This window comes from Felis catus, chromosome E3 (genome assembly GCF_018350175.1).
Source record: "Felis catus isolate Fca126 chromosome E3, F.catus_Fca126_mat1.0, whole genome shotgun sequence".
Lineage (NCBI taxonomy): Eukaryota > Metazoa > Chordata > Mammalia > Carnivora > Felidae > Felis > Felis catus.
The window spans coordinates 16902497-16971410 of NC_058383.1; the positions used below are offsets into that span (position 1 = coordinate 16902497).

Below are 68914 nucleotides of genomic sequence, written 5' to 3' on the forward strand. Positions count from 1 at the left end.
AAAAATAAATAAACGTTGAAAAAAAAATAAATTAAATAAAATCATTAGCCTCAAATACGAGTCCTGCCTCAGTGCCTAGAAGAGTAGCAGCTGCTCACTAAATATTTGTTAAATGAATAAATGAATGATTTTGTCACTTTTCAGCTCTGTAACCTCAGTGAAGTCACTCCACATATATCTTAGTTTCCTTGTTTGTGAAGAAGGAATAAAATAATAACTACTTTACAAGGGCTACTGAGAGAATAAATTCATTCATTCTACTATTTGGTATTTGGCACCCACCCACCTTGTGCCAGGCACTGGATATATATTCAGTGCCAAAGACAAAGTTCCTGTCCTCCTGGAGTTTATGTTCTAGTGGCATGAATAGAGGATGAATTAATTATAAGGAAAACATTTGAGAAATAGGGCAGGACCCAATCTACGGAGCTTTGTGGGTCAAGACAAGAAGTTTGTGTTTTTATTTCCAACTGTGAAGAAAAACCACTGAAAGATTTGAAGGAGAGTGTTTCTTCCATAAAAGTAATTGGAAGTCACTAAGAGGTTTTAAGCAGAGGAACTTTAAACTTCGTGGACAGTGGACTGTAAGGAGGCAGCAGTGGAGGTGTGGGGATCAATGAGGGTAAAGTCAAGGAGATAAGCAGTTTGTGACATTCTGCTCAGTGTTTGGTATACTGTTGAATGCAGGCTGCCAAGAGGTTTCATGGGGTCGGAAAAGGGGAACAATCACTCATCTCTTTGTTAAGTCACTGATCTGGACACTTCTCAAAGAAGTGTATGAGTCCTTGTCTTCAGACACTTACAGTCCATTTGGAAAGACAAGACATAGATACCTAACAAATGCAAACACAAACTGGCTCCAGAAAGCACATGCTGAGAGTTAAATAAGTGCTACAGTTAAATAAGGGCTGCCATGGTATCTGAGCAGAGGGAGGTTAATGTGGACAATAGCGGTCAGTAAAGCTGAGAGGCCCATAATTACTGTGATACTATATAGCAATTTGCCCAGAACAACTCCAGTCTGTTTTCCAAATTAATAAATGCAATTATTAATGGTGCCTCCTTTAATGACACTCTCAAAAATTCTGATTTGGATAATGAATTATATGGTGATGCTAATCATGAGGGCCATTTGAACTGCCTCATATGGAGGAAAAAGCCCTACATTTGAATACTTGACATTAACTCCAAATAATGGTCAACACGTAAATAGCATATTCTGTGTGCCAAACGTAGTTTGAAAAGCTTTACATATATAACGCATTTGATATTCATCCCAACCCTATTGTCCCATTTTACAGATGAAGAAACTGAAAAACAGTGAGTTAAGAAACTTGCCCAAGGGGCGCCTGGGTGGCGCAGTCGGTTAAGCGTCCGACTTCAGCCAGGTCACGATCTCGCGGTCCGTGAGTTCGAGTCCCGCGTCGGGCTCTGGGCTGATGGCTCAGAGCCTGGAGCCTGTTTCCGATTCTGTGTCTCCCTCTCTCTCTGCCCCTCCCCCGTTCATGCTCTGTCTCTCTCTGTCCCAAAAATAAATAAACGTTGAAAAAAAATTAAAAAAAAAAAAAAAGAAAGAAACTTGCCCAAGATCTCATAGATACTAAGTTACAGAACCTAGACTCAAACTAAGGCCCTCTGAGGGAATTCACTCATAGCAGTTGGCTTCAGAGTTCAGTGCACTCACAGAGGCTAACACTTAAAATATTACACATTTGTCAGTGTGGAGGTTCCTCAAAAAGTTAAAAATAGAACTACCCTATGATCCAGCAATTGCACTACTAGGTATTTACCCAAAGAATACAAAAATACTAATTCAAAGGGATGCGTGCACCCCAATGTTTATAGCAGCAATATATATAGTAGTTTATAACAGCCACACTGTGGAAACAGCCCAAGTGTCCATTGACTGATGAATGGATAAAGAAGATATTACACACACACACACACACACACACACACACACACACACACACACACAATGGAATATTACTCAACCATTAAAAAGAATGAAATTTTGCCATCTGCAATGACACGAATGGAGCTAGAGAGGATTAGGCTAAGCAAAATAAATCAGTCAGAGAAAGACAAATACCATACGATGTCACTCGTGGAATTTCAGAAACAAAACAAATGAGCATAGAGGAAAAAAGAGAGAGAAAGGCAAACCAACAAAATGGACCCAACTATAGAGAACAAACATGGTTACCAGAGTGGAGGTGGGTGGAGAGATGGGTTAAATAGGTGATGGGCATTAAGCAGAACACTTGTGATGAGCACCGGGTATTGTATGGAAGTGTTGAATCACCGAATTGTACACCTGAAACCAATATGACACTTTGTTAACTAACTGGAATTAAAATAAAAACATAAATAGATACATACATACATATGTAAAATATTATATGTTTGTAACCCTTCAATTTTTCACTCTACCAAGAAACTAAAATTTAAGAAAAAATAATGATAATAATGAAGTGCCCCAGGTCTATCTTAGCAGCAAGGAGACTCTGTGTAGGTCTCAGATAAGGTGAAGCGGGGTAGAAGGGCTTCCAGGTTGAGGTCCAAGAGGATAGTCTGATGTGGTTTTGGAGTGGTGGTGGATCCAAACTAATGGCCAAGAAAGAATTCTTGAGACATCTTTGGTGCAAAAAGGTGATTTTATTAAAGCACAGGGACAGGACCTGTGAGCAGAAAGAGCTGCACTAGGGCTGTGATGAGTGACCAATTATATACTATGGATTTGGGGGAGGTAAAGGCAAAAGGGAGACCTCCAAAAGACTTTCATATGCTAAAGAGGACTCCTACCATACTGGAGGCATTGCTATTGTCAAGTTAAAGTTGTTTTCCCTCTAGTAAGATATTAACATTATGACAAGACAGTTGGGAGTTTATTGGAGGAATGTTTTACTCTGCCTATCTCAAATATTTGTCAATGGGCTGCAGGTTATAAATTTAATTTTATTTGTATTTTCATCTTGCCTTTATTCTCCACATCACCATGGAGGGGAGGGTAGTGTTAGGGCTCCAGGAAATTGAGTCTATGGGTTTCTGGAGGTTAGGCTATTGATAAGATGGCCTTTTTCTTATAATTTACTAAGACATTTATAAACTTATGGAGACTCATGTCCTGAATGACTGTGCTCTGTATCAATTATCCATTGGTTTTCCCCTTTCCTTTGTTCTTGGGCAACTGTGAGTGCCTGAGGAAGGTCACATATATCCCACCTGGGGTGGGTGTAGGGGGTTGCTGGCTTGTGCTTTGCCCTCACTTGCCTTATGCTTCCTTATCAGTTCGGAAAAATCAGAAGTTTCAACCAGGGAGTCAGACTATGGGAGTCCAAGAATGCCAGACTAAGAAACCCAGATGTTTTATTTTCTGCTTTCAAAAAAAAAAAAAAAAAAAAGAGAGAGAGAGAGAGAGAGGGCACTTTTAGCAAATTTCAACTTTGGAATCAGTACATTGCACTAGATGGAAGGAGAAAGGGAGAGAGGGAAAGAGAAAAAGGGGTGAGTTGGGAGACAGAAACACTGTCTTTAGACTCTCCCCTCAATTTCTTGGATAAGCACAATAAACACACAAACACCCCAGTAAACACACAAGAACTTCTTGCCTATTTCTCATTTTCTGAGACTATTAATTAGAACCCCTTGATTTTCTCATTCCTCGGATGTCCTAAAGATCCTTTCAGAAATAATACTCTTCCAGTCATGAGTAAGGCCCAGGATCTCAGGGATCATTTGCTCCAACTTCTCATGCATTAGTTCATTCTTTCATCCATGCATGCATTCATAGTATCTTTTAAGCACCTACTGTGTGTTAGGTTCTGGGGATAAAATAAGGAGTAATATATAGTCCCTGTCTTCACAACAACAACAACAAAAGTACCTGAGGCCCAGAGAGGGACACTGACTTTCCCAAAATCACACAACTAAAAATTCTGTGGCCGCACTGGTTCTCAAACACAACGGTTCCCCAGGGATGCCCTCTTTCCTTCTCCCCAAAATTGAGAGTTGCGGGTTACAGGAAAGCAGGTATCTCCAGGACTTGGCAGGCTAAACCGTTCCCACTGTTCGGGCGGCCCAGCTACAAAAGGGCGGGGACCAGCCCTGGGGTGTCCTCAGAGAAGCCAGGAGGTAAGAGAGGAAATGTGGGTTCCCAGGCTGCACAAAGCAGGACGCGAATGCCCGCGACCTTTTGGCGAGGAAAGATTGCACCTCTACAGCCGCCGTAGCCAAGACGGAAATGTAGTCCCGCCACGTTTCCTGTCTAGCGGGCCTGAAGGAAGAGCTGCGAGATGGCTGACGCCACGAATCTTAATCGCCCACTGTGCTGTGAACAGTTCGGTTCCGGGGCGGCGCGGGGCTGTTTCGCCGCCGCGGACGGGAGTCTGCAGTGGGAAGCTTGGGGGTGGCGCTGGTGGGATTTCTCCGGGGCCTTTACAGTGAAACCCCAAAGACTGGCTGGCGGCGCAGGGGGTGCTCTCGGCACTGCTTCACCACCTCTCTCCAGCCTCATAGCCGTGTTCCTGCCGCAGGGCTTCCCCGATAGCGTCAGCCCGGACTATCTGCCCTACCAGTTATGGGATTCCGTGCAGGTCAGCCCGGCCGACTGGGGTCGGGGGGAGCCTATATCCACGGGTGAGGGAGGCAATTCGGGCCACCTCTGTCTCCCCATTTAGAAATTGGAGACTGAGGCCGAGAGCGGGACTGTGACAAGTTCCAGTTCACACATCTGGAAGAGCTGATGATAAATAGAATTTAGGCCATCGTGCTCCTGCGCACACTTCTCACCACACCTTTTTTTCTTCTCCAGGCCTTTGCTTCCAGCCTCTCAGGCTCCCTCGCCACCCACGCAGTCTTGCTGGGCATAGGGGTGGGGAACGCAAAAGCTTCTGTTTCAGCTGCCACTGCCACCTGGTTGGTGAAAGGTGAGCTGGGCCCCTGGGGCCTCGCCTGTCACTGCTGTCAGCCTTGCCACCTCTCTGGCCTCTTTTTGCCCTGACTGGGAAGCCCAGCCCCTCCCTTCCCCCACTCCAGTGGTCTGGCCTCTAGTACTGGGCTGTGATGTGTATATTTCCGGACTCGTGCCTGATTGGATCTGGGAGCCAACTCTCCCGGTTCCTAGAACAGTGCCTTGTGCCCTGTTAAAAAACAAAATTCAGCTGGGTTAATTATAAATATTTTTATTGCTTTATTCAACGATAACTAGTCGCCCACCACCAGAATGCTCTCATCCTGAGCACCGGCTTTGCAGCCACACTCAGTTCCCTATACATACTGTTCAGAGTCCGTAAATCACCTGGAGCTTGAATCGCTAAATTAATCTTTCCCCTCCTTTACCTCTAGTCTTTGTGTAGAGCTGCATAAGACTATGGTTATTGAATAAAAGCAACAGCTTCCAGAAGTGTGGGAAATTTGTTCTAGAAAAAAAACAATTTTGTAATAGTCCTGAGTAGGAAAGAGGAGGTTATGGGAAGAATGAAAGGCATTTTGGAAACTCTTGGAATACTAGATGATGGTATAATTATTATAACTATCTGTTGGATGTGTACAGCATTTTTAAAAACCATTAATGAAAAGTAAAGCATATGGTTTGGTACCATGCCACCTAGAGAGCGAAGTAGAGAAGAAAAGGATTTGTGGCTGTCTCCACTGTCCCTTGTCTTTTATTACTATTTCCAGTGGGCACTTAAATCAGACCCAAGGGAAGGCCCTTTTTCAGCATGAGCCTGGCCACATCTCTGGTGAGCCTCCATGGATCTTTTAGAGGATCAGGAAGCCCATGCTTGCATCCTTACCATTAAGACTGAGCAAACTGGCCAAATGTGAGTCACCTCTTGAAAGAAGCCCTTTCTCTGATAGTGGAGAAGTGGTGATCTGTGGCTTCTTGTAGTTACCTCTTCTTTTAATAATAATAGTTGACACAGTGTTTATTATTTGCCAGTCATTAAGTGTACTGACTTTGCAGTAGCTCTGAGATAGGTATTGTCATTATCCCCATTTTACAGATAAACTAAGGCACGAAAAAAGTAACTTGGCTAGGGTCACAGCCAGTAACTTATAGGACGTGGATTTGAACCAGAGTGTGTCCTTAATTTGGACCTTTTCTGTTGCTCTGCTATAGGCTGGGTGTTTGGAATTCAGTAGTTGATGTTTTCATGTCATTTCTAAGTACCCTACTCTTTTCGCCAACATGTTGCCTATGTATGTCTTAAAGTTACTAAAAAAAAAAAAATGAGATCACTTTAAGATATGCAGAAATATCCACTTTTTAAAGCCTGCTGTTGGTATCAAAACAAGCTTTCATTAAACTGAAGCACAGAGAGGTTTAGCCACTTGGCCTAAGTTAATGTAGGGCCAGGATTTGGACCCACACCAATGGACTCCTGTGTCCCACTCTTAACTACCACTGACTTTTGCCAGTGGGATTGAGAGTGGAGCCTTGTACAATTTGTAGACAGCTGATCCCTTACTGCTGCTCAAAAATTTCTAGATCATACAGCTCAACTAATTGTAACTGAGGCAAGTAGGAATTAAGTTTCCTAGTCTAGTGGACAGTGTTGACTTTGAGATAATAGGAAGGTATGTGTCATTATTACATCCTAGTGCCAACTTCCAGATTCTGACAAGGGCCTTGCAGACTGTTGATGAAAGGTAGAATACGCCCCCTTTCTACCTAGTGGCCCTTGTATGCAGGACATACACCTTATTGGGATGTGAGTGTGCAGTCAGAAGGAAGAAAAAGAGTCTGGCCCAGTGAGCTCCCTCAACAAGTAAAAATAATCTGAGCATGTTCAAAGTCACTAAGTTGATCCAATACAAGAATCTTAAGTAGAACAATAAAAATTTTGTGGAGAATAAAATATACTTGAAAGGAAGAGGGTAAGATAAGTGATAGAGGGAGGAAGCCTGTAAAGCCACCTGGTGGGTATTATTTCCAGGGACACACAGGGGACAGAAATGTAGCAGCAGAGCAGGCCTGATGAGAAATGTGTTGTACACATGCCTCCTCTGAGGTAGCCACTGCTTAGCCCCAGCCAGTTGCAGTAGTAAGGGAAGGCAGGCTCAGTATTGCCACGTCTTCAGGTTCTTCCAAAAAAAGCAGGAAATGCAGATTTTCTTGTAAAATGTCCCGTTTTTATTGACTGTCTTCCTGGAGCTTCAGTTGCTTCATCTGTGAAAGGGAGTGCTCTCTTGGAAGCTCATAGGATTGTTGTGAAGGTTGAAAGCAGTAGGGATTTCAGGTGCCCACCAGAGTGTTTAGTGGTGTTCCTCAAGCCCAGGGTTGGAGAAAGATGTCTAGATAGAAGGCCTCACTGCCGAAGGATAGAGGTTGTGGCAAGAGGTGAGTACGTCTTTTCCAGTGGAGAATGGGGAAGGCCATCTTATAGTCCCCACCTTTATATGTTGTAGGAGACTTCCAACCCTCCTCACAGCTTAGTTTCTCTTCTCCTTGCATTTGCCACTTAAGGGTCCATGCCTTCAATTTCAAACAAGGTAAGAGTCCTCTGTCCACTGTATGAGGCCTTCCCAATTGTTTGGTTCTAAAACAGTCCTTTGTGATCCCCCTCCTGAACTTACTGAGTGCTACTCTCAGTATAAAGGGTGTAAATTAGGGGTTGGCAAACGCTGTAAAGGATGCGATGATAAATATTTTACACATTGTAAGCTCTATAGTTTCAGTCACAGCAAATCTGCTACATGTCACAAAAACAGCCATAGACGGTCTGTAAATGAGTGGTCACAGCTATGTTCCAATAAAACTTTATTTATAAAACAGGGAGTAGAAGACTACAGACCACAGTTAACTGATCCTTGGTCTAAATCAATGTTTTTCATACTGATTGTTTTCCTTTTACACTGGATTTTGAGTCCAGAACCATGACCTTCTGAGTCACTGGTATTCCCCTTACCTCACATAGTGTCTGGCAGCAAGTAAGTAGCCAGTAAGCATTTATTGTTCAAATGAAGGTCTGGCTGATTCTAGAGACTTCTCTGACTCTCTTTAGCCTGAGGAAGCCTCTCCCTCTACCCCATGCCCCCAGCTCTTTGTCATCAACCTGCAGATCAAGTCCCTTTTTTAAAATTTATACTCTAATGAGTATCAATTAAAATTTAAATTAAAACTCACCTGTGAACCTATTGTCCAACCTAAGAACTAGAATATCAACAATAACCTTTCAACTTTCCACACAGGATTTCTTGCTTTTCCTTTTTTTTTTTTTTTAATAGGTGTTCCATATAGATATATATACCAGAATACTGTATTGCTCAGTTTTAAAGCCTTATGAAAAGTGTATTTTGTTCTATGTAGTTTTCATGGCTTACTTTTTCATTCAAGATTATATTACTAGGATTCCTCCATTTTGATATGAGTAGTTGTGCATTAGATTTTCCCTGCTGTCTACTGTGCCACTGAGGGAATGTACTAGAATCTGTGTATTCTGCTGTCAGTGAGCATTTGTGTTATTCCCAGTTTTTTGCCGTTTATGCAAAGAATGTTTCTGGTCCGTGTCTTGGCATGCATGGGTGCATAGTTCTCTTGGGTACATACTCAGGAACTACTAAGTCTAGACACTTCTGACCCCATCATACAGCTCTGTCTATCCAATATTTATTGTACCAAACTGAGCTCCTAGAGCAGTGACCCAAGGTGAATCATCTGTTTCAGTGCCAGGGTCTGCCAGGCTCAACAGCCCCCAAGGCTCTCCCTTGTTCCTTACCAGTGCTTCTCTCCCCCAGATTCAACTGGCATGTTGGGCCGCATCATCTTTGCCTGGTGGAAAGGGTGAGTTTGTCTTCCTTTGGCCACTCTCCCCAGGCAGGGGTCATGTCTGTCTCATCCCTGGCTGTATTTTCAGCTCCGCCTTTCTCCTGCCAGTCTCAAGGGGAGGGGAAATTTAGGAATTACTTTATCAGAGCAAAGGAGTCCTTCATGAGTATCCAGTCCAGGGGAATCACCCTAGCAGTGAAGCCACAGAGCCATTGCTATGATCAGATCTGCCTTCATGAGCACTGATATGCCACTCTGCTGCCCATCATGGAAAAATACAGCCACAAGGCTCTAAATGTCCTCTGCTTGTTGAAAGAGAAGCCTGAACAGGATAGTGCTTAATTCAAAAGGAATGATTTTACTCCAGAAGCTACTTTGGTGGCTCAGATACCTGATTGGATTTTGTTGAGCCTGGTAGGGAGTGGACTTGGGCAAGTAATCAAGATCCTTGTCCCACATCGAGTCAGACTTCCCATTTATCTAGAAGAGTTTAAGGATCTTATGCTGCCTGCTTCCTCCTCAAGCCAGTATTGGGCAACCTTAGGAGTGATTTATTATCTGCCAATAATCATAGGCAGACAGTACCTACAATTTGTTCAGTGAGATAACTTATCCAAAGTGCATACCATATTGTGGCACATAGTAAGTGCTCAGAAAACACTAGCTGCTGTTAACAGCTCCATGCCTCACAAGCTCTGTATATATCATCTCTAGTCCTTAGAACAGCTTTGTAGAGAGGATTGAATATGTACATTTTACAGATGCAAAGCAGACCTAAAAAGGGAAGTCACTTGCCCAAGTCGCACAGCTTATAACTAATAGCATCAAGCTGCTTTACTGGGCAGAGCCATAGACCAGGCCCACTGTTTTAGTCCTGCCTTTGCCATTGATTCCCTCAGGAGTTCCTCTTGTGTGTCCCATACCCCACCTAGGAGTGTTCCCTTTCCTTCCAGATTTCAAAGTAAGAACAGGGCTAAATTCTGAGCTGGTCTGAGGGCTGCAACATCCCGTGCCACTGGACTCTTGGAGAAGAGTGTTTGTGCACGGGCCAGGAGTCCCTCTGCCTGGCAGAAGAGGTATCCATCCTCTCATGTGATAGAAATGTCCTAGGCCTGGATATCAGAGCCTGCCTCTTTCTCTTGGCCTTTTTCTTTTTTTTTTTTCTCTTGGATCCCGCTTTCCATGTGATCTGAGGGAAGTCATGTCCCTTCTCTGAGCAGAAGTTACACTAAATGTAGTTGTTTACCAGTCCAAACTATGTGGACTTCTTGCTGGGTACCCTTGACCATGTGGGAAGAAGATGGGGTGGGGGGGGGGGGCGGGGAGATGGAAGAGGGACCCAGGGATGACCTCTTACAGGAGGGGCAGAGGGTGAGGAGCAACCACAAGACAAATCAGTTTTTTTCCTAGATGTATCATGTGTTAGTAAAGGGGCAACACTAAGTGACCACTGAAGGTCCTCCCAGCTAATGGTATTTCAGGCAGCAGTGATAGGGTGTTGGGATAGATGTCTGCCTGGGGTATGGATTTTGCTGAGCCTTCAGACCTTACCTCAGACTAAGGATGGCCTGCATTGCCCACAGGATGTGTTTTCTCCTTATATCCAAATTGCAAACCAACCTCTCCTCCCCAACAGGAGTAAACTGGACTGCAATGCCAAGCAATGGAGGTAAGGAGGGGCTGAGACCGAAGGGAGGGAAGTCTTCTATTGTGAAGGTCTCTTACCTCTGATCTCTAACCTCTGATCCCTTCCCCCAGGCTTTTTGCTGATATCCTCAACGATGTAGCTATGTTCCTCGAGATTATGGCTCCCATTTATCCAATCTTTTTCACCATTACCATCTGTACCAGCAACCTGGCCAAGGTACCCACTTCTGGGGCACCCGCATACCTCCCTTGGTGGTGATGTGTGGGCTTACTGTGGGCCCACAGGTGAGCCCAGCCTGGGCCCTGTGTTCAAAACACTTGTGGAAAAGTGGAAAAGTTCAGAGTTTTCTACTCAGACTCAACCACATTTTCTGATACTCCAGCCAGGTAGCTTCTAGTGCCTCACATATTCTAAGACAGTGTCTGAAGTCACAGGATTGGTGAGGGAGCTCTGAGCTGAAAGATAGAAAGTGTGGTCCAGTGTCAACATCTTGGGATCAGCTCCCAGGCTCTTTCATTCTTTCAGTAAAATATTTATTGAGTATGTACTGCATGTTTGGCATGGAATATAGGACCTCCCCCCCCCTTTTTTTTTAAATTTTTATTTATTTTTGAGAGAGACAGCCCGAACAGGGGAGGGGAAGCAGACTCCAGGCTCCGCGCTGTCAGCACAGAGCCCAGCCTGGGGCTTGAACTCACAAACTGCAAGATCATGACCTGAGCCGAAGTCAGACGCTTAACTGACTGAGCCACCCTAGCGCCCCAGGGCCCTCCCATATCTTCTTTGAAGAAAGCTGCACATAATTAAACAACTATTTATAGAATTATAGCTACAGGTATTCCAGATGAGAAGTGTAGGGGGCTGCAAGAGGGTTGAGCAGAAGTTCTGGCCTAGTCAAGAGATGCAGGAAGACCTTTCCTGGGCCTGGGTCCTGAAGAATGGGTTTAAGGTAAACAGTGGATGTTTTTGAGCAGAAGGAATAGTGTGGGTCATGGTTCAGTGGCAAGACAAAACACAAAGTGAATGGTAAGGCTGGAGGGTGACATGGGGTGAATGTGAGCTCTTCCTCTGCCAATTCCTTCAGGTTGGCTGCATCCAAATGAGAAAACTGGAGCATAGCAAAGTTCAGTAAGAGCTTAGCGTGTCTTCACCAAAGGTTAAGTACCTGGCACAGAGCAGTGACTCAAGAAGACATGTTAAGATCCATCTCAAAATCGTACCTATCTGTTTACAATCACTTTAGAGCAGTGCTTCTCCATGGTGATATTTCAGATACAACAGTTCTTTGTGTGGAGTACATTTAGCCCAGGTACCAGTAACTGGCCCAGGCATGCTGCCCTGAGCACCCCCTCCAACCCCAGAACAGGAAACACCAGAGAAAACCATTGCTTGCAGCTGTGAACCAACGATTGCAAGCTCTGCCATCTGTTTCAAGTTAGGTATTATATTCTGCCCTTAGGGCCTCAGTCTCTTCATCTGTCAAATAAAGGAGTAGAATAGGGCCATGAACTTTCCCTGACCACCCCCACCCTTTCTAGAGTTCTGGTCTCCGTGACTAATACCTCTGTCCCCCAGGTACACCATCCAGAAGGCTGGTTGTCATCCATGCCTGTCTTCCTGGCCCACTATCCCCCTCAGCTAAACCTCTATTTAGTTCTGTTATTTTTCCTTCCTAAATCTCTCTAACCCATTCACTCCACCTGTGCATCACCTGGTGGTTCCTTATTGCTGGAAAAGCATGGTTGCTTCCTAGGTAGTCTCCCTGCTTCCATTCTGCCTCTCTTCAGTTACTTCTCAGAGCAGCCCATAATCCTTTTAAGAATGGAAATCCAATAAGTTCACTTCCCTGACTGGTGGGTCCTAGGATAAAGACTTTAACAAGGTTTGCAAGATTCCACGTGATCAGGTCACTCCAGCCTCAATTTGTACCACATTCCTCTTACCTTTGAACATTTCTTCTGCCTGCACGACAACTTGTTTATTTATTGTCTATTGATTTGTAGATTTATCTAAGTTATGTCACAGCACTAAATCTGTGTCTGGCATCTAAAAGAGATTTGATAAATAATGAGATGGATGACAGTGATCAGTGACCCTCATTGATGAGTTCTACCATCTTAGATCTCAGGGATTGAGGTCCAGGTACACTGGGAGGTCAGGACCATCATTGTGGGTTTTGAACTGGCCTGGAAGACTTGACTAGTCCTCTGGGACAGGAGGAGAGGAATTTGTTATAGGCAGAATGTAAGCACAAAGTTGGAAACCAGACTGGGCCTGGGAGCTTAGCAGAGGGGTGGGTGCAGCCAAAGTAGGAGTTGCAGGCTGGGGAAGTTCTGAGCTAAGAATAGTCTGTGGGCCTCCACCTTGGGGAACGAAATGGAGTTCCTTGGGACTGGGTCATAGGGAGATATGGCAGGCAGAGCTTTAGTTTTCTCCAGGAATAAGAGGGGAGGGGGACCTAGTGGAAGTATGGGGATGAGAACAAGACACTAAGGACAGCATTCAGAATTTTGCTGTTTGGTCACCTGGTGCCTGGTTTTCTCAAACTGGTTTGGGTCATTTACTCAGCTCAGCCATAGAGGTGCCTATGTTGCCATAACACATGGCCATTCTGACCTTCACTCTCTCTTTTCCCACCTAGTGCATTGTGAGTGTGGCTGGTGGGGCCACTCGGGCTGCCCTGACCATGCACCAGGCCCGGAGAAACAACATGGCTGATGTGTCAGCCAAGGATAGCAGTCAGGTGAGCAGCTGGAATTGGGGTTGGGGGGAGTTGGAGCAGGGAGGCAGGTTAGGCCATTATTTGGGAATATGGAGAGATGTACCTAAGCGCTCCTGAGGGTAGATAGGGGAGACACAGGAAGAAGTCCCTGCTCTTGACTCAAATTGATAGCATGAGTTCTAGTGGCAAAAAGCCCAAGCTGATCATCTCAGCCCCTCCTTTCTCCCTGTGTGGCCAAGAGTGGGCCCTTGCCCTGACCTTCACCCTCTCTAGGCCATAGTCCCAAACTAAGAGGAGGATGTCTGGTCATGTGTCCCATATGTTAAAGCACTTGGCAAGTCAAAAAGTGCTCAGCATATGAGATGGCTGGGGTCATTGGCCAGGGGTCTCCACTTGACAGTATTGTAGGCCTTTCTGGTCCAGCCCCTCATCAGACCAGAGCACCCTCAAGTAGAGGTGGGGACACCCCTAAGGCTGAATTCAACAGGTATTGGATCCCCCCAAGCCCCTGTGCTAAGTGCTTATGTGCATTGTACTGTTTAATTCTCACACAACCCCATGAGGCAGATACTATTATTATCTCTGTTTTACAGAAGAGGAAAGTGAGGCCCAGGTTAGAAGTGTGACACAGTTTTCTTTGACAGTGAAGCAATTTAGAAATCTCTGTTCTGTCCAGTACTACTTTCTGTCCTTCTCTTAAATTGTTTTGCTCAGTTTCTAAATAGAAAATTTTTAAATTTAAAACTAACTCCTTTCAATAATATTAACACAACTAAAAATACTAACACGAGCTAATATTTATTAAGCACTAACCATGTGCCAAGTATGTCATTTATATGAATTCATTAAATACTTACGGTGGCCTCATACAGGAGGTACTCAGTGGCTTCTAAAGAGGAAATAAGCCAGAGGTTCAGTGACCCTGGGTACCTTTGGGCACATCCCTTCTCTCAGGAAATGGTTGAACCAATTCTTCCCTGCTGTCTCTTCCATAGGTTGTTAGGAAGAGAGAAATAAGTATAACCCGTGTTCTGCACTTTAGGATCTCCCAGCTTCATGTCTGCTGTCTCTCACCTGCTCTCTTTCTAACCCCCAGCTCTCCCCATGTCCCCAAGCTGTATTTTCCAAGTCCCAGGGCTTCCTCAGTCTGCAGAGGCAGGAACACATCTCAGGGGCAACTCAGGACATGTGCTCAGCCCTGTAGCAGGCCCCTGCTTTCTGCTGATGTTGCTTTATTGCCACTTGATGTGGCCACTGGAAATGACTGTTCCCACCTGATGGAGAAGAGGTCTTCCTGCTCCTGTGCAACCAAGGTCTCATCTCTTATTTACCATGACAACCACTGCCTTATTTCCACAGCCTGCCCCCTTGCCAGGAGACCTGAGTAAGAAGAGCTCTCCCAGCTTCAAGACCAACTCTCCCTTGGACCCCACTAGTCAGGGCCACCAAACCAGACTCTTCCTCCCTCATGATGACTGAAGGGCAGATGTTTGTCACCCTTGGGTGAGCTCAGTCAGACTATCTCAAGCCAGCAGAGGGTTCTAGTAACATTGATTCTCAAGAGAAGAGGTTTGGATCTTGAGCCTTCCTGGATGGTTCCTTGACCCTTTTGCAGATGTGCCTCCCAGTTTTTGCATACCAAAGGTCTGAGGGGGATCAGTCTTTTTAAGCCACCAAATAAAAGTACTTCCCTATTCTGTGGACATTCAGTTGCCTAAGCGTAGGACTACTCTGGTGACTCTTGCAAAACAAAGAAGACATGTTCCAAGGATATTGTATGTACCTGGACAGAGAAGCATCTCGTATCTTAAATGACAACCCACTCAACAAAAACATTAAAAACTTACTAAGGCACCCTCATCAGTGTAGGGAGCCCTGGGATGTTCTGGAGCAGGGAGGAATGTGATGAAAGGCACTCAAGGATATGCAGCCTGGCCTGGAAGGAAGACCTCTAATTTCCAACCCCTCTGCCTTTTTCTAGGAGACACTGGTAAACCTGGCAGGGCTCCTGGTCAGTCTCTTGATGCTTCCCCTCGTGTCAGATTGCCCTGGGTAAGCCGGGATCAAGGGCAGGGAAGAGGTGCCCAGCTGGATCTCTGCCCCTGTTGACCACCTCACTCTCTCACCCCAGCTTCAGCCTTGGTTGTTTCTTCTTCCTCACTGCCCTTCACATCTACGCCAATTACCGGGCAGTCCGAGCCCTTGTCATAGAGACCTTGAATGAAGGCCGACTCCGGCTGGTCCTGAAGCACTTCCTTCAGAGGGGAGAGGTACTTGGCCCCACTTCAGCTAATCAGATGGAGCCACTGTGGACAGGTGATCCACCCGCTTAGTCTCAAGTACTGTCTCCCAGTCTCTCCCCCTGTCTGGGCATCCTGACTCCTGACATCCAGCTTCCCACAGGTTTTTGGCCATCTCAGTCTCTATCCCTGGGGGTCCCCCTACACCGCTTGACCTCCAGGTAAGTGGCTCAGTGTCTCCCACCCATCAGTACTGCCCTCCCACCCTCCCCGCAATGCTCTTTATTACAGTTACACTCTGGCCTCCCCTGATTGGGCCTCACCTCTCTATTCTAGTTTCTTTATTTCTACTGAGTAGACTTGGGGTCAGCATGGATGCTTGAGGGGAGCAGGGTTGTAACAGCAAATACAAGGGATATATTTGTTAGATGCAGGAAGAAAAAGATAGATATGGGGTACGTGGGTAACGGCTGAGAGATGGGAAGTAGGTGAAGGACAGATGAGGTAAGGACAGTTCAGTTGACTGGATGGTTACTCCTGCTTTTCTTTTTCCTCCTCCCACCCTTCACTCTCTTCTTTCCCTCAGTGTTTTTGACCTGCAACAGCTGGTTGAGGGACACCAAGAGCCCTACCTCCTTCGCTGGGACCTGTCACAAAGTAAGTGTGCCGTGCTCTTCCAGAATTAGATTCACCCTTCTGAGGTCAACTTCTCATTCCACCAGCTCCAGAGCCTCAAGCCGTGAACAGTTTAGAGGCTGCCTGGTATCCTGGAGGGAGCTCTAGACTAAAACTTAGTGAATTCAAACTATAGCTGCAAGCCTCAATGAAATGCACTTTGTCCCTGTGTACTTGCCTTACTTGCCTGTGTGTTTTTATGAGAAAGGCAATTAAGTAAAGCACTTTGTAGATTGCAGCATACTCAAATAAGATTATGACCTTTGGTTACCCCTGGAGAACTATTCTCTCCCATCCGGAGTCACCTATTGAGGAAACAAGTATTGGAGTTTACTGGTCAGCTGGTTGTGTGCTAAAAGATGCTTCTACTTGTTGGACATGCAAAATAAACCCACCTCGTGAGCTGCTATAAAGTTGTATTTGGAAATTGGGCATTTCAGTTTGGCCAGACATTGGGAACAACAGGAGAGAAGTTGGAAGAGAAAAGGGTGAAAGATAGCCTCCATCCATGCAGGCCAAGGCCTCAGGGCAGACAAGGATGAAGTAAGGTGGTTAGTTTGAGAATGTTTTGGGAGGTGGCCCTTCCCTAGCACCAGTCTGTCTTGGGTTTCTCCAGACCAGGTGCAAGTCGTTTTGAGCCAGATGGCAGGCCCTGAAACCATCCTAAGGGCTGCTACACACGGGCTGGTGCTTGAAGCCCTGCAGGGAGATGGGCCCCTCCCAAGAGGGCTGGAGGAACTGAGGAACCAAGTACGGGCAGGTAAGCACCTCACAGTGTAGACTGTTGATGGCTCAAAGAGGCATAGAGAGAGGAAGGACTCTTCCACTTGGGGACCTGAGAACTTCTGGGTCTGCACCCCCCTCCAGGTCCTGAGAAAGACAACTGGGTCATCGTCAGGGACACACACCAAGTGTTGGACAAGCTATTCCCAAAGTTCTTGAAAGGTAACATTTTTAAGCCCCATGGCTCCTTGGCTTTTGAGGCCTCCTCCCCAGAGGCTCTGCCTAACGCTATCCCCACACCTCTAGCTTTGAGGTGGAGGACCTGGATTCTCTCTGTGATCTTAAGTCTGGACCTCATTTCCCCGTCAATAGGATAGGGAGGTAGAATGGTCCCAGAGGCTGTGTCATGTTAGCAATTTGTGTAATCCCAATTGGCATTGAAGAACTGGGGGGAGGCTCACAAATGATGATGATCTTTCATTTAGCACCTACTCCATTCCAGCATTTTTCCATATACTAACTCAGTGACTTCATGCTGCAGCCAGATGAGGTTTTAGCCCCGTTTTGTGCCAGAAACTACCCCGCAGAGGCTGGTAGAGCCTGGGCAGTGCACAGAGCATGTACCTGGCTTGTGCCACTCCTTACCACTCTCCCCCGGGTCAGCCTGGAGTCTTCTCTCCAGCAGTCCCAGCAGCACCCTTATGACCTCTCCCCAGGACTGCAGGATGCAGGCTGGAAGACTGAGAAGCACCAGCTAGAGGTGGATGAGTGGAGAGCCACATGGCTTCTGTCTCCAGAAAAGAAGGTCTTGTGAGGTGGAGGCCCACCCAGGTCTCAGGACAGGAGCCTGAAGCAAGCACACTTTGGCCACAGCACAATGTGGGAACAGCAGCTTTATTTTTGCTTAGGGGAACTGCTGTGGCAGTTTGGCCAAGGCCTCATGGGCTATGACTGCCAGTCAGGTAGACTGGGCCCCTGGCAGTGGAGAGAAAGGGAACCAGGGCCTTCCCCCTCCCTCTCCCTGCCCTACTCCCTTCTCACCACTGCAGGCTCCCCACTCCCATTCATTGTGAAACTGAGCCCTGCCCTGGCAGTGGCTCATGGTGTCCAACACGGTTGGCCTCAGGCATAAAAGCCCCAGAGGAACGTGGCCACGGCCATCATTAGCAGGGCATTGAAGTTGACCACACGGGCCCAACTCGAGTCCTCACTGATGTCCTCCAGCCGCCTGGCTGCTGCAGCCACTTCCTCCTGGGTAGGGGCTGGGGGACTACCTGCCCCACTCCCGCTCATTCCACAGAACCAGAGCAGGCACCGGCGGAACATGCCCGGTGTTGGGGACTGGGGCTCTAGGGAAAATTGACACCCTACAGTTAGTTTGAGGAAACCTGGCTCCCCTAGTCCTTAGCCCCGCCTCCTGAAGCAGTGCCTTACCCTCCATCTCCACTGCATGTTCAGGACACCCATTCTGTACAGGGGGTGAAGTTGAACCTTCTAGCTCATCGGCATCCAGGTCCTCCCGCTGCTCCTTGCTGTGCCGTAAACTGAAAACCAGGCGGTGGAGCTGGGGAAGGGAGTGGGGACCAAGTGAAAGTGCTGTTCCCCCACCCCAGACCCTGAAGTCTCTTGTCCACCTGGTACCCCCTTAGCACCCTCGGTCCAGCCTGTATACTTAATCCAGACTCCGTTCACTCAAACCCAACTTTCCATGGCTGCCCTTTGCCCTCATACTAAACCTAGGCCTTTCAACTGTGTGTTTAAAGTTCTTGGCCCTGCTCACCCCCTGCTTCAGCAACCCAGGTCCCTCTCTACATTCAAATTGTAGTACTTTAGACCCTGGTCTTCTAGTCCTGCTAACAGTGTACCTTCCTGTGGATATTTGTCCACATAGTTTCCTCCTGCTGCCTTTCCCCCCTTCTCTACCGGCCTATCCTTCTGCCCAGCTCTTTTGTCCTGGCCCCCAATCAACCCTACCCTGGGGCATCTGCCCTGCAACAGCATAAGACCAAACTCTTTGTGGGCCTTCAAAATGGTACTCTGCCCCTCTCAGCCACCAGTCAGATCCTGTGTTTTGAGTTCCACAGGCCATGCCAGGGACTTTGTGGGACAGTCTTCAAGCCACCTCCCCCCAGACCACCTCAAATAAATGTCATTTAAATAAAACATTGTTCTTGCTTTACAAATGCAACTTCCAACTGGACTCCCAGCCCACCCTTAATGAACCCTCAGCATAGAAATTCAGGTCTTCGCCACTGGGCATTCCTGGAAGTGGACTGGCAGACTAGGGGTAGAGAGGGATACACTCACACACGGTGCATGTTTGGTACCCATCCAGAAGCTGGCACTTACATGCTTGCGTGGGATAGGTGCTGTGCACAGTGATACTACAAGGATGAGGAGGCCAGAGCAGACGAAGAGCACAATGGCAAAGTAGAGGTAGTGCACACGGCAGAAGAGTGCTGGGCATGTGGAGGGTCGTACACAGCTGCCCGAGCCAAAGGAGAACTCGGGAATAAGGCGTGCCAGACCCATAAACAGGCCCCCAATCAGTCCCCAGAAGGCACCCTGCCAGGGGAGAGAATGTCAGCCTCTTCCAGGTGTCCCCAGTTCTGACCCAAGCTAACAACCTACACATAGGCTTACCTTCTCATTGACACGGGGCACAAAGAGCGCCAGCACAAAGACAGCAGACACAGGTGGCGCCAGGTAGCTGGACACTGCCTGGATGTAATCAAAGAGCTGCCCTCCCTGCGCTGCCTGCACCACGGGTAGCCAGGCCACTGACACAGCCACAATAAACACCACCCAGAGCCTGCAGTGGGTGGCCATCAGCAGATTACACCCAGGACCCCCATCTCCCCCAATCCTCCGAGTGTTCTCTGCCCCCACCCCAAGGCTGATTTGTGGGGCAGGACCTGGGGGAAACCCAGGCCGCACCGTCCTACTAGCAGCAGCTCACGGTCCCCTGCGTGGGGCCGCAGGCGCATGTAGATATCCATGGTGAAAAGCGTGCTGCTGCTGTTAAAGATGGAGGCCAGTGAGGACATGAGCGCAGCCAGCATGACCGCCAGCATGAGTCCACGCAAACCTGCAGGCCGATTGTAACTGTGAGTCCAAGGCCACCAACGTGTCCCCAGGAGGGTGCGGGCTTGGCAAGGGGTCACTCTTCCCAGTGGCAATCTCCGCAGTGCACCTGCCCTCACCATTGGGCATGAGTTTCACGACCAGCCGCGGGTACGCAATGTTGGAGCAGCCCACCTCAGTACCGCACACACGCTTACACACCTCGGGCACCACGCACGCCACCTCATCTGCAGGCAAGAGAGTGTGACATGGCTAGAACGGGACCTTGTCTGGGAACTCGGATCCCTGAAGTGGGGATGGGAGATCCTAGTGGAAGAGAGATGGGACCCCTCGTGGGAGGTGGGACTGGGTGACTGGATTCCCAAATCAAAGGACAGTAACAGAAATGGAAAACAGGCTGGATGGGGCACAGGACACTTGATGGGGGTGGGGTTGCAGACGTTACCCGGATAAAGAATGCGGCTGATCATGCCTGGCATGACCATGAGGAACATGGGCATCAGCTTCAAGTAGCCGCACAGTATGCAGCCCGCCTTGATGTGAGTCAGGTTCTTCCCGGCCAGACAGCGCTGCACAATGACCTGGGGCAAGGTCCGTTCAACAATCTGTGACCAGTCCTGGATTCCCTGCCCCTCAGGCTTTGCCTTAACTGGTTGCCCTAATTCAGGCCTGCCTCTGGCTCAGCAATTCACTTGCTGGCAATTCGCTTTCACTTACAGACCCAAATTCTTTGGATCCCAGTGTCACTGGTTTAACTCCATCCTGGCCAAGTTCTGACTCCTCAGACCATGCAGTGGGGCTCCCACAGATGTGTTCTGGCTCCACCCATCTCAGCCCTGCTCATAGTGGTTCTGGTTCTGCCCCGGCCTAGCTCCCGGCTAAAGCCCTGACTCCGCACCTGGTCGCTGCACCAGTACCAGCCTGAGACGATGGTAAGACCCAGGAGCAGTGCAGGCCACGGCAAGTCCCCTGTCACAGCGTCCCGGAGCAGGTGGTAGGAGTCGGGCCGGGGTCGATAGCAGGAACTCGAGATGTTGCCCACAGCCGGATCCTCAGAAACCGTCAGCGACGTCATTGCCCCCAAGTATTTGTCGAAAAGCCCCGAATACCCGCCCACCTCGTGGAAGGCTGTGAGGGCAAGGCTGTCAGGGGATCTGGGGCCCACGCCAAGGCCCTCCCTAGGACCCACATGCTGGAGACATGCGCTGCCTCTGCTCCCAGGTGGAGAACTCTGCAACTTGCAACCTCCGTGCCCCTCCCCCACTGGTTGAGCTCCGTACCGTAACCCATGAGGACGAAGGCCCCACCAAGAATGACGAAAGTCTGCAGAGTATCCGTGTACATCAGCGCTGCCAGCCCTCCTGCAAAGGGTCTGGGTTAGTGGAGACAGCCCAAATAGGCTGCCCCACGTACATATGGTGTCTTTGTGCAAATTTGAAAACTGTGCCCCTTCCTGGAGAGCAAATTTCAAAGAAATAGCCCATTCTTCAGGCTCATGTACCCGGGCATCAGGAGGCAGGGCTTAGTGAGCCAAATGTGCTTCAGTGACGCTCCCAGCACATCTCCCCAGCCCATTCCTTCCCTAAGGCCCTGCCACAGCAACCTGTCACAGTGTAGATCATGGTGATGCCCAGAAGGGCAATGACGGAGGCATAGATGTTCCAGCCCAGAGCCTGTTGAATGAATACTGCCCCGGAGAACATGTCCACCTTGGGGGAAGGAGTGATTGCACAGGTCAGGACCCGGGAACCAGGGCAAGGGACCCAGGTCTATCTCCTTTCCAGACCATGACCCTATGTGGCCACGCTTCAGAGGTTCTCTCATTTTTCGAAGGTCTGGCCTCCCAGGTCCCACCTATTGTGGCCCCAGCCCCAAAGCCTACTCCTTCCAGACCCTACCTCCATCATGGTTCTTACAGCGATTTTTCCTTGGTCCCGCCCCTTCCAGGGCTTTCTAGAGACCTCCACTCTGTGAATCCCGCCCTTCCAGGGCCCCTCCATGAGTGCGCACCGAAATCTTGGTGAAGATGTACAGAAAAAGCGAGAGCACTGACAGGTAGAGGCGAATACGATGGCCTCCGAAGCGCTTGCGCAGGTACTGTGGCATGGTAATAACACCCGCAGTCAGGTACACGGGCGCGAAGAGCCAGCCGAGCAATAGCACCACGAACAGCGCCTGCGGGCACAGCATGACAGCTGAGAATGAGATCCTTCCTTGAGTTAGCCCTCCCCTTAGAGTCTAAGAGACCTCTTCCTGAATGTGCTACACCAAGGAAAGGTCCAAATGGGGGCTCAGAGGATACAACTGCAGAGGATGTCCCTGGGCCCTGGGCCCTGGACATTAAGGGACAGGGTCTTGACACCTTCTTGGGCCTTTAACTAGAGCCCTGCCAATCCTCCCAGGCCAGTTCTTCCTAAGATGGGTCCTATCCCCCCACCCCCCAGCACATGAATCCAACCATAGACTCCTCAGCCTGATCTCAGCCTCTGCCAGGAAGGGCAACTTCCCCTCTTCTCTTCACCTACCCAAACTTTCTGTCCCTCAAGACTCTGCTTAGAGGCCTCCTCCTCCAGGAAGCCCTGGTCTCCCCAACCCTCAAAGACAAGCCTCAGTCCCAGAGCTTTGTCTCCTTCCCACTTCTGCAGGGGGCTTTAATTTGGTCCAGAGATCCTCACAGGCCACAGATTCAAGAGAGCATCAGAGTAAGGACTTCACTATCTTTAAGGCTCTTCACCCCACTTCAGAGAGGAGTAACTCAAGGCCACAGAGGGTAGTAGCTGGTCGAGGCTTAGCAAGTCAGGAGCAAGATCTACCCCTGCCCTGAAAGTGGTCATCTCCAACGTTCCCCTGCCTCCAAGCAAGATGTGCGACCCTCACTCAAAGCCCAACCACACCCCACTACTGGAAAGTCCCACATTCAGTCTTATATGCCCCCTGCTTGGAGCAGATGTGACAGTTCCAGGGGCTCCCACTGGGGTGGGGGTTATTGGCAAAAAAAGGGGGGGGGTCTCACATTCCACTCAAATCCAGCCACAGCCAAGCCGCTTGCAGCACCGGTCCCTGCGAGGCCCACAAAGTGGCCACTGCCGATGTTGCTGGCAAAGAGAGAGGCCCCGACCTAGATGGCCAGAGGTGGGGGTGAACTAGGCTGCTTCTCTAGGCCTCCTCCCACTCCATGGCATAGCCTCTCTCACCGGCCACCACACCATGCTTCGTCCCGCGAGGAAGTAGCCGCCAACGGTGCCTCTGTTGGTTCTGCACATGGACTGAGGGACAGGAGTGGGAGGAGACTTGGGTTCAGGGCACAACTTTGGACCTCATTAGCCTTCTCAACACATTCCTCAGCCTTGTTTCAGGCTGAAGATTAACCAGTCCTGGGCTCTTTTGATGGTTCCCACCCAACCCCCTGCCCCAACCTCCTCCAAGGCACCCAGAGTAACCCAGGCCCCAACCTAGTGCCCAAACACCCACATTTAAGTGTGGCTGGATTTGACCTGACTTTTCCTGAGACCTTGAGTCATGAATAGGCTTCTGGTCAGATATGTAGACAGGGGAACAGAGACCTCATTTAGAATGCTGTCCCTGATGGAAATCCACTGACCCCTTCAAATAGCCCAATCCAAAGGTGGGAAGACAAGGAATGAGTGTTGGCTGCGCCTTACTGAGGCTATCAAAAGACTTGCTTGCCCCTCAGCCCCAGGTGTCTCCCTTAAAGATCCAGGCATCCTGCCCCGCTGAACATAGGGTCTGTCTGAGACTTTTCCCCCAGGCCCAGAATCCTGACCCCCAGAAGCACCCTAATTTCTCACCCACAAGCCGACACCAATGACCAACAGGAAATAAGCAGCAATGACCAGGATGTCAGCAAGGTTGTTAATTAGGACCCTCTGGTTTCCCAGTCCTGGTGCGGAGCCTGCCTCCATGTGTTCCTCCATTCTGCCTAGGATCTGTCCCTCTAGGGACCAGCCCCTGGATTTCCCCAGGAGAGGGATTAATGGTTACCTCAGGAGCAGTGAGCCGACAACTCCCCCAGGTCTTTTCTCCCCTCCCCAGCTTCATTTAGCTGAGTCAGGTCACATCAAGGCCGAAAGCTCATCTAGTGGAGTTGGTCACTTTCAAGTTCAGGAGCACTCTTTCCTGGGCCTTAGCTCCCATCCCTGCCCCAGTGCCCCAGACTCAAAATCTCTCCTTTCATCCCCTAAAATTGCTCACCCTTCAGCCTTGATCTAGGGAGTAGGGCTGAGCCAATCTCCTGATTCTGACTAATCCAGAGGGATCACTTTCAAACCCAAATCTGACAGTGTCACTCCCCTGCTTAGAAACCCTTCCCAGTTCCCCATCATACTAGGAAGGAAGTAGGAACTCTTTAGCCTGATGTTCAAGGCCTGCCACACCCTGACTCCTGCCCACCCCTCCCCTTGGTCCTCTATACCAAACATAGAGTGAAATCATATTTCCCTCCACCTCTCTTGCCCTGCCCAGCCCATGTATTTTCACACACCCAAACTTTTGCCTAAGCTGTGCTTTTGCTTAGAGTGCCTTCTTGCCTCCCAAATGGCTCACTCCTAACTCTCAAGTGGTAGCCTTCAGTACCCAGCCCATGTCAACTCTTCAGGAAAGAATTCTCTGACTTTTCTGATACAGTTCTGAGCACATTGTGTTGTCCTCATATGGGTCCAGGTCTGTCTTCCCAGCAGACTAGAGACTACTCACAAGCAGGAAATGATCAGATTCATCCCTAGAGTCCCATTGCTCAGCACAGGGCTGACTATAAGAAGGGAGGATGTTGATAAATATCAGTATCTCTACCTTTCTAGAAGAATTGACCAGATTTGGATGTCTGATTATGACAGTTGGGTTCATGCCTGAGATAGAGAACAGAAAACAATATTTTAGGGGGATATGAGTTATATTTAAGGAATGCTTTAGTTTAGGTGCCTTCAAAAGCAGACCCTAAGATGAGAATTTAGGGCAAGGGTTTTCCTGAGGAGGTGACACCAGGAAGGACTATGAAGGAGTAGGGAAGTGAGACAAAGAAAAAGAAAAACCAATAAAGAGAATGATGACTAAAAGGCTACCACTGTGAACAATCCCAATGAGGACTCTTTGAGATACTGTGGAGAACACACCTCAGAACTGACCCCTCAGAGCCAGGGAGCTAGAGTATTTATCAATTCCTGTCTCTAAGTTTACAGAACCTCCCCCCCCCCCCTACTTCAGGCCTGCTGGGTGCAGGAGCACACTTGTTATCCCAGAGAGCACCCTCAGAGAGAAACTCAGGGAGCAGCTGGGGAGACTAGGTGTCTGGGAACTGTGTACATAGTGGTCCAAGTGGATATGGGCAGGGCATCCACAGTGTCTGCCTCAAGGGGTGATGAATTTGAAGTGCCTGAGAGAAATCCAGGTGCAAGTGTTGGGCATATTGGGATTATAGGCACTTAAAATCTATCTGCTGTCCTGTGGCCCACAAGACCCTTCATGATATGGTTCCTATTTCCTATTTGATCTCACCTTCTACTACTCTCCCCCTTCCTCTCTCTAATCCAGCCATATGGCCTTCTTTCCTTTCTTTCAATATGCCAAACTCTTTCCTACCTCCTGGTCTTACTGTTTCCTCTGCTGTAAATGCTCTCCTTAAGCTCTTTGCCTGACCGTTTTCTTTTGTCAACCTTCCAAGTCTCAACTTACACATTACATATTCACAGGGACTGACTATCTGGTTAAAGTAATCCCTTCCCCAACTTAGTTCTGTTTTTTCCCCCTTTTCACCTTCCCTCCTTTCCTTTCTTCCTCATTCTTTCCTTCATTAACAAACATTTATTAAGCACCTACCACATGCTAGATAGCATTCTAGAAACTGGAGAGACAAGAGTAAGCAAAACAAATGTGTAATCTGACAGATAGCTCTCAGGAGCTTGTATTCAAGTTTCAGAAACAGACATAAACAAGCAACAAATAAACACCTATTTGCATTAGATAAGCGCTATGAGGGACTAGGGAGGTGCTGCGGATGGAAACAAGGGGGAAGAGTGAACTTCACTTAAACCATCAGGAAAGTCTCCATTAGTTCATTACACATGTCACTTGTGTACTTGTTTGTCATCTGTCTCCTCTACTAGACTTCAGCTCCAAGAGGTCAAGAAGCATGTTTGCTTGGTTCCCTATGGTCTCCTTGCACTTGGTATAGAACCTGCCACAGTACGTACTCAAAGAACACTTGATGAATGAATGAATTGAGACAAGAGCTGGCCAATTTGAGCATTCTCAAGACAGAGAGGTAGTTAGCATCCAGGAAATAGACAGCATTCCCCAGGGAGAATATATGGAAGGAGAAGAGCAGGAGGCCTGGGAAGACCTAGGAAAGGATATGGGGGTGGTGAGCTCGAAGCAAGGACAGAGAACATCTCACCTTTGTCTCTTACCCACACATGCTCTCCTTGGCTACCAGGTCTTCCTTAAGTAGGAAGGACCTCTGAGAATCAATCCATCATTTTCAGCCTCAAAGGCTATTGTTTAGATCTAGATTTACAGTTTAGATCCAGGAATCCAGGCCCCCTCACTAGGGAATTGCAGAGTTCAAAGTGAAGGTTCAGGGGCTCAGAAAGGGATTTGGGGAATCAGAGCCTAAACTCCACACCTAAAAATCCCTGGCCCCACCCCTTTCTGCTATGGCTTAGCTCCTTGACCCCTGATCTGAGTTAAAAACCTTCTTCTGGCTCCTACAGCCCCTAGTGCTTCCTTCAGTCACTGTCCTGACCATCCCACATGTCATTCTCTGCCTAGGGGAGATGTAATGAGTCAATATAAATAAGAGGGAAGCTGTGCCTTAGTGCCCAGATCCAAAGGGTGGGCATAAACTGGCACTTCTGGATGGAACCCCTCTCTGAGGGTCTTAAAAATCTGGAAATTAGACAAGGTGGTGAGGGTGGAGACAGATTAATTGCTTATTTCAAGAATACATGGAGCTAAAGAAGGGGGGAATGAGGGTGGGAAGGTTCCACGGGGCCCAGCTTGAGCTCCTGTCCTGCCTTGCCACTATCTGTACAATCCTGCGCAGGCTCATTTGATATGTGAAGGACAGCATGCAACGGCTGAGGCTGTAGGTCCACTGCGGCCACAGGGTGATGACCTAGAACCTGCTGCAGCCAGAGACACCAGAGGCAGGGCTTCACCATGCAAGGCTTCCCCACTTTGCGCCCCCACCCCAGGGCAGTCAGAGACACAGCACCAGTGTGATGTGGAACATGTTTTTATGCAGGTAGAAAAAAAAGTGCTCAGAATAGTGAGGGAGCAGGGAGCAGGGATGTCTTGTCCTGTCCTCTGATTATTAGGAATTGCCCCATAAGGGGGCTCCCTCAAGGTTGGGGATAAAGTGAAGAATTCACGCAGCGTGGCTCTACTTGTGAGACCCACTTTGGGGCAGTGTGGCTTTGAAACTGGCCAGATCTTTTCTGAATTGACCACAGAGAACTTAAGAGTACAGCACCTTGGGGGTGGGGGGTCTCTCTAGTGGGTGGGGCCTCACAGGATGGGGTGGGGAGAGCCCCAAGCTCAAAGAGCAAGGCCTTTGGGTCAGGAGAGCACGTCTTTTGGGGAAGAGTGGGGGTCTCTGGGGCCTTGGTCTCCTGGGTGGGGGCATCAGGGGTGCGTGGAGAGCCCCACAAGCCATTAGCCGAAGAGCTTGATGAAGCAGGGCTGGCAGTAGGGCTTGCCTGCACGCTCTTGAAAGGAGCCCTTGGTGAGAGGGCGCAGGCAGAAGGTGCAGGTGAAGTGGTCTGGGTGGAAGCGGCGGCCCAGGGCTGACACACAGCGGCCGGTCACCGGGAGGCCACACGTAGCGCACAATGAACCACGCCGCGCGTGGAAGTGGTTCTCACACAGAGGGCGTCCCTCGTGCTCGAAAAAGCTGCCTCCCGAGAAGGGCGCGAAGCATTCCTGGGGGAGGGTGGCCGTGAAAGGATGGGTCAGCCAACAATCCCCTGACCAGATAACTCACTTTAGGAGCTTAATAACCCACTGTGACAACCCCACCCTCCACAGCCCCACCCCAGATGTGACACACCCTGTCTTGGGCCTAGGCTCCTAGTTGGGCTCCCCTTTTGGCCCAGCTCCCCATCCACCGCTCCCCGCCAACCCCCCCCCCCCCCCCCGACACCTCCCCCCCTAGGAGCGCACCCTGCAGACGAAACAGTCCGGGTGCCAGAGGGCGCTGAGTGCGGATATGTAGTTATCCAGAATGGGGCCTTGACAGCCCTGGCAGCGCGGGGCGAACAGCTGCAGGAAGTCCCGGCGACAGTAGGGGCGGCCCTCACGCTCATGAAAACCTAGAGGCAGGAGCAGGGCGGAAAGAAAAGGGTGCAGGCTGCACCCAAGACTTGCAAGATCTGAGACTGGAAGGCCAGATGAGGGGTGGTCAGATTGAGCAGCAGAGAGGGAGGGATGGGGTCTAGAGTGGGGGCCTAGTGGGAGGAGATAGGATGGGGACTGGCAAGTGGGAGAGGGTGGGGCCAGAAGACTTGGAAGGTCTTAGCAGGCTGGACCAAAGTGGGTTAGGCGGGATGTTGAGCAGACCGGTGGCTTTCAAGACTGGAGCCAAGCTCTCACCCTCATCTCCGAAGGGCTCCCCACAACTGACGCAGCAGAAATGCTCTGGGTGCCAATGGGTGCCCAAGGCAGTGACCATCTTCTGTGGGGCATGAACGAGGACACTCAGTATGGCCTTCCATCCCTTCTTCCCTTCCTCTCCCACCCTGAACCTATGCAATTGGGTTTAAGTAGGAGTTTGAGGCACAAGAGACCTAACAAGGAACTTGGAAGTCAAAGAGAGTGGGTGGAGTCCAAAGGGCCTTGGACACAGCCAAGGGGCTTAGCATGGGTGGGCGGGGGGCTGTGATTTGAATGGGGCCCACCCCACAGGGACCCTGGTGAGGTGGGGTTTGTGGGACAGGTGCAGCTCACATGTCGGATGGGTTGATTGCAGAGGCCACAACGTGGGGAGAAGCGCTCAAAGTAGCACTCAGGGCAGAAGGGGGCTCCATCCTTCTCGAAGAAGCTGCTGCCTCCCAGGGACATGGAACAGCCACCGCAAATGAAGTGCTCAGGGTGCCAAGTACGGCCCAGCGCAGTCACCACCTGTGAGTTGAGGGTGAGGCCTGGATCAGAGTGGTCCTTGAGCTGCCATGCGCCCAATGAGCTAAGATTTACATGGCACATTTCAAGTCTTCTTTTCTTTTTTTTTTTTCTTTTTACCATTTGACTCCCTTCACTCATTTCTCTCCACTCACCCTAAGAGATTAGGATGAAGAACCTAATGTTCAAGTCAGTCTGTAAGTGACAGAGTTTCAACCCAGGTCTTCCAGCACAGTACTTAGGACTGTGAAACTCATGAAAATGTTGTAATTACTTTAAAAATCAGAAGAAAAAAATGAGCTGGAAGAAAATGATTTAATATATAATATTAAGAAATTCTTCTTCATACCAACACAGTCATAAAACACAATTTTAATTTTTAATTTAATGGAGGGAGGGGACCCATGAAGGTGAAAGTGACTAGGGCCCAAAAAAGTCACAATGCCACCCTGCTTTGCTAAGATTGAAAATTCTGGGATGGAAGCAGGGCACTAAATCTAGCAAGAGGATCTAGGTCAACCACTGGGCACAGCTGTTGTCAACAACATTTACTCAGTCAATTAGCCAAGAACCAGAGTTCACACACCGGATGCTGGTGGAGCAGAAACATCTTTTGTGGATGACTGAGAAATGGTAGGTGGCCCCAATAAGACTTTTGTGAAGACTAAGAGATGGAGGTTTGTAAGAGAGCTAGAATAGTGCCTGCGCAAAGTAGAACCACAATAAATGGTAACTGAGTTGGAATTCTCATTCTCATCCTACCACTTACGTGCAATGTGACTCGGAGCTTTAGTTTCCTCATCTGTAAAATATGAACAACAGTAATACCCACTTCCCAGAGTCATTTACTAAAAGAAAACAACACAAAATCTGGCTCTCAGGATGGGTCCATGGGGCTCTATCTCCCTACTCACAGTTCTCCACTTACCTGCCCAGCAATAGGTTTATTGCAGGAGCCACAGAGACCCTTGGTCTGGGTGGGAACACCACGGCGGCTGAGATCAGACTGCAGCAGTCCCAACATGGTGTCTAGGCTGCCCTTGCTAGTTGGCCCTGGTGAGGATGGGGAGCCCTCATTCACAGAGCTTGGCACTGGTGGCTGAGTTGACCCAGAGTTTGGAAGCTGCAGCAAGAAGGACATCAGAGTTGAGTCAACAAGGCAGAAGAAGTGGATGGTTCTAAAAGGGGTTGGGGAGCCACAAATCCACACTGGCCCACCTCCTACCTGACTCACGTGGTTCTGGACACGGAAGTCAGACAGTGAAGCCATCAGCCTATCCAATTCCAGGGTGGCTGAGGTTGCTGAAGGCTTTGGGAGAACAGGGGATGGGCTGGGAGGGCTGTGAAGAACACAACTTGTGTTAGCTCAGAGCCCCCCAGAATAATGAATGCTATCCTCCAGTAATTTAGGCATCTATCACCTTTCTCCCAGCTCTACCAGCCATGTCAAACTCACAGGCTGGGCCTTTTCTTGTCCTCAGATTGGTCCTCCTTCTGTTCCCCTGCAGTCTCCTTGCTAGATGGGAACTGAGACATTATTTCATCTGCAGAGAGGAGAGAAGGGCACTGGATATGGGGTCATACTCTATCCCCTTCCAGTTAAGACTTGTGTCCCGTTAGCTGCTACTCTGGAAGAGTATACCCCTCAGTCTTTTCCCTTCTCCACCGTGTCCCCATCCCATCAAGGCCTATCTCTGTGACCTGGTACCTGTGATGTTGAACTGGGTAGCATTAAGTTCCTGAAGCAATCGGTCTAGTTCACAGAGTCCTGTGCCCAAGACACCGCTGGAAGAGGAGAATGGAGGGGCCGCAGGAGCTGCAGGTTTTGGGGACCGAGGCTTGCACACCGTACTGGAAAACAGGGTGGAAGCCTGGGTTCAGGGGTGGGGAATCCAAGCCTCTTCACCTGAGTCTTAATTGGCTTCCACCTCCTGCAGTTCCCAGAACCCTCACCTGTACAGATGGTCCTTGTCCCCAGAAGCTCCTGAAGACTCCCCAGATCCTGTCTACAGAGAGAAAGATGCATGTGTGGGATGATAGATCTATACTTTGCCCCACTCAAGCTCAGATTCTCCTAGCCCTGGCCAAACTTGGCCCTAGTGTCACCCCAGTCCCCCACATTTGATCTCACCTGTGACTGGTGGCCATAGGGCAGGGGAGATGTGAAAGGCTCCGGAGACCTCTCTTTTGGAGCCCCTGACCTTGGCATGTGTGAGGTGGTGGTCTCCAGGTCAGACAGCAGGGCATCTGCAGGGGAGAGTCCGTCAAGATGAGAAGTTGAGAGGTTAAGGTTAGAGCAGAGACAGGGACTTAAGAGATTAGAAGATAAGAGTTCCAACTAGGCAGTAGTTGAGGAGGACAGAAGCCAGTATTAAGAGCAGAAGTTAAGAATCAGATGGAAACACAGACCAGACCAAGGCAGAGAAGTAGAAGTGCAGCAGGAATATTTATGACCAAAAACATCCCAAATGGCTCATCTTGGGAGTCATGCACAAAAACCACCTGATTCTTTTATTTTCTGCATCTTCCCTGATGCAGTCAAAATTGACGATTTACGCAAGCCAAATTTGGCTTCACCCCAAATTGCTCAGTTGGCTGTATGCCTGGCACCCAGTTTTCTGGTTGGATGCTCTTTCTGCCCAGTAATTCCTGCTCCCCTCCCCCACCTAAACAGACTCACCCAGCGGTGGCACAAGTCCAGGTACTGGGTCCCACCCTATGCTCCTCATTGGCAGGTCTCCTGGGACCTGCTTTCTGATTGGCTTATTTTCCATACAAGCCGGTTGCCCCTACTGAGCAGCACCCCCTACTGAAGGGTGCCTGAACCCCTTCTCTCCCATGGAGAGTACAGCCTTTCCAACGGACCGGGAGGAGGAGATGCCGGTCCTCCTTCTTCCTCCAAGACAACCCCCCACCCCCACCCATCCTCAGATCTAGATCCTTTGAATCCTTTCCTTTCCAGAACCTAGAAGTCCCTACTCCTTTATTCATCCCTGAGTACCACAGTGGAACCCTTAACCTCTTCCTGGCATCTTGGCACTCATCTGTTCTCTTTCTAGGTGGAAAGACCCGACCCCTACCATACTTAGGGTCCCTTAACTCTTTTCTTCTCCTAAACTCTGAGGCAGGCCCATTTTCTTCTCGAGAATTCGATTTCATATTCTCCCTTCCCATCTACTTTCCCAGGCCTGGACCCCAAGACCCCTTTAACCCTTCCCTTCCCAGAGCCCCTGAGCCCAGGCGCCCAGTGGCAGGCGCTGCACCTCCCTGCCCATCCGTCAGCAGCCTGTGATGGAGGGAGCTGAGCGAGGGAAGAAGGGAGGGAGCTGAGCGAGGGAAGAAGGGAGGGAGCGGCCAGTCCGGGAAAGGCAGGAAGGGAGAGGCAGGAAGGGGGACGTGGTGTCGGAAAGGAGGCGCGGGCAAAGACCAGAATCAAGAAGACAGAAGGCAGGGATGGGGCGATTTGGGGAGTGCAAGGGGGCTCCAGGATGAGAAAGCGGGTCTAGATGGTGGTGAGGAGCTGGGGATAAGGGGACCCAAGCCCCACTCACCCAGGTCCTCCATGGCGGGGCACGGGCGCACCGCGCGGGGCGAGCAGGGCGGGGGCTGTGTCCGGTGGGGGCGGGGGGTGGGGGACGTCCGGGAGTTGGAGGCCCGGCCGTGACCATGTAAGGAAGCCGGGACCCGCTGGGATGGAGCTGGTGGGGGACGGGGGGGTGGGGGGGGTTGGGTAGCGAGGGTGCAAAGAACGGGAGAACCCAGGATGGGGGCGTGTAAAGGAAGGAGGGCCAAGGCCCACCCAGGCCCAGCCCGCCTGTCTGCCGCGGAGGCAGCCACACCCCAGCCTTGGCCTCAGCTACAGGGAGCCCCAGGCTGCCTGAGCCAAAGTCAGAGAAGAGGCTCTCCCAGACCAAGCTGGAGATCCTCTGCTCAATGAGACTCTTAGACCAGACTGAGGCCCCCAAGCAGACACCCCCCACCAAGGCTAGCACCCTGAGTCCTTGATAGAGCCCCTGTCCACTCAGGCCATTCCAGAGAGACTTGCCCCAGACAGAATTGTTGGGTTGGGGGCAGAAGTGATCGTTCTAAGGATCAGTTAGACAGCAGGTTCAGGGACATTCCCTTAGAGACCCTGATAGCAATGACATGAACAGATCCCAAATGGCACATATACTAGACACAAATCTCTCAGAAATGGAGACAGATAGACACAACGAACTCTCCCATCCTCTAAGCCAGGACCTTCTCTCCAAAAATTGGAACCAAACATATAGACACAGGTAAACTGAACCCAGGCCCAAGCCCCATGCAGACTCAGGGAAAACACTTTCAGGCAACCAGACCATAGCCAGCCTTCAAGACAAAGCCTTTCCCCAACACTGAGGCGACCCTTGGGAAAGAGCCCTTTCCCAAGATACTGGTGAACACAGAGAAGACACAGACCCCATCCACAAAGGAACAAGGGGCCTTCTCTGGACTGAGACCCCCGATAATCAAGGTGGAAGTGAACACTTAGAGCAGAGTTTGGACAGACACGACAGTGTTGCAGTCCCTGGACTGTGGGTCTCAACCCAGCAGCAAATTAAAACAACCTGGGAAGCTTTTTAAAAATACTGATGCCCAGAGCATCCTCCCCTCAGTCCAATTCAATGAGAAAGAGCCTAGGCATCAGTATTTTTAAAAAGCTCTCTGGGTAGTTCTAATGCACAGCCCAAGAACAGAGACCTGGACACTCACAGAAGCACAGAGATAGCAAGTGTAAACCTTAGCTCCCCAGAAGCTAACTGGCAGCCAGTCCGGGCACCCTCCTTGAAGTCAGGCTGCCACCTGAGTGGTTTAGTGATCTGGGATCCTGGTGATGTAGATCCTGCCTTGAGAGATCATACACAGCGCAACATAAGCTGAATACAACCTGGAGCTCTGGCCCTCTCTGAGCAAAACTAAGACAGGGCTTTGGGGACTCTAGGAACATAGAGGTCTTCCTTCAGGCTAATAGCAGAAGGACACTTCATCCAAGAGATGAAGACAGACACAGAGACTGAAGGCCCAAGATGAGCAAAGGTCACTCGGGAAACGGTAATTGCCAAGGCCTTGGACATACATCCCCACACTCACATTTCCTCAGCCCAGCCCCTTCAAAAGACACTAACCAAAGTCTGTGTGTCTAGCTGGATACCTGAACAATGAAGTTGCATAAGCAGAAAGCAGGCTTCTCCCAGTACTCTACTCTATCCCAGGACTCCAGGAACCACTGCATAATTACTTATTAAACTCCCACATGCCAAGGGTGGCCTGTGTTGAGACACATCAACTTGGACAAAACCCTGTTTGATGGGTGAAGGGAGTGGGGGGACTCCCACTGGAAAGTAAGCAGAGACACCACACAATAGGGGTATCCAATTCCAAAGTTTTTAATCTCAACTCTGGAAGGCTGGCCCAGGCCAGGTGCCTGGAGCCCTGGGCTGTTCTTCATCTGTGGGTCCCACACTCGGACCCTGGCGTCTTCAGACCATCATCCTGGGGTACAGTTCCATTCTCTCATCGGTCCTCAATGGTGACTTCTGCTCAGCTTCCTCTTATGCTGCTCTGAGGGAGTCCTCCTTCATAGCCAACTCATCCTTGGATCCCCTCCCAGGGGACATCAACAGTCTAAGCTGGAACCCTTGCCCCCGAATTCAACCCCCATTACCACAGCCAGTAAAGCCTCAGTCAGGGGCCCTGTCTCCTCACCTGCTGCCTCCACAAGCCCCACTAAGGCCAAGGCCCGTTTCCGAGGGCACTGCCCTGGCCCCAGAGCCCAGCGGGCACAATGCGCAACCAGTCGGGGCCGGCCCAGGCGGAATACTTCACCCACTGACTCTGGGCCACCATGGGGTCCCAGGTGGATGTGGCTCACAGCCTCTTCCAGCTCCTCCTCCAGCCCAGGGAGCAAAAAACGGCCAGCAGCCTCCAGTGCCTCCTCAGCCTCTGAGCCCAGCAGGGGCTGGCCTGGTGGGGGAACAGGCCCCAGTGCAGCGCCACAGCCCCGGCAGCCATGCAAGTGATGCAGGATAGGCCAGGCTGCACTGGGTGACAGGCCTCGAAGTGGCACCAGGTCCATCTGGGCTTCGGCAAAGCTGCCAGCTAGCAGGGCCCGGAAGAAAGGGGAGGCAGTAGCTGAGGCAGCTCGCTGGGCAGGGAGCCGTAGGCCTGAGTCCAGTAGGAAATGCAGGTCAGGGGCTGGGATGGGGGCTGGGCCCAGCAGACGTTCATAAAGGCAAGGGGAGGGGGCATCTAGATCCAAAGGGATTGTAGGTGGGAGGGCTGGGCTCACAGTGGGAGACACCAGGCCTTGGAGGCAGGAAAGGGAGTCCGCAGCAAAGAAGAGGAAGAGTGGATGTGGAGCTGGCCGAGTTAGTGCTGAGAGGAGGAGCCGGAGGCCACCCTGGTCCAGAAGTAGCCGGCGCCACAGAGAGGGCTTCCTTTGGGAAGAAAGGGAATCTTTCAGAAGGTGAAAAACGGTGGCATTAGGGAATAGCAACCTTGCTCCCCTGATCCCTGTGAGGTACCCACATCCCCCTCACCGACAGATGAAGGGCAGGGTCAGTGCACAGGCCACGCGGTCCTCAGGGCTTCCAGAGAGCAGCAGATGAGTGAGGGCGCCCACTCCAAAGGGTGATTCAGCCTGCACAGTCAGGTTCTGCAGCAGCATCTCACCTGCAGAGATGGGCAGAGCAAGTCAGGTTGGGAGTTGATGTCCCAACTCTGGGTCCTTCAAAGGAATGAGGCTAAAATCTCACGGTATGGAAGGGGGTAGGACTGCAGGCCCTAGAGGGAAAGGGTCCAGATGCTAGGAACTGAAGATCAAGGGCAAGAACAAAGTGTGATAGTCAGGGCATACATCTGGGTTCTAAAGGACTCAGAACCTGCAGTCAGGACACAGAAGACAGGGAAGTCCCTGGCAGTGCTGGGATTGGTGGGGGGCCTAGGAGGCTATGGTGCCTGAGCCAGACTTTTCTAACTCAGTGTGCCCAGTGGGAACGCAATCAGGATAGTGCAGAACCAAGAGCATATTGGGTAATGAAATACAGACAAACATGATTCTAAGTTGTTAGGACCAAGCCTGGTGTTGGGGTACACAGGCCCCAAGACTTGGGCAGAGGATGGAGCGGAACTTTGCATGCTGGGAGTCCCTCCCTCTTCCCACCTGGTGACTGAGGTTGGATGGTGGGCTGGGCAGGGCAGTGAGAAAGGTATGAACAGCAGAGTGAGGTTCTCAGTCCAGAACCAGAGGGGGATGGGGCCTCTTATGGGGGACACACCCAGCTCCCGGTGCTGGCGTCGAACTGGGCGGGCACGCAGCGTGGGCCAATCTTCCGGGGCAACACCTAACACAAGCCAGGCACGCAGCAGTGCAGCACCATAGCTGCGCACAAAGGCCTCGAGACAGGCAGGGTTGCAGGTAAGGCGTGCCAGGATGCGCAGTGCACGTGGGCTTGGTGGACCCGGTGAGCCCGTCACATAGGCCAGCAGGCCACATAGGGCTGGGCTGGTCACCAATGCCCCACTTGGGTCGGGAGCCTGGGAGAAGCGCGACAGCAGCAGCAGCGCTGGCCCCTCACGGCCCCAAGGCTCCTCAGAGGTGGTGGCAGGGCTGCGGCCAGGTGTGCGCAGTGTGCGAGGCGTCCGCAGTGAAGTTGGGCCCAGGGTGGGGCTGGTTGGCTCAGCTGGCTCCGGTGGCGGTGGAGGTGGGGGACATCGCTCAGGGGACCAGTCAGGAGAGATGTCTCCCGGGCCTGCGGCGTAGCCTTCAGAGATCAGCCATGACCTGTAGAGGGGAAAATGGGGAGACTGGACCCAGAACCACAACAAAGGAGCAGAGCCAAAGAGCTGTCATGTAAAACTAAGTGACTGAAGCCAGGGAGAGGAAATGAGGCCAGGAGGGATAGGAGAGAAAGGGAAATGGGGAAAAATACCCCAACTCAATCAGCAATTACTGATACCTATTATGTATGAAGTCCAGTATTAGGTACCAGGCATGAACAGTAAGAAAACTAAAGTCCCCATCCTACCAGAGTTTATATTCTATTAAGGGGTGAACAGACAACAAAGTAAAAATGGTCCAGTGAACCTGTCTGGGTCCCAAAGTTCAGAGATGCTGGCGTAGAGCCAAGGCCAAAGATGGACTCAGGAAAAAGAATGTTTTTTTTTTTTTTTCAACGTTTATTTATTTTTGGGACAGAGAGAGACAGAGCATGAACGGGGGAGGGTCAGAGAGAGAGGGAGACACAGAATCGGAAACAGGCTCCAGGCTCCGAGCTGTCAGCCCAGAGCCCGACACGGGGCTCGAACTCACTGACCACGAGATCGTGACCTGGCTGAAGTCGGCTTAACCGACTGCGCCACCCAGGTGCCCCAGGAAAAAGAATGTTTAATGATGACTAGAAAGTGGTCATGTCTGGGGAGAATGAGGAATCAGGAATCAGAGTCAACAAGAGTTGACTGAGATAGAATGGGGTAGTGAAGACAGCCAGAGTCCTCAACCCACAGCAATCAGGTGGGGATTCACCTTAGGCTTCGGAAGCTTCCAGCTTCTGCCCGCTCAGGGGTCCGCTCCTCAGGAAAGTCCCAGGAAGCAGCTTCTCTTCCCTCTTCTTCCTCATCACCAGCATCACCACACAGCTGCCCAGCCAAGAGAGGTACAAGTCCCAGAGCCTGTAGCCGGCCCAGGGCTCCAGTGTCATACAGGAAGCCCACAAGGGCAGCCACGACACGAAGGTGCCAGGCACTGGCACGAGGGTCCCGTAGCAGGCCCATCAATAGCTCCAAACCACCAGCATCCCGCAGCCGGGCCCGGTTGATGGCCTCCCGGCACAGCAGGCACACGGCTCGTACCAGGGGCTGCTGAGAGGCTGGGCCAGCCCCATTAGGTCCCCTGCGCCGCCGGAGTTCACCCAGTAGTACTTCCACACCACCAGCATTGCCCAATGCAGGCCGTACAAGGCCCTGGGCACACAGGTTGGCAAGGATCAAGATAGTTGCCTCCCGTACTGCCTTTTTGGGGTGGGAGGCCAAACTGACCAGTGGGCCTAATCCTCCACCCAGACTTAGCTGCTCAGCACAGGCCCGGGAGCAGCCTCGACTCAGCTCTAAGAGGGCACGGACTAGGGCCAAGGTCAGTGCAGGGTCTGGGGCAGCGGCCAGAAGCTCAGCCAGAGGGCGTACTGCTCCCTGCTGTGCCAGGGCCAGGCGGTGCTGGGGTGAGTCGGCCAGGTTGCGGAGGGCACGCACCACACTCTGCAGGCACTGGGAGTCCTGGCAGGCTGTCAGGCTCTCAACCAGCAAGGGAACAGCACCTGGAGAGGGAAAAGGAGTACAAAGAGTGAGCACGGAGATACCTACGCTCCTTCTCCCACGCCAAGCCCTAGCTAACTCCACACTAATAGCTTTCTTACCAGCAGAATGGATGTCCCCACAGCTCTCAGGTTCCATGGCTAAATTCCCCAGAGCACGGGCTGTTCTGTTCTGGATGCTGTCTGTCTTCACGCACTGAAGAATAGTCACTGCAAGATAATTTGGTCTCTTGAGGGTCCTGCCCCTTCTTGTCTCTCTCATTAATGACCTTAAGAATGTGGCCTGAGAGGGTCAGGGAAGGCCTCCAGAAGAGGCTGACACTTACTGGATCTGAAAGGTTAAACAGGTAGGTATTTGTTAGAAAGATAGTGGATGGAGGTGCTACAGGGCATTTCAAGTTTGGAAGCAGCCTTTGCAAAGGCCCAGAAGTGAGATCCAATGTCTGTGCTATGCCCTCATGAAGGGCCTCAAATGCCAGCCCAAGGGATCAGGCAGGACTTGAATATGAGGGCACTGGGAACCACAAAGGGTTTTAAGAATAGAAGTGAAGTGATACAATCTGGTAGCCATGGGGAGAATGGATTATAGGGAAAAAGAGTAAGGCAGGGAGAGAGGCAAGGAGACTCTTGTTAAGGTGAGAAAGGACAGTGGCTTAAAGCAAGTCAGCTACCACCACAGCCCAGCACATGGGCACCAGTCTCTGGGCACATGAAAGAAGAAGGAATAAATGTGGACGGACATAGGAGTTATTTAAAATGCAGAAAAGGGGTGCCTGGGTGGCTCAGTCAGTTAAGCGTCTGACCTTGGCTCAGGTCATGATCTCACAGTTCATGGGTTCGAGCCCTGCGTCGGGCTCTGTGCTGACAGCTCAGAGCCTGGAGCCTGCTTCAGATTCTGTGTCTCCCTCTCTCTCTGCTCTCTCCCCACTCATACTCTGTGTCTCAAAAATAGACAAATGTTAAAAAAATTTTAATACAGAATAGTGATTGAATGATGAGAGTTATATGCTAATAACAAGATCTATAATTTATTGAGGGCTTATTAATGTGGCAGGCCTCTTGTCAAACACGTTATGGTCCAGATGCATTTTATACAATTTAAAAATGTTAAATTTTCGTTTTGTACAAAAAAATTAAGATTTCATCAAAACTGGCATAATTTCAGGGGCGCCTGGGTGGCTCAGTCGGTTGGGTGTCTGACTTCAGCTGAGGTCATGATCTCACGGTCCATGAGTTCAAGCCCTGTGTCAGGTTCTGTGCTGACAGCTCAGAGCCTGGAACTTGCTTTGGATTCTGTGTCTCCCTCTCTCTGCTCCTCCCCCACTCATGCTCTGTCTGTCTGTCTGTCTCTCTCTCTCTCTGTCAAAAATAAATAAACATTAAAAAAAAAAAAGCTGGCATAATTTCATAACCGGTAGGCACTCTGTAAACTGTGTTCACATTGCCACAAGGTGGCGCCAACTTAGCTGGTAAACAAACGCTTGCGATCTTTTGTTAGGATTTGTTCTTATTGTGCTGGTTTTTAATACCTGAAAGTACCGGGTCTTAGAATATCTGCGTTCAATGTTTGTACTCGGCTTCTCACTACTTCAATTTTGTAAGGTAGCTATTATTATTCAATTTTACAACAAGGAATTCTAGCCTCGGTTCTCTCGGTCTAGCTCACTGCAGAAAACCACAACTTCTGACCTAAAGTTCACCAAATGGGAGCTCTGCACAGGGCCACTCAGTAGGCATGTAGTGTCTGCTATAAACCTCATAAATGGAGGGTAAGAATTACCCAAAAGTCACCAAATAATCCTTTGGTCTCCAGTAGCTCGGATTCGAGGGATGTGCCCAACAACCAACACGCAGGTAATGGCTGTAATTATCTGATCTGGTCAGGATTGAGTATCATCTATAAGGAAGGCTTGAAGGTTTGAGAGCGGGGAGGGGGGGGGGGAGGTTACACGGTCTAAAGGCGTGTTCTTCCAGGACACAACACAAAGAACTCAAGACTCCGCCCAAGCCCAGAGAAGGAAGGATTTGTGAGTGGAATCCTTCTAGGAAATGAGGGCGGAGCACTTACCCAAAGAGAGAATGCCTCCGAGCCTGCGCACTTCAGCCCGGCACGCCCCTTCCGTACAGCAGTTGGCTAGGATGCTGAGTGCCAAGTCCAGGGTCTTGCGCAGGCGCGCTGGCGGCGAGGGCGACGACGACGACGCAGAGGAGGGGGCAGGGCCCGACGAGGGGGCGGGGCCATCATAAATCGCTGACTCGACCGACGAGGGGGCGGAGCCTGAGCCAGCCTGGGACGGGGCGGGACCCGCTGCCGCCGCTCGCCGCAGCAGCGCGAGAAGGGGGCGGAGCCCGCCGCGCGCCCGGAAGCGCTCGATTCCCCCTGCTGCCTTGACGTGGCGTGTGCGGAGGGCTAAGAGCGCACGGCCCAAGGGTGTCTCGTTGGTAGCTGTGTCCTTTCCCCCACCTAGACCCTCCCCGGCCGCCGCTGTGAGCTGCGCGAGGCAGAACGAGAGCGAGTCCGTGAGAGTCGGTTTCGCAGCCGCCATCTTGGCTCAGGCCTAAGGCTCCGCCCCCCGCCTCGCCGTCCGTCCAAGGGAGCGGAACTGGAGGAGGGGCGTGGCCACGCACCTCCTCTCTGACGCTTTTTAAGTAGCGCCGCCGCAGTTATTTTGCAAGTTGGAAGTTGTAGTTCTCGATCCCGGCCCTCTGGACAGTCGCTGAAGGCACGTAGAGTAATGGTTATCTAATCGTGCGAACCCAAGAATCGTGTGCGGTGCATGTTGGGATATGTAGTCCGCGCCTTGCTTAGCACGCTTAGGTTATAGGACGGAGGGGAAACTCTCAGGCGGCTTGCAGTGGGCTGGTTCTTTTGGAGAACCCAGACATCCGACCATGGAGTCTCAGTACCGTGCTGCCCCAAGTGACGTGGCTATTCCGTCCCCCGCGTGTCCACCACAGCGACCCTCCCTTTTCCTTCCGGCTCGCTTCGCTGCCCACAGTGATGGCCAGGGCACCGAAGTCCGTGCTGACGGACTCAGGACCGCGAGCAAGGCCAAAAGGGTCAAGTTGCTGTTAGTGGCCGCAGATTGGGAGCTCTTGCTCAGTCAAGTGAATGAGAGGGTTAAACCTACCGAGACCGTTCCCTGCCACTTCCTAGAGCGGCACGGGCTATTGGGCATTTCCGCTTCCGGTGCTGGATTCCCTGGGTCCCGAAGGTCTTGCCGCTGTGCTTGTGAACTGAATGGGTGGTTTTCAGGAAACGGGGCTTTATTCACGGCGATGCAGTCAACGTCGCCAGAAGTGGCAAGGGAGAACTAAGACGGGGCGGAGCGGCAGGGAACTGGACATCAGGATCCCAAGGAAACCCCAAGGTTCACCCTCTTTGGCGGAGTTGTTCCACCAGAGCTGCGCTCCCTGGTGTGGCTGCGATAGCCGGCCGCCTGGGAAATGCTGCTGGACTTGGAATGCCTATGTAGGTTGAGCTCTGGCCCAGGGAAGAAGCTTCTGACAGGACAAACTGTCCTGCACTCCCCAAAGCCTTCGGGTGCCGGGCGTGTGGACTGATCGCAGCGTACCTCCCTGACCTTCTTCACCACCAAAGCAGCCATGTGGGTGGCAATCCCTGTACTGTTGTTCGGAGTGTGTCAAAAGCTTCCAACGTGGCTTAGATTTAGTTAAGCACTACCAGATACACACTGGCGAGAAACCATGCCTCTCTGCCATGCGTGTGGCTGTTGCTTCAGTCTAGCTCCAGTCTCTTGCCACACCGTAGTTTCCCACTCAGGGTTCTGGCCCCACAAATTCCCAGAGTGTGGGGAGGCTTTTGGCCGCAGATCTGACTTGGTTAAACACCAACGGCAGCATACCAGTGAGAAGTCCTGTAAATGCTGGATGTACTAAGACTCGGCGTTAGTTCCAATCTAATCCAGCGCCAGAGCGCCCACACAGGCAAGAAACCCTACTGTTGTGGGGACTGCAGGAAGAGCTTCAGCTTTAGCTCCAACCTGTGATAGTACCAGCGCTTACACGGGTGTGAAGCTCTTACTGCTTTGCCTGGTGCAGTGACAGCTTTGGGCACAGCTCTTATCTGCTCAAGCCCCAATGTTCACACACTGGGGAGAAGCCTTATAATTGCTGTGAGTGTGGCAAGAACTTCACAGACAGTTTGGACTGCCTATGACACAAACATACACACATAATGAAGAATGATCCTTCAAGTGTTCTGAGTGTGGCTGTGGCTTTAGTGAGTGCATCCAATGCACTGAACACCAGCACATCCGCTTGGGTGAATGACCCTTTGCCTGTTCAGAATGTGACAAAATCTTCTCCCACAGCCCCAAGCTCCTTAAACACCAATGCTACCATATAGGCAAGAAGCCCTATAAGTACTCCAGTTGCAGCAAGAGTTTCGTAGACAGTTCAAGTTTGCTGCAGCACCAACATACTCAGGTCAGAAGCCTTACACTTGCAAGTGAGTGTGGCAAGAGCTTCACCCAGAGCTCCTACCTGCTCATCCATCAGGTGGCCCAGAGGGTGAAAAGCCCTATGTCTGCCTGCAGTGTGGCAAGGCATTTGCCCACAGCTCCAACCTAGGCCAACACCAACAGATGCACCAGGGTGGCAGCCCCTGCCAATATCCCTGGGTTCAGTTTCAGCCCAAACTTCAGTTCTAACTTTGCTCCAGTCCTCAAGGAGCCTGAGCGGACCAGCATCTCTAACCAAACCTCCTTTCTGCTCCTCTAGGGCTGTTGATTCATGGACTGAATCAGAGAACCCCAGGCTGGAAGAATTATAACCAGTAGAGCTGGGATTACTGTTTTCAAAGAGCCTTCCAAGAAAAGAAAGCTTAGCCCTGTTTTTTGAGGCCTCAGAGACAAAATGCCAGCTGGAGGGAGAGTTTTTGGCTGGTAGGAGCTATCCAGTACTGGCGCAGCTACTTCTAGATGTAGGACATCCTTGGCAGCTGCTGATCCCTTCATGGGCCTAGGGAATGATGGGATTAATCATTTCAAGAACAACAACTGCCTCATCCCAGAGGAATGGGACAAGATTCCAGGCACCCCTTGAGGAACATAATTGGTGGGGGGGACTTAACCTCCAAAGGGGACCATAAGGAGGGCTGTATTCTAACAGAAAGACCAGAAAAATTGTACTTGGGACCATTATGTGAGCTCTGGGATATATGACCCCTGTGAAAGATAATTGTCTTTACAGAGTGAAGCTAGGGCTGGTGGGGCCCAGGGCCAAAGCAAAGGACCAGGAGCCCTATCTGTTGAGTTTGTGCTTTGTGACATTTCTAGGCAGGAACAAAAGGCCCAAGGTTTGTCATAGGCCCCTTTCCCTTCTTTCACCCCTTCCCTTGCAGGTTCCCCAAATCCTTTGTCCGATCCATCAACAGAGGAAAAAATGGTAAAGATTCACTTGTGCCTGGACACTGAGGACTGAACATGGCCCTTTTGCCTAGGCATGGGACAGAGCTGCCCAAATAAATGCACTTCTATTACAGAAGTTAGAAGGAGGCTTCCCAAAGCCCTACATAATCTGTGCCCAAGCCCTTCCCATAGCTGTCTGTGTTCCTCGGAGAGACACAGGCTAGTCTTTTTGAGGTCAGAGGAGATTTAATGCCCACATCTGTGGGACCATCTTTCCATCATTAGCCCCATGCATGTAACACCCTGTCCCCAAATTTTGCCTTCTTTTATCAGGCTTGCTATGTATAGAGTTGTACTCATAGAGAATAGGGGTAAAAGGAAGGAATGTGAAGAAATCACTGTCTCAGTTTCTAGCAGCATGTCCAGGCCTATCTCCTCCTAGCTATGTGATCTTGGACAGGTCTACCTCTTCTGATCTTCAGTTTCTTTATCTGTAAAACAGAAATGATGATGGCTACCTCACTAAGTACTATTGAGGATTCCATGGGATCACCTACATGAAACACCTGGGTCAAGGGACTGACTCTAAACCTCAGTTCTCCTATCTCCTTAAAAGTCTAGAGCCCTTTCTCTGGTGGTGTCATTCAATAAGTATTATGCCAGCTGATGTGCTAGCTCCTCCCTAAAGTTACAGAAATGAGCAAGACAGCCTCTGTCCTGGGGTAGCTTGGTGTCATGAAGGAGATGGACTCAGGACCAGTAACAGCACAGAGTGCAAAATCCTGGTGGTGGAGAAAGATCCTAACCTGAACCAAGTCTGAGAGGCTTCAATGAGGTGACATCTGATTAATACTACTTCACTTCTCAAACCGGGAGCAACAAATGCTCCTGGCCTGGGGTTAGTGATGAAGGGAAGGATTCTTGCCATGTTTCCCATCAGTGGCACTTCAAAGAGCACAAGCTAGGGTCTGAATTGGAGGCCTGAACCCAGTGTGCACATGGTTGGCACTCAGTAAATAGTTGTTATGATGGGGTCCTGTTTATACTGCTTACCTGTGTTGGGATTCACCTTCCTCAGAGCCATTTTGTAATCTATAAAATCTATAACTTTATATGAATATTAGGTATGTGGTAAAGTTGGTCATGGGACAAGACTGATTTGCAAAATCCCTTCAGAGAACTGCAGGTTAATTTCTCAGATTAAGGCAAGTATCCATGGCCTCCATCTTCTCTAAAATTGTTATGTGCTGCTCATAAATATCTTCTTCTCTCCTTTAGGTAATATTTAATTTTTCAAAGTGTTCCCTGTAGTGTAAGGACTTTTTCCCCCTTGCTGCTTCCAGGATTCTTTCATTGTCTGTGTATTTTGTGAATTTGACTGATATGCCTTGGTGATGGTTAATTTTGTTTAATTTAATGGGAGTTCTCTGTGCTTTTTGGATTTTGATGTCTGTGTCCATCCCCAGATTAGGAAAGTTTTCAGCTATAATTTGCTCACATAAACCTTCTGTCTGTTTTTCTCTCTCTTCATCTTCTGGAACTCCTATGACTCAGATGTTATTCCTCTTTAATAAATCACTGAGTTCTCTAAGTGTTGTATCCCTCTTCTTATCAGCTTCATTATTTTCCATAATTTTATCTTCTACATTTCTGTTTTGCTGCTCTGCTTCATTCATCGTTGCATTCATGGCATCCATTCGAGATTGCATCTTGGTTATAGCATTTTTAATTTTGGCCTGACTAGATTTTAGCTTTTATTTTTTATCTCAGCAATATGGATTCTCTAATGTCTTCTATGCTTTTTCAAGCCCAGCTAGATAGAATACTTAAAATTGTTTTTTTTAATTCTAATTCAGACATCTTACTTATATCTGTATTGATTAAATCCCTGGCCATCATGTTTTCCTGGTCTTTCTTTTGGGGTGAATTCCTCCATCTTGTCATTTTGGGAGAAATAATAATAATAAAATTTAAAAAATTTTAAATCAAATAAATGAAGCTAGATTCTAGGTGTCTTTTTGTCTGCTTGTTAAGAGAAACTTTACAGGAAAAAGAAAAAAAGAGAAGAAAAAACATAAAAATTAAAAAATAATAAAACAAAAAATAAAATAAAAATTGGCTTTCTGTATCCAAGGGGAAAAAAAAATAGAAGCAACACAAACAAACGAACAACCTAAATGAAGCTAGATCTAGTTTCCTGTGGAGCTGAAACCTTGCAGAGCTCTATGATCAGTAGACTTAGTGCATAGAAGGGATTTGTGCTGGTCTTCTGGGGGAGGATCCTGCTGTTCTGATTCTCAGGGTGATTGCCCTAGTGGAGATGTGCCTGGAAGGCACAGAGGGCAGGGCTTGGTATAATGGCTCCATTCTCCACTTGGTGGCACTGTTTAGCTCACTGAGGTTGATCAGTGCTGGTGGGCTGTGAAAGTGGCTTCACCATGCTCTCTAATCTCCAGAATGGAAAGTTCAATCACCCCTTTTGTGCCCCTGGTTCTGTAAGCTCCTCGCCTTCACCCTGTCTGTTTCTGAGCTGTCTGTCTGCAGGCGGCACTACCCTCCTATGTTTTTTCTCAGAACACCACGTGGCTGGGACCTGTGCTGATCCTTTGGGGGAGGGTCTTGCCATGCTGTGGCCAGTACTGGCTTGTTCCAGAAAATGGTCGAGTGACTGCATAGTGGCAGTGGCTTGGAGTCTATGGTAAACAGCAACACACAGCTGGCACTAGTTTTTGCTGCTCTCAGCAGGAGTTCCTATACCTGTGAATGGGGTAGTTTTGTGACACCTATGGTGGTTTTTGTTTGTTTGTTTTTTGTTTTTTGTTTTTTTGTTAATTTGTTTTTTGTTTTTTGTTTTTCTTTCTTGCCTGCGGAGAGGCCTTATCCCGCTCCAAGCAGGGAAGCTGCTTCTCCCCATGCAACCCAGGGGATCCTCAGACCCTGCTGCCAGCTCCAAGGGTTTTGTCCTGCTTCCTCACTGGAGCACCTCCAGGCGCTGAGCTCATAAACTTCAGACTCAGAACTTCACTGCTTATAAAAAACTGGCAGTTGGGGCACCTGGGTGGCTCAGTCAGATAAGTAGTCAAATTTGGCTTAGGTTATGATCTCTTGGCTTGTGAGTTGGAGCCCTATGTTGGGGTCCATGCTGACAGCATGGAGCCTGCTTGGGATTCTCTTTCTCTCTCTCCCTTTCTCTCTCCCTCTCTTTCTCTGCCTCTCCCTGACTTGTGTGCTTGCTCTCTCTCTCTCTCTCCAAAATAAATAAACTTAAAAAAAAAAACCTGGAAGTGTTGAAACTCTCCTTTGTGCCCATCAATTGTTTAGGGGACCAGTTTTTTTGTGCAGTCCCTGCACCTGTTTTTTCTCTTTCTCTATGTCTCTAGCTACTTTCAGAGGGAGTGCTTTTTTTGCAGGAACCAGATGTGCTGGTCTCTCTCCCCTTCTATCTTTGTCCTCTCCATGAAAAGGGCTCCCTCCCCTCTGTGGCACCATGGCTCTCCTCTCCTCCAGTTCACCTCTCCACACCATGTACCTGCTATATTCTCTCCCTCAAAATATGCAGATTGTTACCTTAATGCTCACATTGATTTCCTAGGTGTTCGAAATGATTTGATGTTGGTCTAGCTGTGTTGGAAGCATGAGACAGGCCCAGGGTCCCCTTACTACCCCAACCAACTTATCTCTACCCAGGAATTTTTAAAATTTAGTTTTCTAGTTTTTATTTTTAATGGTTTTTACAACAAGAAGAATAAAACTATCATAGCTCAGTTGTGTGAACACACACACAGTGAAGTTCAAAACACACAGTGAAGTTTACTATCTCTGGCATAAGCACTGTGTTTGTGTGTTTACACAATTGAACCAACATTGAAATCAGGAGATTTCACACCACAATCTAGATTTCCAATTTGCTGTTTGGAGGAGAGGAGTGGAGGGGAAGGAGGATCAGAAAATACCCCAGTCCAGCTGCAGGATTGAAGTGGCTAGGGATGTTAACTTCAGGGCATGGGGGTGGGTGAACCCTTGGGCAGGGGCAGAGACTAGGGGATCATTTGGAAGAAAGTTGGAGGGAGTAGCTAGCCAGATCCAAGACCTGCAAAGGGAGAGGCTCAGGGATTCCCTGATCCCAGTTATTCATGGAGGGTGGGAGAGGGAGAAGGGACAAAGAAGTACAGGAATATGACAGCTCCCTCTCTAGGACACTCCCATCTCCACCTTACTCCTGTCTGATTTTATCTCAGTGGTGTGAAGATCTCTGGGAATGTCTGAGTAGTTCCTGGTTAAGGGCTAAGAGCTCATGGCTTAAGAATCTGATTCCTGGGACATGCCCTTAGAGCCTACCTTCCCCCACAAACTGTTACAGGTCATGGACATGCTGTGTCTCACCTCCTCTGAACTCAGATCTACTTGAGCCCTTGTGCTGCAGTTGTGCTGAGTTGGAAGGGAGGAGGGGAGAGACCGAGGCTCCATCTGGGGCCATGACTGTGAAGGACTTGGGGATGGAGAAGTTTCATGAGCTATGCAAGAGAAGTAACCCCTACTCCTGTTACCATCTCTGAGCAAAGCTCTGACCCAGAGGGACCCAGAGGGCTCACAGTTTATCCCCAGGATCAACTGGAAGAAGCCAGGATTTGAATTCTATCATCTGTGTCTCAGGACACCTGCCACCAGAGTATCCCACATTTCTCCTCTTCTGGACCTCAGGGGTCCCACTCACACAACTCTTCTACCTCTCTCCACCAGTGTCAGCTCTCTGAGCCAACCACAGACTCTAAGATCCTAGGTGTTCCCTAAGTGATACAGAGCACATCCATGTGTGACCTCTCCCAGGTCTGCCAACCTCCCCTATGCAGAATCCAGCTGAAGTCCAGGAGTGAAGCAAAGGGGGCCTCTGGAAGTTCAAATGTCTCCAAGTCCATGTCTCCAAGCTCAAGCAGTCAACCCCCAGGAAAGGCCACACTCAGAACCTAGGGCCTCTCAGTTTATGCAGTATAAAAAAATTGTACAAAGAAAGAGTGAGTGAATTAATTAGTGAATCTGGTTTCTAACCCAGTGACTTACTAGAAATAGCAAATTAGAAAAAGAAAAGAATGTTAGAATTAGGCAGATGAAAGGACACACAAAAAGAAAAAGAGGAAAGAAAAGAAAAAGAAAAATTCTTCAAAAGAGATCTGCTCTTCCTCCTTCTGCCTCCCCCTTCCCTTCCCTGCCCTTCCTGAAAAATTGGGCTTTAAATCCTTTAAAGGGCAGAGAAAGACAGTCACCTACTGAGGGTGGGGTGAGACACAGTGGGCCAGTACTGTGTGTAAGCCCTGGCAGGGTAAAGAGAGTGTCCACAAGAGACAGTGGCCTAGCATGGGGTGTCAGAGCCTGACAGGGTTAGGAGGGCATCATGGAAGAGAAAGAAATGGTAGGGGAGACAGAAGTCTGGTTAAATTGGGTATTGATCAAATAATTACATATATTAGTGTCAGAAAAGGAAGACACAAATAGGGAAAGGGAGAAAACTCAGGCAGCCCTTCTGGTTCTAGGTTGGACCTGGAGGCATCAGTGGCTTTGATTTTCAGCAAACGTATAGATACAGAAATAAATATAGATATAAATGTATATGCATGTATATACACACGTATATGTTAACATATTCCCTAGTTCTGAAGGGTCTTGGAGCAATGCCATTCCAATAACAAAAAATTTTGACATGATCAACATCAAGAGAGGGCTGAAGTGCTATTGTAGAATAATGGAAACTAAGGAGACATGACAAGTAAATGCAATATATGCTTTTGAAATCGATCTTTTTGATGTAAAGGACATTTTGGGTTAACTGATAAAACTCAAGCAGTGTCTGAGGTCCTGATAGCAATTTCCTGATTTTGATTATTGTATTGTGGTTATATAGGAGAATGGCCTTGTTTATAAGAAATACATGCTGAAGTGTTCAGAGATGATAATACATCAAGGCATCAATTTATTCTCAAATGGTTCAGGTTCTCAAATGGTTGTACTAGATTTGCAACTTTTCTGTAAGTTTTTTGTTTCAAAAAGAATTTTAGGAAAATAATTGAAGTACTTAGTTTGAGTGCTTAGACCTACACCAGAAAAAATACCACTGTATTAAAGGTTGAAAGAAAACTGATGTCCTTAATGGTGGCCTAGAATCATCAAAAATTTTACACTATACTAAGTAACTTCATTCATTCATTCATTCATTCATTCATTCATAATCCTTTACTGAATGCTTGCCAAGTGCTAGATTCTGTGCTGTGTTCTAAGAATACATCAGTGAACAAAGTAGATGTGGTCTCAGTTCTCAAGGCTTTTTCAGTCTGAGGAATAAGTTATCATCTCTTCCCTCAAAGAACTCACAGTCTTCTTGATTCAGGCCTTAAGAACACAGAGGATAGAGTAGCTCCAGAAGACAGGTAGGCTTCCCAGAGGAGATGGGCTTCACCAGAAAGGCCCTAGGGCTTTGTTTTTTCTGTTTTCTTTCTGTTTTTTGTTTTCCATTTAAGAAAACAAGGAAATCAGTATTTCAAATAATGACACTGCATACAGATTTTGATCTGATAAGGGCAAACCCTTTCTGCAAACAATTCAGTTTCCCAAAACACGCCTGAATTTTTGTTGCAGTATATTAACGTGGGATTACTCTGTATTCCCTCTTTCCACTCACTTCATCTTGAGCTATGTGGGCATACTTGGAAATGAGAGTCCCAGAGCCAGAGTAATAGTTGCAAGAGTCTAGAATGGATTCCCCCAGTGGAAATCTGAGGGCTGGAGTTTGGAAACCCAGAACCCACTCTTCTGCACATAGTTTTTTATTGATGCTTATTGGGCAGAACAAGGGGCTAGAGTTAAGGGTCTTGGTGATGTCAGAAAGATGGCGGTGGGAAATAGGGACTGGGACTGGGTATCAAAGGGAAAGGGTAGGAGATGCATAGGAAAGGCTAGCTTCACAAGAGGAGCCCACATGCTTTTGAGAATCTCAGTTTAGTCCACCTCCAGATAGCTTGCCAACTTCAGCTTGGTGAGGCCTTAACATGTAAGGAAAACCATGGTTCAGTTACATATAAGAAATGAATAGATTATTTTCTTCCTTTTTTGATTATCTATCACTACAACATTGCCATAGGAAATCCCCATGTCTCTATCTTACTGGCCATCAGAAAACAGTCAACAGTAGTCAGTAAATGACTCCTGCATCATTTCCCTAAGAGAGTTAAAACAACAAATCTTTATCATCTCCATTTCTGTGGGTCAAGAGTTTTGTCTCAGATTCACTGGGTGCCTTTGGCATCAAGGTGTCAGCCAGGACTGCAGTCATATCAAGCCTTGACAGGAGGAGTATCCACTCCTAAGATCATTCTCATAACTATTGAAGTTCTCAACAGGCCTCAGGTTCTCACAGCTATTAGCCAGAGACATAAGTTCTTTGACATGTGGGTCAATCTTTAGGATAGCTTACAACATGGCAGCTGGCTTCCAGAGACCAAGCAACCAAGATAGAGAGGACACCCAAGCAGAAGCCAATCTGTTTGTAACCTAATCTTGGAAGTGACATCCCATCATTTCTGCCACATTCTATTTGGTAAAAGGAAGTCTACTAAATCCAGTCCACATTCAAGAAGAGGGGATTATAGGAAGGCATGAGTATTAGGAGGTAGAAATTATTGGGCCTATCTTCAAGGTCATTTTCCATACTCCTAGTTGAACTAGGAGTTCATTGACCACACACATGCCTTGTAAAATGTTTCTGTCTGTCAAATGTAACATTCTCCCTAGATCCCACCCTAATTTTGATGGTAGCAATTTTCTAGGCTAAAAACCCTGAATGGTTTGGAAGGAAGACCTTGGCAAGGGTGAGGACATGGAGGTGTAGAACAAGTCATAGAGACACAAGGGCAAAGTACAGAGAACTACTTCCATCACCTTCGTTGTGCATGACACTGCTGCTCTGTTCAGCAGTTGATCACATTTTCTAAGTAATTAGGCACAAGTCACTATATTCTCACATATAAGCAGATGTGAAAGTGTTTGCAACCTGGAGATTTTGAGCTTTGTCAGCACCCTGTGCAGATTTTTCTTTTTTGGAAGGAAAAATATCATTGTACTTATTCTCCTATATGTAATTTTTCTATTGCTTCAACATTTTCCCCCTTAAAATTAGAACAACAACAAAAAATCCTAAAGCTTAGAATTGGATCACATGGACCTTTTTATTCTTATCTTCTCCCAGTTCAAAATGCTTGCATCTATTAATGACCAGCATCCCATTGGATCTGAATTAGAATCAACACATTCAATCTTTGTAAAGTCAGAAACTCTTTGGACACCTAGAAGTTTCCTGAAAATTCTTCTTTCAGTCAATCCATGCCAACCATTTTATGCCACTTTTTTTTTAACAACCCCCCATCACTTCCTCTATCTAGGCCTCAGTTTCTTCATCTGCAAAATGAGCAACAGGATTAAATGGTCTTCAAGGCCCTTTCCAGAGCTATCCTGAAATGAGTTAATGATTCTATTATATATAGGGTGCATGCTTGTAAGCAGGTGTTCTTAGTTGCATTAAACTTGGCTTTCCCAGGAGGAGCCAAGATGGCAGAGCAGCATTGTGTTTCACATCCATGAAATAAAACCACATCAACACTAACCCATCATGCAAACCTAGAAAACTGATTTGAGGACTAACACAACAATCTTCACAACCTGAACCACAGAACTCAGCAGGTATGTGGCACGGAAAGGTGAACTGTGGGAGAGAGAAGCTGCAGAGGGCAGGGAGGTGTTTTTGCTTGTGGAGAGAGGACAGAGATGGGGTGGGGGAGAATATAAGAAAAGCACCTACCCCCAAAAGCAGCTGGAAATAAAGTGGAAAAGTGGAAACAGCCACAGGCACTGAACTAAAAAGAGAGAAAGGAGAAAAGAGAGGGTTTAAATTCCATTAAGACTCTATAAATAGGGGGAGTACAGAGTCTGAAACTCCACAGCTTGATATCCGGCAGTGCTCTGGTGGGAAGAGTGAATCTCCAGGAGCAGAGTGAAGTCTGGGGGTCTTTGGGCCACATGGGGAAAGGTGGTTCCCCTGCTAGGAGGACATCTGGTAGAGGCTGTGTGGATCCCCCAAAGATAAAGGCCCCAGTAGACCTGGGAGAACAACCACATTTGCTGCTCCTGGAACAAGGTCATTGAGAGTGAAGCCTGGTTCCAGATGCATGTTGTGATTTGCCATAATCCCTGAAACACTGCTGCCACATAGTCACATTAACTTTTTCTGTGACTGAAATCCAGTCACAGTCTCTGGGCATCAGCAGCAGCACAGTCCCATGAATGTTCCTGAGTGTGGCCGGCACCCAGCCATTGTGCACTGAGACCCCCCTGCAGAGGGTCAGAACAGGTCAAAACTGAAGTCCTTCAGAACTAAGGGGTCAGGAAACACAGCCGCATCTGAGGTAAAACTCAGGAGGGAGGTGCTGCCTGGGGCTTGGTCACGGACAGTGTAAAAGCAGGGAGCTGATGGAAGCCAAAGACAAAGGATGGGTGCGTGACTGCTGATCGGGGAGAAGAGTTCCAACACTAGAGACTGGGTAGCTGGGTGACGCCATTTTCACCACTCCCAGCATGAGCATACACACCTACAAGTGCCACAACAATCCACCACAGTAAGCTAAGCAACACCATCTAGTGGAGAACAAAGCCATTACGCTAAGCCCAGCCCAAATGGGCCAAACTTGCTCTTCAGGAACACAAGTCTCTCCGTCTGCTTGGTTTACAGACTATAAAGCACTTCATAGTTTGACATCTTGGGAAAATGAAGTAATTTCAATCGTATTTCAGTCTGTTTGCTGGTCCATCTATTCAATTATCTTCTTTTCCTCTTTTTCATTTCTTTTCTTTTTCTTGAATACAGAAAGAGAAACAGTTTATTTTTATTTTCAATTTTTATTGAAAATATTTTTCTTTAACTTTTTTCTACTATATATTTTTCTTTTGTGTAAATTTTTTCAAATTCTATTTTACTTCCATTATTTCATTTTATTCTATTTCAGTGTATTCATTTTTTCAAATGTTTAAATCATTTACTTTCTTTTCTTTCCCATTTTTTCTCTAATCTATCAAGCCCATTTCAACACCCAGACCAAAACACACCTAGGATATAGCATCATTTATTTGATTTTTTGTGTGTTTGTTGTTTTTAATTTTTTAATGTTAATTTTTTTTTAATTTTAATTAAAATTTTTTTATCTTATTAATTCCTTTTCTCCATTTGAAATGATGAAACAAAGGGATTCACCCCAAAAGAAAGAGAAGGAAGAAACAACAGCCAGGGACGTAACTAACACAGATACAAGCAAGATGTCTGAACAGAATTTAGAATCACGATAACGAGAATACTAGCTGGAGTTGAAAATAGATTAGAATCCCCTTCTGTGGAGATAAAAGAAGTAAAAGCTGGTCAGAATGAAATAAAAAATGTTATAACTGAGCTGCAATCTTGAATGGATGCCACAGCAGCAAGGATGGATAAGGCAGAGCAGACAATCAGTGATATAGAGGACACACTTATAGAGAATAATGAAGCCCCCCCCCAAAAAAAAAAGAGGGAAACTAAGGCAAAAGAGCACGATTTAAGAATTAGAGACATCAGTGACTCATTAAAAAGGAACAATATCAGAATCATAGGGTCCCAGAAGAAGAGATAGAAACAGAGGTAGAAGACTTATGTGAGCAAATCATAGCGGAAAAGTTTCCTAACCTGGGGGAAGACACAGACATCAAAATCCAGGAAGCACAGAGGACTCCCATTAGATTCAACAAAACCAACCATCAACAAAGCATAGGATAGTCAAATTCACAAAATACTCAGGCAAGGAAAGAATCAAAAAGTAGCAAGGGAAAAAAGTCTGTAACCTACAAGGGAAGACAGATCAGGTTTGCAGCAGACCTATCCACCGAAACTTGGCAGGCCAGAAAGGAATGGCAAGATATACTCAATGTGCTGAATCAGAAAAATATGTAGCCAAGAATTCTTTATCCAGCAAGGCTGTCATTCAAAATATAAGGAGAGATTAAAAGTTTCCCAGACAAACAAAAATTAAAGGAGTTCATGACCACTAAACCAGCCCTGCAAGAAATTTTAAGGGGGACTCTCTGAGGGAAGAAAAGATGAAAAAATATGTACATAAATACATACATACAAACATACATACATACCAAAAGCAACAAAGACTATAAAGGACCAGAGAACACCACCAGAAACTCCAACTCTACAAGTAACATAATGGCAATAAATTCATATCTTTCAGTACTCACTCTAAATGTCAATGGACTCAATGCTCCAATCAAAAGACATAGGGTAACAGAATGGATAAGAAAACAAGATCCATCTATATGCTGTTTACAAGACACCCGCTTTAGACCTAAAGACATCCTCAGATTGAAAATAAGGGGATAGAGAACCATCTATCATGCTAATGGTCAACAAAAGAAAGCCGGAGTAGCCATACTTATATCAGACAATCTAGACTTTAAAATAAAGACTGTAACAAGAGGTGAAAAAGGGCATTATATCATAATTAAGGATTCTATCCACTAAGAAGACCTAACAATTGTAAACATTTATGCGCCAAATGTGGTGTACCCAAATATATAAATCAATGAATCACAAACATAAAGAAACTCATTGATAATAATACCATAATAGTAGGGCACTTCAACACCTCACTCACAGCAATGGACAGATCATCTAATCTGAAAATCAATGAGGAAACAATGGCTTTGAATGACACACTGGACCAGATGGACTTAACAGATATATTCAGAACATTTCATCCTAAAGCAGCAGAATATACATTCTTCTCCAGTGCACATGGAACATTCTCCAGAATAGACCACATACTGGGACACAAATCAGCCCTAAATAAGTACAAAAAGATCGAGATTATACCGTGCCTATTTTCAGACCACAACACTATGAAACTCGGAATCAACCACAAGAAAAAATTTGGAAAGGTAACAAATACTTGGAGACTAAAGTACATCCTATTAAAGAACGAATGGGCTAACCAAGAAGTTAAAGTGGAAATTAAAAAGTACATGAAGGCCAATGAAAATGATAACACCATAACCCAAAACCTCCAGGACACAGCATAGGCGGTCATAAGAGGAAAGTATACAGCAATCTAGGCCTTCCTAAAGACGGAAGAGAGATCTCAGATACACAACCTAACCTTATGCCTTAAGGAGCTGGAAAAAGAACAGCAAATATAACCCCAAACCAGCAGAATACAGAAAGTAATAAAGATTAGAACAGAAATCAATGCTATCAAAACCAACCAATCAACCAACCAACAAACAAAAAACAGTAGAACAGATCAGTGAAACCAGAAGCTGGTTTTTTGAAAGAAATAACAAAATTGATAAACCACTAGCCAGTTTGATCAAAAAGAAAAAGGAAAGGACCCAAATAAATAAAATCAAGAATGAAAGAGGAGAGTCACAACCAATACAGCAGAAATACAGTAATAAGAGAATATTATGAGCAATTATATGCAAATAAAATGGGCAATCTGGAAGAAATGGACAAATTCCTAGAAACATATACACTACCAAAACTGAAACAGGAAGAAATAGAAAATTTGAACAGACCCATAGCCAGTAAAGAAATCGAATTAGTAATCAAAAATCTCCCAGAAAACAAGAGTCCAGGGCCATATGGTTTTCCAGGGGAATTATACCAAACATTTAAGGAAGAGTTAACACCTATTCTCTTGAAGCTGTTCCAAAAAATAGAAATACAAGGAACACTTCCAAACTCTTTTTATGAAGCCAGCATTACCTTGATTCCAAAACCAAAGACCCCACTAAAAAGGAGAACTATAGACCATTTTACCTGATGAACATGGATGCAAAAATCCTCAACAAGATATTAGCCAACCTGATTCAACAATACATTAAAAAAATTATTCACCACAACCAAGTGGGATTTATATCTGGGATTCAGGGCTGGTTCATTATCCGCAAAACAATTAAAGTGATTCATTACATCAATAAAAGAAAGGACAAGAACCACATGATCCTCTGAATAGATGCAGAGAAAGCATTTAACAAAATACAGCATCCTTTCTTGATAATAACCCTCAAGAAAGTAGGGATAGAAGGATCATACCTGGGGATCATAAAGGCCATATATGAATGACCCAAAGCTAATATCATCCTCAATGGGGAAAAACTGAGAGCTTTCCCCCTAAGGTCAGGAACAAGACAGGGATGTCCACTCTCACCACTGTGATCCAACATAATATTGGAAGTCTTAGCCTCAGCAATCAGACAACACAAAGAAATAAAAGGCATCCAAATCAGCCAGGAAAAGGTCAAACTTTCACTCTTCACAGATGTCATGATATTCTATATGGAAAACCCTAAAATTCCACCAAAAAACTGCTAGAACTGATCCATGAATTCAGCAAGGTTGCAGGATATAAAATCAATGCACAGAAATCGGTTGCATTCCTATACACCAAAAATGAAGCGACAGAAAGAGAAATCAAGGAATCGATCCCATTTACAATTGCACAAAAAAACCATAAAATACCTAGGAATAAATCTAACCAAAGAGGTGAAAAATCTATACTCTGAAAACTATAGAAAGCTTATTAAAGAAATTGAAGAAGACACAAAAAAATGGAAAAAGATTCCATGCTCCTGGATAGGAAGAACAAATATTGTTAAAATGTCAATACTACCCAAAGAAATCTACATATTCAATGCAATCCTTATAAAAATAACACCAGCATTCTTCACAGAGCTATAACAAACAACCCTAAAATTTGTATGGAATAAGAAAAGACCCTGAATAGCCAAAGCAATCTTGTAGAAGAAAGCCAAAGCAGGAGGCATCACAATCCTGAACTTCAAGCTGTATTACAAAGTTGTAATCATCAAGACAGTATGGTACTGGCATAAGAATAGACACTCAAATCAATGGAACAGAATGGAGAACCCCGAAATGGACCCACAAACGTATGGCCAACTAATCTTTGACAAAGCAGGAAAGAATATTCAGTGGAATAAAGAAAGTCTCTTCAGCAAGTGGTGCTGGGAAAACTGGACAGCGACATGCAGAAGAAGGAATCCAGACCACTTTCTTACACCATACACAAAAATAAACTTAAAATGAATGAAAGACCTAAATGTAAGACAGGAAGCCATCAAAATCCTCAAGGAGAAAGCAGGCAAAACCTCTTTGACCCTGGCCACAGCAACTTCTCACTCAACATGTCTCCAGAGGCAAGGGAAACAAAAGCAAAAATGAACTACTGGGACATAATCAAAATGAAAGGTTTCTGCACAGCTAAGGAAACAATCAGCAAAACTAAAGGCAACCGACAGAATGGGGGAAGATACTTGCAAATGACATATCAGATAAAGGGTTACTGTCCAAAATCTATAAAGAACTTGTCAAACTCAACGCCCAAAAAACAAATAATCCAGTGAAGAAATGGGCAAAAGACATGACGACACTTTTCCAAAGAAGACATCCAGATGGCCAACTGACACACGAAAAAATGCTCCACATCACTCATCATCAGGGAAATACAAATCAAAACCACAATGAGATACCACCTCACACCTGTCAAAATGGCTAACATTAACAACTCAGGCAACAAGAGATGTTGGCAAAGATGTGGAGAAAGAGGATCTCTTTTGTATTTCTGGTGGAATGCAAACTGGTGCAGCCACTCTGGAAAACAGTAAGGAGGTTTCTCAAAAAATTAAAAATAGAACTACCCTACGACCCAGGAATTCCACTTCTGGGTATTTTTCCACAGGATAGGTATGCTGTTTTGAAGGGGGCACATGCACCCCAATGTTTATAGCAGCACTATCAACAATAGCCAAAGTATGGAAAGAGTCCAAATGTCCATCAATGGATGAATGGATAAAGAAGATGTGGTATATGTATATACAATTTGGTATTACTCGGCAATTAAAAAGAATGAAATCTTGCCATTTGCAACTACATGGATGGAACTAGAGGGTATTATGCTAAGCGAAATTAGTCAGAGAAAGACAAATATCATATGGCTTCACTTGTATGAAGACTTTAAGACATAAAAAAGATGAACACAAGGGAAGGGAAGGGAAGTAAAAATAATATAAAAACAGGGAGGGGAACAAAACAGAAGAGACTCTTCAGAGAACAAAGAGTGTTACTGGAAGAATTATGGGGGGGTGGGCTAAATGGGTAAGGGGCTTTAAGGAATCTACCCCTGAAATCATTGTTGCACTATATGCTAACTAACTTGGATGTAAATGAAAAAAAAAAATGGAAAAAAAAATCTTGTCTTTCCCACTACTTTGGGTGACATTTGACACCCAGATTCTATTCTTACCTTCTAATGACCCTCTTTGGACTGTAAATGTTGGAAAACTAAATACTACATTTCCTGCATCCCTTTGCACATTAGGTTCTTCCATCTAGATGTCCTTGCATGAGATTTAGAAGGGGGAACTGAAACAGGAGCCATTTTCTTACTACTATTGGCTATTTTCTGATGACTAGTAAGGTAGAGGAGAGTAAGCATGGGAGTCTTCTGTAGCAATATTGCAGTATCCAATCTCCTGCCTTTTGGGTTTTAAGAGGCAGGTTGGAGGTAATGAAGCAACCTTTTTTAAAAATGTTTATTTGTTTATTTTGAGAAAGAGATAGAGATTATGAATGGGGGAGAAGGAGGGAGTAGGGGAGAGGGAGGATCCCAAGAAGGTTCCCCCTGTCAGCACAAAGCCTGTCCTGGGGGCTTGATCTCACAACTCAGGTCATGAGATCATGACCTGAGCTGAAATCAAGTCAGTCACTTAACCAACTTAGCCACCCAGGCACCCCTGAAGCAGCCTCTTAATCCCTGGTTTTCAGCTATAGCTGCAATAGCAGCTATAGCTATAGCTTAGATTATAATCCAAGTCTCCTCTAGCTTATATAACACCATATGAAGAAAAAGGTGCCTCCCTCGGAAGACACACACTGAGTGCATGTTGTTTAGGGAGTCAAAAATGCATTTGTGCAAAGAAAATCTAGCACCTTCCCCCTAGTAGGAGGCAGTTCCACATCAGGATACATGGCCTGGTGAGTAGAACATGGGCTTGACTTCAATTTCCATTTACCCTCCATCCAGGAATCTTTTGGTAGGGTACAATCTGCACAATTGTACACAAGTGACCTTAGTTACTGTTGTGTGGATTTTAAACTTAATACTTGAAATGCAGCCACCTGATTCCTCACTTCATGATTGTAGCAGAAGCTCCTTCAGTGAGTCAATATGGTAGTATTAACAGAGCCATCCTCATAAGTCTAGCCTAGTCAACAGTTTTGTAATCAATTAATGTACTGCTCAAAACTACTTTAGTTTTGCCCTGACACTGTCACACATAGGGCATGCTAACTTATTTAAACTTCAGTGAAATTTAAATAATGTACAATGGTTTATATAATACTTACTGTGAAAATGAGATAATTTATATAAAGTATCCAGCACATACAGGATCTCAGTGATGATATCTCTCACCATTATTATAATTCTAGGGAATATAAAGAGGTAACAGATGAAATACAAACTGACCCTGCCTTCTAGAGGTGAAAACTCACTGAAAAGATAAGACTTTGGCATGAAATAATAAGGACAATGAATGAGAGACAAAGGAGTAGGACAGAATGCCAAGGCTCTAGAAGAATTCAGGAGAGGGAACTATTTCAACTGCCTCCCAGTGGCCACCCTGTTGAGTACTTCCCTTATGTTAAGCTTTCCTTACATCCTCCTCACACCATAGGTACAATTGTCCCCCTTTCACAGGTTAGAAAACCAAGTCTCAGAAAGGGAGAGTGACTTGCTCAGGGTCACTCAACTACAAAGTGTTAGAGCTGGGATTTGAAACAGGTCCATTTGCTTCTAGCAGTGGATTGAATGGTGACCCCTCCCCCCCCAAATATATGCCCACGTTTTAATTCCTGGAACTTGTGAATATTGCTTCATTTGGAAAAGGGGGTCCTTGCATATGTAATTAAATTAAGAGTCTTGAGATGAAATCATCCTGGATTACCCAGTAGGTCCCACATTTAATGGTAATTGTCCTTATAAAAGAAAGAAGAGACAACACACACAGAGGAGGAGATGTGAAGACAGAGTCAGAGATGGGAGTGATATGGCCACAAACCAAGGAAGCCAAGGAATATTACAGCCAACAGAACCTGGAAAAGACAAGGAATGATTCTCATCTACAGCCTTCAGAAGTAGTACAGCCCTGCCAACACCTTGATTTCAGAACTCCAACCTTCAGAACTACAAGAGAATAAATTTCTATTGTTTTAAGACCCCGTATATTGGTAATTACCTAGTAGATGGTAATATATGTAGTCCTAGGAAACTACTATTCTTTCAAATCCCTGAGTTCCTGCCATGCTGGAATCCTTGATTCTCCTGCCTTCCCTGTTATACCCCTCAGCTGTACACTCAATCCTCTCTCCCGGGAGGGTGAAGAGGCAGAATATGGAGTGGGATAGAAACACTGCCCTTCCAGCAAGTCTGACATCCTTTCTTTTCATAAAGGGGGAGATTGTGTAGGCAGTGATAAGAGACAGAGAGTTGTCAACATTTCCCAAAACCAAACAGAAGTTATACTTCCCCCTCTACACACTCAGTAAGTGTGGTTTGGCCTGAAGTAACCATAGTAACTCCACTGATTTAACTCTTACTAAAAGCAAAGAAACTTAGCCAGGCTACTCCCTGAACTGGCTAAAGATTCTCCTCCCTGGGGAAGCAGGTATCACAGAATCACAGGATTTTAGAGATGGAAGGAATCTCAGAGTCTTGGGAAGTTTCACACATTTGTGACTGCTGTTACTACAGCTACTATATTGGTCATCTATTGCTGCATAACAAATTATCCCCAAATTTAACAGCTTAAAATGACAATATTTATTGTCTCACACAGTTTCTGAGAGCCAGAAATTCAGGAGCAGTTTAGCTGGTGATTCTGTGTGGGGAATAAGCTTAGGAATTCCCTGAGCCTGCACTGATGGGTTAACAAGGCATAAAGAATTACAAAGCCATAGGATGCTCACACCCAAGTTTAAACAGGGATAGAGTAGGGAAGGCAAAGTTTCCCAGGATTGAGTAGGGGGGGGGGGTCAAAGGACCCCAGGATACAGGTGGGAGGAAAGGCCCCAATACAAAGGTATATGAGGTAAATAAGATTAGGTTTTGAGGGCAGATATTCCCCCCAATTTAGTACTATAGCAGAAAGCTGCTTTCACAGGAAGGAATGACCAAATTAGGTAAACAGGTAAATAGGGCTATAGACCTCTGCAGGGTGAAGTTGCCCAGAGAGGAGCTAATTAACAAAAGAAAGGTGCCTTGTTGACTCTGAGGTTACAGGCTCTTTCTTGTCCCCTAGACCAGTTTAGGTAAACAGAGGTGGTGCCTCACATCTGCTGTAAACAACCTTCTGCCTGGCTGCCAGGCGCCAGGATTTTGTTTTGTATTGGCCCAAACCCCTAACTCCACATATATTCAAAACCCCCTCTCTCTCACACCCATGAGTTAATGTTCACAGTTTCATTGTCCCTTTGTGCACGTCCATCACCATGTTTGTAAGCTTTCTGATCTTAATAAAAATGGAGCAAGGACCCTTAATCAGGGCTCTTGTCTTTTCCTGGACATTAGCCATCTCTCATATTTTAATCCTGCATCCTGCTTTCTTGCTAAACAAGAAAGAACTTTAGTCCCAGAGTCTATGACAATTCTGGTTCAGGGTCTCTCATGAGAGTAGTGTCAAGTTACCATCCAGATGAGCTGCAGCCATCTGAAGTCATGACTGGGACTACAAGATCCACTATCAACATGGCTATTGTCAGAAAGCCTCAATTCCTCACGGGCTATTGTTTGAAAAGTACTCATAGTTCCTCACTATGTAGGATTCTCCACAGGGCTAATGACAATAAGCTGCTGACCTCCCCAAGAGTAAGTGATCTGAGTGTAGGGAAGAAGAGAAGGAGAAAAGCTATAGTGTCTTTTTGAAAAACAGCTTTATTGAGATATAATTCACATACCATATACTTCATTTTTAAGTGTACAATTCAATGGCTTTTGTATATTCACAGAATTGTACAATCATTACCACAATCAAGCTAGAAAAATTGTATTATCCCAAAAGAAATCCCATACACATTAGTTATAATCTCACAATCCCCTATATTTGTCTGCTCAGGGTACCATAACAAATACCATAGACTGGGTGCCCTAAACAACAGAAATTTACTTTATCATAGTTCTGGAGGCTGAGAATTCCAAGATCAAGATGCTGGTCAGTTGGGTTCCTGGTGAGAGCTATCTTCCTGGCTTGCAGACAGTTGCCTTCTTGCTGTGTTCTCATATGGAGAGAGAGAGAGAGAGAGAGAGAGAGAGAGAGAGAGAGCGCGAGCACTCTGGTATCTTTATCTTTTTATAAGGGCACCAGACCTGTCAGATTAAGGTTCCACCCTTATTATATTATTTAGCCTTTATCACACCCTTGCCAGCCTCATCTCCAAATATAGTCACATTAGAGTTTCAATGTATGGGGGCGCCTGGGTGGCGCAGTCGGTTAAGCGTCCGACTTCAGCCAGATCACGATCTTGCGGTCCGTGAGTTCGGGCCCCGCGTCGGGCTCTGGGCTGATGGCTCAGAGCCTGGAGCCTGTTTCCGATTCTGTGTCTCCCTCTCTCTCTGCCCCTCCCCCGTTCATGCTCTGTCTCTCTGTCCCAAAAATAAATAAACGTTGAAAAAAAAAATTTAGAGTTTCAATGTATGAACTTCAGGGGGAAATGAACTTTCAGTCCATAATACCTCCTATCATCCCAGCCCTAGGCAACTCACTAATATACTTCCTATCTCTATATATGACCTATTCTAGACATTTCATATAAGTGGAATCATACAACATATGGGTCTTTATGATTGGCTTCTTTCACTTACCATAATGTTTTCAAGGCTCATCCATGTTGTAGCATGTATCACTACTTTATTATTTTTTATTGGGAATAATATTCCATTTTAAGGAAATAGCACATTTTCTTTATCCATTCATCAGAGCTAGAAATTTGGGTTGTTTCCACTTTGGGACTATTATAACTAATGTTTCTATGAACATCCATATGCAAGATTTTGAGGGAATATATTTTTATTTGGGGGGAGTGTATATTTAGGAATGGAATTGCTGGAACATATCACTTTGTGTTCAACCATTTGAAGAACTGCCAAGCTGTTTTCTAAGGCAGATGTGTCATTTTACATTACCACCAGCATTGTATGGTTGTTACAATCTTTCCACATCCTTGTAAACATTTGTTAATTATTTGTCTTTTATTTACTTATTTTAATTTTTTTTTCAACGTTTATTTATTTTTGGGACAGAGAGAGACAGAACATGAACGGGGGAGGGGCAGAGAGAGAGGGAGACACAGAATCGGAAACAGGCTCCAGGCTCTGAGCCATCAGCCCAGAGCCCGACGCGGGGCTCGAACTCACGGACCGCGAGATCGTGACCTGGCTGAAGTCGGACGCTTAACTGACTGCGCCACCCAGGCGCCCCATATTTATTTATTTATTTTAGAGAGAGAAAGAGGGCACTAGTGAATGAAGGGCAGACAGAGAGGGGGAGAGAGAGAAAGAAAAAGAGAGAGGGGAGAGAGAGAGAGAGGAGAGAGAGAGAGAGAGAGAGAGAGAGAGAGAGAGAGAGAGAGAGAGAGAAAAGCTGGGCTTACTGGAAGCAGGACTTGTGTTCACCCGGAGTGGGGCTTGAGCTCACTGGATGTGGGACTCAAACTCACAAACTGTGAGATCATGACCTGAGATGTCATGTTTAACTGACTGAGCTACCCAGGTACCCTATTTGTCTTTTTTTATTATGGTCATCCTAATGGGTATAAAGTGGTACTTCATTGTGGTTTTCATTTGCATTCCCCTCATGGCTGCTGATGTTTAGCTTCTTTCCATGTGCTTATTGGCTTATTGTGCATCATCTTTGAAGAACTATCTATTCAGGTCATTTGCCCATTTCTAAATTGGTTTATTTGTCTTTTTATTATTGAGTTGCCATAGTTATTTATATATTCTAGGTACAAGCCCCTTATCAGATATATGGCAAAACATTTCTTCCATTTTGTGGGTTGCCTTTTCACTTTCTCAGTGATGTCCCCTGAAACACAAAAGGTGTTAATTTTGATGATATACAGTTTATATTTTGTCTTTTGCTGATTGTGCTTTGGTATCATATATAAGAAAATGTTGCCTAATCCAAAGTCATGAGAATTCTAAAAGTTTTATACTTTTAGCTTTTACATCTAAGTCTATAATCCACTGTGAGTTAATTTTTGTGTATGGTTGTGAGGTAGGGCTCCAAATTTATTCTCTTACATGTAGAGATCAAGTATCTATATAATATATTGTATACTCTTGTGTTGGGAGGCCTATAACTGTTATATTAAATTAAGAATATGCAGGTGGGGGATACCTGTGTCAGACTTCGGCTCAGGTCATGATCTTGGGGTTTGTGAGTTCAAGCCCCGCATCAGGCTCTGTGCTGACAGAGCAGAGCCCCAGCACAGAGCCTGGGGCCTGCTTCGGATTCTGTGTCCCCCTCTCTCTCTGCCTTCCCCACTCTCTCTGTCTCTCTCTCTCTCTCAAAAATAAATAAACATTAAAAATAAAAAAAAAAGAATATGCAGGGGACACCTGGGTGGCTCAGTCAGTTAAGCATCCGACTTCAGCTCAAGTCATGATCTTGCACTTTGTGGGTTTGAGCCCTGCGTCAGGCTCTGGGCTGACAAGCTAGGAGCCTGGAGCCTGCTTTGGATTCTGTGTCTCCCGCTCTCTCTCTCTGCCCCTCCCCACTCATGCTCTGTCTCTGTCTCCCTCAAGAATAAATAAACAGTTTAAAAGTTAAAAAAAAAAAGAATATGCAGTTTATGATCCACTGGATGAAGGGACACAAGCCACCCACACTGGGTCAGTAGCTAACCCCCTTAGCACCCAAGCTCCCACTTTGGGGAAGTGAAAACTCCTGGAGTCATTTTGATTGAAGGCACAGTTTCAGTATACTCACAAAAAGAAAGTAAAGTCACAGGATTTATTACTCACAAATCCCAGACATGGAGAGGCAATTAGCTCAGGGAAGGGCAGCCCTCTGTCCCAGATCATGACCACAGGAGATAGAGAGCAAAGTAGCAAGCACCTACCTAAGAAAGTACCTAAGGTGTTTAGGGCAGAGGTCACTAACTTCTTGAGGGCTCAAATCCAAGTAGTTATTTAAAAAATTTTTTTAATCTTTATTTTTGAGAGAGACAGAGTGCAAGTGGGGGGAAAACAGAGAGAGAGAGAGGGAGACACAGAATCCAAAGTAGGCTCCAGGCTCTGATCTGTCAGCACAGAGCCTGACTCAGGGCTGGAACTCATGAACCATGAGTCTGTGACCTAGGCTGAAATCTGATGCTTAACCTGACTGAGCCACCCAGGTGCTGCCAAGTAGTTATTTTAAAATATGCCCTAGGGGGGGCGCCTGGGTGGCGCAGTCGGTTAAGCGTCCGACTTCAGCCAGGTCACGATCTCGCGGTCCGGGAGTTCGAGCCCCGCGTCGGGCTCTGGGCTGATGGCTCAGAGCCTGGAGCCTGTTTCCGATTCTGTGTCTCCCTCTCTCTCTGCCCCTCCCCCATTCATGCTCTGTCTCTCTCTGTCCCAAAAATAAATAAACATTGAAAAAAAATTAAAAAAAAAAATATGCCCTAGGGAAAACAAAATATGAACTTAGGGCAGGAATCCTAAGCTCAGCTCTTTATCTAAATGTCCAAACTCTGAGTTTGAGCAGGCTTGTCATACAGTAAAATGCCTAGGCAGTAACTCAAAATAGCTGTTTTCTCATTACACGCTTCTGACCTGCCAAGCAACAGGCACAGCTGACTCTGGAGTCCACAGAGGGTCCTCAAAGAACATGGGTGCTGGTAGTTAGAAATCAGGTGTGTACAGAAGCTGGTAAGAATGAGAGGTTTCCAGCAGGGGACCAACAGCCTTGGCTAACCCACTCAACTTGATGATGCCATTTCCCACTTCTAGGCCTTTTCTGAAGCTCCATCCAAAACCCCTTCACCATCTCATCTCACCAAGATCTCCTGACAAGTAAATAACCCTCAGAATCTATTTACCTATGGAGGTTTTCTTGAATCTGTCAAAGAATACCTTTACCCAGGCTATCCTAGCTTTGTTGGCACAAAAATTAACAATGCTTATGCCTTCTACATAGTTATGAAGCTGCCAATAGGAACTTTGGTGGACATCGACTCTCATAGAGGGAAATACACTGTGCAATAGAGGTGCCAAGGCTGCAGGATAGGTGTCTGTTAAAAGATTCCTCCCTCCACTCCTACTCTCACTCCAAGGTCTATACACACCCTCCCAGCTCCCAATATCTCCCTCCAAGCCTGCTGTTCTCCTCTTTCTCAACAAGAAAATAATGTAGCTGATACCCCTTAGTTTCTCTATTATCTGATAGCAGCAATTTAGAAATGTGAACCTTCTGATAGAGCAAATAGCTGATAATATATTGTTGTCTAATTAATTAACTTACTGGGCAAGCTTTAAAGGAGTTTGCATTTTGAAAAAATTAATACAGTGTAAACTTCTCCAAAGAGGGATGTGATTCTTGAGCATCCCCAGGACTTGGTGCAACTGAGAGGCAGTCAGGAGACAGTTCTAAACAGGAGGACTATGAAACTAGTAAGACCATCAGTTCCAGCCCTTCCCTGGACTTTAACTAATTTACCATGTCCATTAAAATAGGTTATCAACCCATGAGGACTAGGCAGGGAGAGTGGTCATTATAACACAAAGTGTGGACAAGGTGAGGTGCAGCAAGAAATTACATCAAGACCCCAGATATTAGATTTAGATAATGTGGTCGTTTCTGTAACCATGTACAGTAGTTTGATTGGAATTTCAGGATTATGTGGTTGGGGGATAAGAGGTTTAGTAACTCTCCTCTTCCCCACTTCAAGGATCCCTGACACCTGGCAGGACCTTACTTGGACATCAGCTCTTACACATCTCTAGTAATGATTTGAGAACACTTACTTGCTCTTCATGTTTAGTGCAATAAAATCCCACTACTCTGAGATTTTCATTGTCACTAAGCTTCTGACCCAGACCTTCAAGCAACAACCTCAGGGCCATCCTAATTCTGGCACTTACTGTGTGACCAAGGGTCTGTTACAGCACTACTTTATTTCATCAATTTTGAAAATATTTATCAAGCACCTACCATGTACCAGGCACTGTTTTAGATACTTTCCTATCTGTTCAAGTATTTCAAAAATATTCTATGTATAGAAAAGTACATAAAACCTATGTGCTCATATTTATTTATGTAATCTCTACACCCAACATGGAGCTCAAACTCTCAACCCTGAGATCTAGAGTCCCATGTTCTTCAGACAGAGTCAGCCAGGTGCCCCCTCTATAAGTGCACTTTAAAGAATAATTAAAAGGTAATATCTGCATAACCATTACCCAAGGCCAGAAATGTTGTATCCCAAAGCACCCCTTCACACCTTCTTCCTCTCTTCTGGGGCTATAAGCAGTATCCAGACATTTGTGATGATAATTTCTTATCTATATATGAATTTCTAAACAATATAATGTGATTTTGCCTGATTTTGAATCTTATGGAAATGGAATTGGATTGTATATATTCTGTCTTGTTTCTTTTGTGCTACAGTGTTTGCAAGGTAGTTACACATGGTTGTAGTCATCCATTTTTGTGTTATATAGTATTCCATTGTTTGAAATACCATTAATTTATACATTCATTTAACTGCTGATGAACATCCATTGTTTTCAGTTCTTGGCTATTAGGAACAATGATTCTAGGACCATTTTGTAGTCATATACAGGTATGTGAGTTTCTAGTGAACTTTCTTCTGTTCCATCTTGTGAGAATCACTGCTTTTGAGCACTATCAGGACTCTTTTCCATCATGCAGTTGGACTCTCCCTAATTCTACAAGTAGCAACTGTGAGGGAGGGGAGGCACGTGACTGGCCCAAGGTCACTCAGGCAGCTAGTGGCAGAACTCAAAACATACTCAAGGTCCTTTCGGGAAGTAGTCCATTTCCCAGTACGAGGGCAGATATGTGCCTCCCA

The 68914-nt window shown here is 47.1% G+C and overlaps 4 protein-coding genes across 15 annotated transcripts; 1 reads left to right on the top strand and 3 right to left on the bottom strand.

The window, feature by feature from the left end:
• The first annotated feature begins 4238 nt into the window (after positions 1 to 4238).
• Positions 4239 to 18944, top strand: CE3H16orf58 (chromosome E3 C16orf58 homolog). Of its 6 annotated transcripts, none has more exons than XM_003998627.6 (13): positions 4241 to 4595; positions 4814 to 4928; positions 8743 to 8788; positions 10410 to 10442; positions 10532 to 10637; positions 13063 to 13164; positions 15125 to 15195; positions 15275 to 15459; positions 15547 to 15604; positions 15970 to 16040; positions 16675 to 16818; positions 16926 to 17003; positions 17498 to 18944. In XM_003998627.6, the coding sequence occupies exons 1-13, from the start codon at positions 4296 to 4298 to the stop codon at positions 17593 to 17595; spliced, it is 1407 nt and encodes a 468-aa protein (XP_003998676.1). In that variant the 5' UTR covers positions 4241 to 4295; the 3' UTR covers positions 17596 to 18944. The 6 variants fall into 6 exon arrangements, with proteins under 6 accessions (XP_006942172.1, XP_006942174.1, XP_019676209.1 ...); XM_006942111.5 differs by having other exon boundaries at positions 4335 to 4595; positions 10357 to 10442; XM_006942110.5 differs by lacking the exon at positions 16675 to 16818 and having other exon boundaries at positions 4239 to 4595.
• SLC5A2 (solute carrier family 5 member 2) lies at positions 17660 to 24274 on the bottom strand. Of its 2 annotated transcripts, XM_003998628.5 has the most exons (14): positions 23675 to 24268; positions 23060 to 23131; positions 22879 to 22983; positions 21876 to 22040; positions 21469 to 21574; positions 21146 to 21226; positions 20764 to 20993; positions 20311 to 20446; positions 19985 to 20092; positions 19719 to 19869; positions 19425 to 19593; positions 19131 to 19346; positions 18216 to 18345; positions 17660 to 18130 (listed from the first exon to the last, which is right to left on the bottom strand). In XM_003998628.5, the coding sequence occupies exons 1-14, from the start codon at positions 23798 to 23800 to the stop codon at positions 17904 to 17906; spliced, it is 2022 nt and encodes a 673-aa protein (XP_003998677.1). In that variant the 5' UTR covers positions 23801 to 24268; the 3' UTR covers positions 17660 to 17903. The 2 variants fall into 2 exon arrangements, with proteins under 2 accessions (XP_003998677.1, XP_044904307.1); XM_045048372.1 differs by lacking the exon at positions 22879 to 22983 and having other exon boundaries at positions 23675 to 24274.
• A 2824-nt stretch (positions 24275 to 27098) lies between these two features.
• TGFB1I1 (transforming growth factor beta 1 induced transcript 1) lies at positions 27099 to 32688 on the bottom strand. Of its 5 annotated transcripts, none has more exons than XM_003998629.5 (11): positions 32546 to 32688; positions 31126 to 31241; positions 30948 to 31000; positions 30703 to 30845; positions 30451 to 30538; positions 30229 to 30334; positions 29923 to 30117; positions 28824 to 28997; positions 28470 to 28551; positions 28041 to 28189; positions 27099 to 27800 (listed from the first exon to the last, which is right to left on the bottom strand). In XM_003998629.5, the coding sequence occupies exons 1-11, from the start codon at positions 32556 to 32558 to the stop codon at positions 27534 to 27536; spliced, it is 1386 nt and encodes a 461-aa protein (XP_003998678.1). In that variant the 5' UTR covers positions 32559 to 32688; the 3' UTR covers positions 27099 to 27533. The 5 variants fall into 5 exon arrangements, with proteins under 5 accessions (XP_003998678.1, XP_006942170.1, XP_019676207.1 ...); XM_006942108.4 differs by having other exon boundaries at positions 30220 to 30334; XM_019820648.2 differs by lacking the exon at positions 32546 to 32688 and adding an exon at positions 31675 to 31910.
• A 1701-nt stretch (positions 32689 to 34389) lies between these two features.
• ARMC5 (armadillo repeat containing 5) lies at positions 34390 to 41320 on the bottom strand. 2 transcript variants are annotated; one of them, XM_011290549.4, is made up of 6 exons: positions 40395 to 41320; positions 38429 to 38536; positions 37543 to 38329; positions 36296 to 36801; positions 35558 to 35690; positions 34390 to 35455 (listed from the first exon to the last, which is right to left on the bottom strand). In XM_011290549.4, exons 1-6 carry the CDS (start codon positions 40870 to 40872, stop codon positions 34636 to 34638), a joined length of 2832 nt encoding a protein of 943 aa, XP_011288851.2. In that variant the 5' UTR covers positions 40873 to 41320; the 3' UTR covers positions 34390 to 34635. The 2 variants fall into 2 exon arrangements, with proteins under 2 accessions (XP_011288851.2, XP_023102649.1); XM_023246881.2 differs by lacking the exon at positions 40395 to 41320 and adding an exon at positions 40107 to 40305.
• Between the last annotated feature and the right edge of the window lie 27594 nt (positions 41321 to 68914).

Excerpts from the sequence above, each read along its gene's own strand:
- CE3H16orf58 (XM_003998627.6), top strand. The coding sequence starts at position 4,296 with ATGGCTGACGCCACGAATCTTAATCGCCCACTGTGCTGTGAACAGTTC. Across the intron at positions 4,596-4,813 it reads AGTTATGGGATTCCGTGCAG|GCCTTTGCTTCCAGCCTCTC; the intron begins GTCAGCCCGGCC and ends TTTCTTCTCCAG. Across the intron at positions 16,041-16,674 it reads TCGCTGGGACCTGTCACAAA|ACCAGGTGCAAGTCGTTTTG; the intron begins GTAAGTGTGCCG and ends GGGTTTCTCCAG.
- SLC5A2 (XM_003998628.5), bottom strand. The coding sequence starts at position 23,800 with ATGGAGGAACACATGGAGGCAGGCTCCGCACCAGGACTGGGAAACCAG. Across the intron at positions 20,093-20,310 it reads CAGCCGCATTCTTTATCCGG|ATGAGGTGGCGTGCGTGGTG; the intron begins GTAACGTCTGCA and ends TCTTGCCTGCAG. Across the intron at positions 18,131-18,215 it reads ACATGCAGTGGAGATGGAGG|AGCCCCAGTCCCCAACACCG; the intron begins GTAAGGCACTGC and ends AATTTTCCCTAG.
- TGFB1I1 (XM_019820647.3), bottom strand. The coding sequence starts at position 31,768 with ATGGAAAATAAGCCAATCAGAAAGCAGGTCCCAGGAGACCTGCCAATG. Across the intron at positions 28,998-29,922 it reads ATAAACCTATTGCTGGGCAG|GTGGTGACTGCGCTGGGCCG; the intron begins GTAAGTGGAGAA and ends CTCAACTCACAG. Across the intron at positions 28,190-28,469 it reads GGAGCCCTTCGGAGATGAGG|GTTTTCATGAGCGTGAGGGC; the intron begins GTGAGAGCTTGG and ends TCCTGCCTCTAG.
- ARMC5 (XM_011290549.4), bottom strand. The coding sequence starts at position 40,872 with ATGGCGGCTGCGAAACCGACTCTCACGGACTCGCTCTCGTTCTGCCTC. Across the intron at positions 38,330-38,428 it reads TGGGGACATCCATTCTGCTG|GTGCTGTTCCCTTGCTGGTT; the intron begins GTAAGAAAGCTA and ends TTCCCTCTCCAG. Across the intron at positions 35,691-36,295 it reads ACGCCAGCACCGGGAGCTGG|GTGAGATGCTGCTGCAGAAC; the intron begins GTGTGTCCCCCA and ends CCATCTCTGCAG.